Below are 72,089 nucleotides of genomic sequence, written 5' to 3' on the forward strand. Positions count from 1 at the left end.
AAATAACAGTTCATACATAAATCTACAATTCCAGCACTTGAGCACAAGTATGCTTTCTGCAGTGAAGAGAACCAAATTTGTATATATAAATTTCAGGACGTGTCATCAAACAGGCCTCATCTTATCACAACAATTGGCTGCCAAGGGCAAACAGACGCAGGGAGAGATTGGCAGAGACAAGTTGCCACATGAGTAACTGGGTGACAAAGCCAGAGTGAGCCGTGGTTGAGTCACAACCATACTCTCCAACAGCTTTGTTTACCTGCCCTCACCGCTGCCACAATTAATGCAGCAGAGAAGTGGACCAACCAGGCACCCTTGGAGCCTTGGTTATCTGCATTGATCTGCTGCGTGTGTGTTTTTTTTGTTGTTGTAATTGTTGTTACAAAAGAGAGCAGCTATGCTAAAATGTTGCCACTCAAAACAATGCAGGGGACAGCAGCACTCACAGAACCCTGAGTACCTTACATTTCAGGAGGCTAAAGCTGTTTCAGACCCGGAAAGGTTGAATTCTGGCTTTTTTTTTATCCCCTCCATATCTACCAGCAACAGACTTACAGATTTTTGAACTTATGTATTTAGTCATTAATTAATTAATTTGATGCAAACATTCTTTGAGACTGAGCATAAGCTACTGATAGTTTGAACAACATTACAGGAGTGAGGTTTATGTGTGATTCACATGTCTCTCTTTATGAATAGAATTAAAAACCTGATGAACACAATATCTCATAAGGAAAATGGCTGTACCTCACACATGAGTTTAGCTTTCTTAGAAAAATAAACACTTGTTTTGTATTTGCATTAGCGCGGCATCAGCTTGGTCTAACACAAAAAAAGACACTGATAACCTCTCACCTGTGAACGAGTGTCTGCAGTGCACATCATTAATCAGTGGCTTCCAGTCACACTTGCTGTTAAGTTCAATATATTTCTTTTATACATCTTTGACTTTACTTCCTGCAATCTCACAGAAGAGGGGACATCTTTTTCCAAAGTAAAATAAGATCTTACAAATTCTATTTTCTGTGGTTTCGTCTCTTTTACAAAAGATCAAACAATACGCTTTCGTGTCAGCAGTTTGGGCTACATCCCTTTGTCTTTTTTTTTTGGTGTTTCATGGTCTTAGATTATTGGCTTGAAAGCTCTCTGTTTCTTTCAGGCAACACAGATAATTTAACATTTTTCTTCCAGTAATTAAACAGGCCCATGTGTTACACAGTAAAACCAGTAGTTTCCAGTGAAAAAACAACAACTATTTTCCAACATGGCAGTCATAGGCTTCCCTCAACAGCTAGTGCAGTTCCCAGTGTCTGATTATAACCTTTGCTGTATCTTAATCAAGTAAATGAAGTGCATATTATACAGTGAACCAGAACGTCTGCTCTCTAATCCTATTACAAATTTCAATTCTCCACCATTTTCCCCAGCTATCAGATTATGGTCAGCATCCCAATAAAAGCCCACATTCTGTTTTCGGCGCCCTATTAGCATCATTTCGTCCATCAAGCGACATTAATTGTGTGTGAATGCAAACTCCCGCAGAAGAATACGGTCTTGAAGAGGCCTGTCGCATACTTTCTCCACTTGGGAGGACCTTTAACCTACTTAGCTGAGGAACCGCACTGTTTCAAGTAGTGCAGCTGAAAGATATGCACCTGCCCGCTTTTTACTCTCACACTGCTCGGTGATTTAAGGGGAGAGAAAGTATTTGATCTAAATGGTACTACACTGACTTGCAGGTGAGGAATTTTCCCAACAAATGTCCTCAACAATTCAGCCACTGGGCCGGCCACAATACAGATGTGTAGTGGCTTAAATCCTACATTTCTGATTCTGATTCTGATTTGGAGTGCGGAAGATAATTCATTTGTGGTGTTGCAAGATTCAGTGTCGGTAAACAAAGTTCAAAATTGGAATTGGGTTATTGTATTGCATGCGTAATAATGCTCCGGGTGGGGAAATAACTTGGAAGAAAAGGCCTTACAGAGCCGCAGACATTTTGCGATCAACCTATTCTATCGCTAGTCATTTTCTTATTTGATTTTAATAATAAACAAGGAATTATGAGAAAAGTATCATTACTTTTTCTGTTGCCCGACGGTAAATGATGTATATTATAAAACTTAGAAGACTTCACATAGCTTTAAATTATTTTCTGATTGAGTATATTTATGTTTCTCCTCAATTTTGGAGGTAAAATTGCGGTTATAAATGAAGCAATCCTGTGCGTAATCACACTCTTTCGAAGCACAACATACTTTCTAAGTCTAGCTCTTTCTTAGGATCAATAACAAGACGCAATATTTAAGTGGCTGATGTACCGATAACAAGAAATCACTAGACATCTAGTAAGTGCACTGAGGGGCACAAGACAAAGACAGAATATATGTTCACATATGTTCAATGGTTTCACAGGTCGTGCGTAAATTACGCACGCGAGATATAAACTGGATTTTGGTTTTATGATAGCATTGCACTGGCATCTATCGTCTAATAATAATTCACTATTCAATCACCAAGAAATATCTGAATATAAATATGGAAACCTCTTACCGTTTTTGTTATTTCTTTAAATCGCATTAGAGAACAAGTTAAAAGTTAAGTTAGAGATTTAACGCCTGCAAGACTAAATAAATCCCCATGTTTTCTGCACTTTGCACTCGGCCGGTGTGTGGTTGAGGTTGCAGGTCACGACCCTGGCCCTTAAGCCATCTCTCCACATCTCTCAGGGTATTGAACCAACAACGACGAGATGGAGAAAAGCACTTCAGCAACCAGGCGCTTTGGTCCATCTGCTGTGCTGAGCTGAGCTGAGGGGGTGATGATATCGGAAAAAAAGATTGTCTCTATAATATAAACTACATAAATGGGTTATTATTTGGTTCTGGTTAACAACACTTAAATGGCCAGAAGAACGCTTACACATCGTATACTTTGAAATTGGTTAAAATATCCCCAGTCAGCACTGTTTATTTTGATAGGGCGATTTTGCACCAATACGTATTATCATTAATGCACACAATACCAGATGATATAGTCACTGGTGACAAGCAATTCTTGGCACACACGGGACACTTGGTTGTCATTATTTTATTACATTATTTTATTAGTTTGCATGTAAGCAATTAAGTCATTATAAAAGATTGTGAAATATTTTGAGTGAAATTACAGAAAATGTTTGACAGTTAAGTTGTCTGTTTCTAGTCAAATCATTTCAAAAGCGTGTATTTGCAGGTGAAAGCAAGACAGTTAAAACGCAAAGTAACACACAGCCCCGTGCGTAATTCTGGGAATTAAATATATGTTTCCTCATCATGCAGCAACCAGGGACTCTACTTATTCTCCTTGGGGCGGCAAGGGTCAGTGTAGGCTAATTCATATGAATATATTGTATTTGTCAGCATGTATCACACTCAGTTGTATCATGCACAAGCAGCAACAAGCTCTATCCAATAACCATTAAACAACATTGTGAAAAAAAAGCTTGTCCTTTAATTAACATTGAATTATTGAATTATTTTCTCTTTAAATGTGTCCGATTTATTTACAAACCTTTGCTGGGCCTTCTTCTCGGCTCCTTGGCGCGTCCGTGTTTCCCGCTCTCGGTGCCTTGGTCACGTCATATTCACTGGATATAAAAAGTTAACTTATACAACTATATAAATGTGGACTATAAGCCCTCAAAATGGTTGCATGCAGCCAACCAGCTCCGGATTTTTATGGGATCGTAATGTGGAGGGTCTGTGGACCAGGGTCCTGCTCTCTGACTCAGTAATCCACAAGGTTGAGAGGTTTGCCTCATTTACATAATGTTAGAGGTCTGGGCCGAGGCCTACCTTTCTTTACGCCATGAAAAGACACCATGCTGCAGCAGCTAGAAGAGTGGAAACGGCGCAGAGAAGTCTGGACAAGTACAGGAATATTGGCAGGTATGAAATATTTCTTTGATTTAAGAAAGAAGTTGTTTTAATTATTATTGATACTCTGATAGAAATATGACCTTTTTTTTACTGAGAGCATTTGGTTTACACCTGTTTGCACCTCTTTGGTCAAACACATTTTCAGTTTTAGGCTGTTTTTTCCCCCCACGTCGGTATTTTTCTGTCAACTCCAGCTGACTTTGGAATACGCATGCACTGTTTGCTTTACCTCAACAACAATAAAGTCCAACCACTTCACATTAAATCCTCTGCGGAATCCAGGCGTCTGTCGACAGAAAAAAAAGAGAAGACATTCGAATACCGAAATATGATTTATTACAATCCGGCTGTCAATTTAACCGGAGATTGGTGTTCTCGATACGTCGCTTTAATTAATGGCTGACCATGTCACGTCTTCAATTGCTCAATTAGGGTAGGCAGCTACTTGCTTCCGTGCCATGCTAAATTGCATTAGTGGCTTCATGGAGACGAGTGCTTCCTTCCTCCAAGAAAGGAAGATGGGAACACATTTCACGTGTAGTAAAATAAGCCGAACACAGAACACCTGCTCCTGCTGTTGTCTGCTGTTGATAGTAATGAAAAATATATTATCAGTATTATGATTTTAGACGTTTATGAGCAGCATGAACTAGCTATCCCTCTCAATTATTGGATGGTTATGAGCCATGCGTTCTAGATCCATAAAGGACACATGTTAGGCTGTAATGGGAAGCTACATTAACTGGTGTTCATTATTGCAGTTTGTAGCTCTTTTCTCTTTTGACCCCCCCCTGTTGTGTGCCTCTTCCTCTGATTCTTCCCCTGGCGCCAGTCAGTTTGCTCAGAGATTACAATGTCAGGTCAAGACATGCAAAGTGTTATTAGTGCATAGTGACCAGACTTGAGGGTTTGATGCTGACAATATTGTCTCCCAATTGCATTAAGTAGGATGAATGATATTGTTTTTTTTTAAGAAATTAATACAATTGTGACTTCTCCTAATTCATTTCCACGAACACGTAGAATTAGTGTCAGAAAAAAGCGGTATCAGTTTTGGCAAATATAATCCATAAATCCTGTATATTATATCCTTTGCCTGATTATGAATGTTAGGTATATGATCACAGGTTGGATCCCTATTGCAGCTCCCTTTCAGCATTTTGTCATTTTGAGCTAATTTGGACTTGTCCCTTTCTTTCTGTTGGAGCAAAATGATGCTTAAGAAGCATAAATGAGCCGGTACAACTTCATTGTGCCTCTTTGATGATACTCTGTGGCCCTTATGTCTGTTCAAAGTGCTCTCAAAGTTTCTAGAAAGAGTGGAATTCCCTACTGACGCAAAATAGTCATATGTGGTCAGATCAGCTGATGTGCAGAACATAATGGTTTATTCTCACCTGTTTATAGCTGTCAGAAAGGAGAGAATCATAAATATGTGGCGTAGTTTCATTCACGTATACAACCTAATATAAGGCAAAGTGTATTTGCATGAATTATTTCCCTAAAATGTCAATGACTATTGTTTGATGGTTTAGGAGGTTTGCTCCGCCCCCTGTGTTTGTCGTAAACCTGGCTCCTGGCTCCAATAAACCCGGGCTAAGAGCGCCCTGGGCTCGCCTCCTTCTCCAAGGCGATCAATAGGATCTCAGGCGCTCTACAAGCACTCTCTTACGTAGACATCCACTAAGGAGAGAGCCGATACAACAACACGGTTGATCAGGTCAAACACAAAAAATCCACCTGCTTTCTGAATCATGTCGTTGAGCCCAAAGCACACTACGCCTTTTTCAGTGACAGATATTTTGAGTCCAATCGAGGAGACCTACAAGAAGTTTAGTGCCATGGACGGCGCAGGGAACCTAACCTCTCCACTGGGAGCCTACCGACAGCCTCAGGTGCAAACCGGCATGCAGCAGCACTCCATGGGCCATAACGCCACCGTGGCCACCACTTACCACATGCCGCACACCGTCTCCCAGTTCTCCCACAGCGCGATGGGGGGATACTGCAATGGAAGCATTGGCAACATGGGAGACCTCCCGTCGTACCAGGAAAGCATGCGGAATAGTGCAGCAGCAACAGGGTGGTACAGCACCAACCCTGATCCAAGATACTCCACAAGTAAGTTCTTTACTCCATTTACACATATTTTTCTCTTTTTATTTCTTCGTTAATAAAAAAATAAAATAAATACAATTTGGAATTATGGAGGAAAGCGCACAGTTAATATGTATCGCTTCCTAATATTATTTAATTTATGTTTGGAGGCTAACGATAACAAGTTAATGCAAATGATGCACAATATTTTATGGTCTTTAATTTAAAATGGCTATTACTGGCGGTTAAACTGAAAAGGAGATCATTATTTCATATCTGGTTCGACTTCTTTACTTTTGGCATAGATTTATTATTATCATTATTATTATTATTATTTTTTTATTATTATTATTATCAAGTGTGTTTTCAAGCTAATGATTTCCAGCTTACATAAATATCAGCCAATAATCAATAAAGACTACTTCAGGCGAAACAGTGTTCTCCTCTTCTGTTTATTGAACGCACATATATGTATGTATATTTTTAAGTTTCTAGATACATGGGACCTTCCACAGGTATGAACATGACCGGCATGGGGGGTCTCTCGGGAATGGCAGACGCCACCAAATCCATGCCAGTTCTCCACTCTGCGCCCAGGAGGAAACGGCGCGTCCTGTTTTCGCAGGCTCAGGTCTACGAGCTGGAGAGGAGGTTTAAGCAGCAGAAATACCTGTCGGCGCCTGAGAGGGAGCACCTGGCCAGCATGATCCACCTGACGCCGACCCAGGTGAAGATCTGGTTTCAGAACCACCGGTACAAGATGAAGCGCCAGGCCAAGGACAAGGCAACGCAGCAGCTGCAGCAGCAGCAACAGGACGGTAACCTGTGCCAACAGCAGGCGCAGTCCCCGAGGCGCGTAGCCGTGCCAGTTCTGGTGAAGGACGGTAAACCGTGCCAGAACGGCTCCAACACGCCAACGCCGAACCAGCAACAGGTACAACAGAACCAGCAACAAAGCCAGCAACAGAACGGGGCCGGAGTTGTGCTCGCGTCCCCGACCGGCAGCCTCGGCCAGCATCAAAGCCAGCAGCAGGTGAACGCTTTGGAGATGGACGAGATGTCGCCCAGCCCCCCCTCACTGCACAGCCAGCTCAACATGGCCCAGATAGACACATCTGCTGTAGATTACACCAGTAACATGGTCAGCTCAAACCTCCTCTACGGCAGAACGTGGTAGGACTTAAAACAGTACTGTCACTTTCCACTTTTTCTATATGAACCTGCGGATGAGCCCATGCAAGAACAAATATATGTATATATATATACATATATATATATATATATATATATATGTATATATATATACACACACACATACACACACGCACATATGAATAACATATGAAGGCGGAAAACGTGGGCCCTTTGGTTTGGAGAGGACAAGGCGCACAGAGGCGCACCAGCTGATCAGGGCACATTTTCTTGACATCTCTGAGAGGGGAGTCTATTTTTGAACATTACAGAAATGGCTGCCCTTGAAAGCAATTATGTCGTTTCTGGACCTTTTGTAATCCATGTTTTGGACCTTCCTCATGATGTTTTAAACGTAGTCTATGTTGTTGAAACAAAAAGGAATGCTGCTTCACTTGAGTTCGGACCGGGGGTGGGATCAGGTTTGAAGTACACTAAGCCACCACTCCTTATTTACGGGGATAACCTGATATTTTTATCATATTAATATTGTAAACTAATGTATTCCTTTAGAATTATTAAATAAAGTAGGGAATTGTATATCTGGCTAACACACAAGAATGCGTTTAACTGTATAATAATCGTTATTGCGTCCACTTCTATGTTTTCTTTATTCTTTTGTAAGTTAAAAAGGAACAAATGCGTGATGGCTGCTGTATATGTTTCAAAACCAAGTGAACGTTAACAATAAATAACTTGAAGTGTGAGAGCTATTCCTGAAGAAGTAATTTTTTAAAAAGGGATCTGTTTTGGAGTGCAATTTCATTATGTTGTGATTGAGACCAAATTGAGCAGGAAAGCAAGGTCGATGAGGAGCCAGCATTGTTCAGGTGACATTTTGGAGGGCTGTCTTTCATGGAGGATGTCTGCAGGAGTCTAAGACTGGGAAAATCTCCCTTTTAAAAATCCCTAACGCTTTCCAGCAGGTTTAATGGTGACATCAATTTATGTATTGATACAATAAAAATAATTATTTTCTTATCAAACATATTAATCTTACTATGTTTAATAGGCCCAGACTTTTGTTTTTGCCGCAATGTAATTGTTCAATTGTATTGTGAATGCGAGCATTCATAAAATACACAATGACTACCAATTATTGTAAGAAGGAATATTATCTAAAGGAATGGAGTACATGCCTCGTATTATTATAATGCTGCATTCAAGTTAATTCGATTATTATTATTATTGTTATTGTTGTTGTTGTTATTCTTATTCTTATGCACAAGCCTGTCATTAAATTATCAAAATAAAATAAAGATTTCCCTCCCATCAGTTTAATAAGTCAAATACAAAATAAGAAAAATATGATTCTTAATTTAAGTTTTTAAATTTTAAATAATTTAATAAGACAATACATCAACATTTTCTGCTTCTTCACTGAAACTGAGAGCTGGATGGGAGTCCGTTACGTTTTATCGTTTTGTCTTTTCTTCTTTTTTTTGGAGTATATTGATAATAAGGATTAACGCACTTTTGGGGATACCTCGAGAATATTCTACTGTTATCTAAATACATAGCAATATGTCAATATGTCAAAATGTATCACTTAGATCTCCTTTATTTTAAATCTAAATATTGTTATAATTTCATTGTTTGACAAAATATATCACAAACATTTACAAAATATCAAGACTTTTCAGAGAATGCAAGTGTATGTATTTAGAGTTATTTTGATTTTAAATAATGACAAATATCCACATTGTTTTCTGATGCATTCACTTTAAGAAAATGTTCGAAATACTCAGCAGCTTTGCCACGGTGTCTTTTTCATTCACACACTCTCATTCACTGTATGCACACACACACACACACACACACACACACACACACTCTCTCTCGCAAACACACAAAAAAACACACACACTTACATTAGCGTCATTCTGATCAATCTCTTTTGGAGATGATGAAGGATTTGTGCAAACAAACTCCAAAGTGTTTAAGGTCATCACTTAGCATCAGTGTCTGCTCCCCTTTGCTTCTGTCCTCCAAAACCTTCTCTTTTTTTTTTACACCAGCAGTGGCTGATAATAGCATCTAACATTTCATTTCCTGTGGTCATTTAAACACGTTTGGAAATTACTTCTCAATCCCCTTGCTGATGACACCCTGTGGTGGTGATGATGATGATGATGATGATGATGATGATGGCTATCAGTGTGTCTCAATAGGGACCTTGGAGAGCCCCCATTTCCAACCCCTTCACATACCTGGCAGCTGTATGTATATGTGCTATCATCCCTACACTCGAAGGAAGCATCAGAGCCAATATGCACCTGACATTCGGATTGAGAAGGGAGTTTGATAGGAGCATTAGAAAGAGAAATGCATTCCACAATATACACTTTGATGCTGCAAGGTGTTCCTGATAGATTCTGTCCTTAAATTGAGGGCATGAATGAGCTGTCAACAAAGATGTTCGATGGTGTGCCCCATGAAATGAAAGTGGAGGTGAAGCCATTCTTTTCTCTTTTCAATAGCCATAGTTATGGCGCACTAATAGGCTATGCTTGGTAATCACTGTCTTTTGTGCCTGTTGCTTCTCTTGCTTTATTGGGGTGTACCTCTCTTTGTAAGGATATATGAGACAGACTGGGCACTGTAATTGGTGCTGGCATCATCATCATCTCTCTCTGGAAAGTTTTTGGAGGCTGCAGCCGCCACTGTGTGGTGTTGCTTCTATGCTGCAGAACATCCACACCCACACGCGTGTGCACGTGCACACGTACAAATAGACGCCCAGGTCAACATATTCTCACACACAATGCCTCAAATGAGTGCATGCGCACACTCACATTCACGTACACGAATAAAGCAAATCGAACACGCATTATATAAAAATTGTCTCTCACACAAAAAGCAGATATTTCCATCAGAGCTGGAATGATGGCCATTTGTAGGATTATCTATCTCACTGATGTAAAGATTTGTTTCGACTATTCTTCTCAGGTAATTGTGAACAAAATGTGAACTTAGAAGAAAGCCTTGCTTCAGTCTCTGCATCCCCCCCCTCCCCAACTCCCTTCCTCCCCATTATTCTACTTAATATGTCAGAAGGTCTGATCGCAGAGAAACCTTTTCAAGTCCTATTGATGTGTTCCTCAATTGACCATGGCGACCTAGCAACCTAGAGAGCGCTAATTGGCAAGGGCTTAACATTATTGGCTGCATAGTTTACGCAGAAATAGGGCAAACATATAACCCTCATCATATACACAGTTCACTGTTTTTTTTTGTTTTTTTTGCCGGTACAACAGGATGGGGGAATTGCTTTGTGTTGTTGGTCTTCACTAGAGAAGTAATTAAAAGAAAAAGCTAAAAGCAGAGTCTGGGTTGTGGAGTGGAGTGGAATATAGTGGATGAGTAAGATTTTTCCTGAAGACACAAAAGGCAGAAAAATGTTGCTCCACTACACAGAGAGGATTCCATGGTATTTATGGTGTATTTTATGATAACATATGATATACATAGCCCTCCCGGATGGATATTAAGTCAGCAGTGCAAAGTTTACTCCAACGCATTCCACCACCTCCTCTCTCCTTCCTTCCCCAGAAATAGTCCCCAAACTTGCCCCATGAGAAATGATTAGGAGAGGCGAGGTCTGCTTTTCATTTCACTGTGCGAATGAATGCATTGAATTGGCAAGTTCTGAGAGACGCACAGCGAGATTTTAATTAGTGTATTGCCCTCGCATTCTGCCAAGGAGAGACAATCTTTCTCTTTTCTATGACAAACCTGTGCATGCTAGATTTGCTGGGTTTCCAAAGAATGAGTCACTGCAAGTCTGCAAGTCTTTGCCCCAGGAAGCAGAAAGTTCTCCAATTCCAGTCATTTCCAAATGGAAAAAATAGACTGCAAATAATCATCTTCCTACAGAGTGGAAAAAAACATTTCAAGAAGGTCATAGGACTCCGAAAGCAATTCTCTCTCTAATAGATTTCCATGAAATTAAATACATGAAACCACATTTCTTTCACCGTTGCCTTTGGTTTGACGATACTGTAACATTAACTCAAATGCATATGCACACACACACACACACACACACATGCGCGCACACACACACAAGTATGTGCTATACCAGGACTTGCACTGGCTAATTCCATTGCTTACTATGAATATAATTTTAGCAATACGAGGCATTTCAGTGTCAAAGAAACCTTTTGAGGACTATTCACAAATGTCTGGGGGAGTGAGGGGGTTGGAGGACCAGGTTAGGAGTGTGTGTGTGTGTGGGAGGGGGGGGGGGGGGGGGGCAGCATCCCTTATTAGAGAACCATGTCACATTCTCTCCTGCGCCGGTCGGACTCGCTGCACTGCCAGTAATCCCCCCTCCAAGTCCCCCTATGCATGTTATTCAATTCGCTCATAAGTAGTTAGAGAAACTGTTTTCAGTTGCCACTAATAACTACTGACCTCCAGCGACACAGGCCAACAATGGGTTTGTCAGGCCTGAAACGCACAACCAAAGAAGCTGATTAGGAACTCAAGAGGTTTGAAGCAAGAATCAATGGCTGCTCTGTCCTGCCACGGTGCTTCCAGCATGGCACTGGTGATTGTGGGACCTCCATTAGTTATGCCTCATTAAGTCCCACAAACTCCTTTAAGAAAATGAGTTTAGCCAATTCTAAAATCTATTACGGCCGCGGAGCCCCTACTGAGGTGCCACTGTGTTTGGACTCCAAGACAGGAGGCTAGAGAAAGACCTGCTTAGAGACGTGTGGGAGCCTGTCACACATTGCACTCCATCCCCATGTATACTCTTTCTTTTCTTTAACATTTTAACCCTTTCCGTCTTCTATTATTGACAAAACATGCTGGAAATGCATCAGCAGACACAATGACACACAATGCATCAGAGCCTCACAAAATATGTTCGTTTAAGTTGGTTGCTTTGTCATTGTACACCTGAACTGTAATGATCCACGGCCGCTGTGAGGGAAGCATTGCAAGCTCAAACTTTACAGTGACATCATGGTGACACACTATACTATTTGTTGTATTTCTATTGCTGTCATGTCAGGAATTCCCCCAAAATGTATGCTTTTCATTCAAAATATCTGGCACATTTCTGTCACCCTAAAAATATTTAGTAAAATGTGTCATTATAAATCAGACACTCCAAATCAATGAAGTAAAATGGGAAAACTAGTTAACTCACGTGCTGAAATGGCTGACTCTAAACATCAGTAACCAATATTTTCCATGACATGAAGGAAAAAGCTTCTCTGTAAGACATTTGTAAGCCATTCAAAATACTACTGCACTCCTCTGTTTGTCTGTTCTATCGGCAAGGCCACGCATGATATAACTATACTCCATCCTTGGAATGGGTTTCAATCGGCCGACAAATAAATAAAGAAATCAAGCGAGCATAAAAGACAGTTAATTGTCACGTCCAAATATGTAAAGAGTTGAAGTGAAAATTAGTTAGAAATTGGTTTTCCTGTATTCAGAAATATGAAAAAGACACATTTACAGAACAAAAGAGTTCATCTCTGTCCTTCACAGCAGTCCTCTTTACTTTTGAACCAGCAAGCAGTTTTCTCCCAGCTCACCGTTGCCACAGTAATGGCCAGCTGCCAGTCGGCGGATTACTGGTTAATAGGGCCAGGGCTGAAGAGCAGTTCAATGAAGGTAGGCAATGGATAAGATCAGTGTGTGTTGGCTAGGGCATAGTTATCTATATGTGTGTGTGTGTGTGTGTGTGTGTGTGTGAGTGTGTGTGTGTGTGTGTGTGTGTGTGTGTGTGTGTGTGTGTGTGTGTGTGTGTGTGTGCCTGCAAGTGTGTGTTACTTTGTTTTATTCATTTATTTTTCTTCTTTTCTTTTTAGAGATGCCATCGCACCATACCCTTAGTGTATTTACATGCACACAGTCATGCATTTTAATTTGTGATAAATGGGTGTGCATGCTGCAAATACATAAATCACAAAGACAAAAGGGAGCCGGAAACCGTACAAGAAGAAAAACAATCTGGAAAATTCAAGGACGCTTTAAACATGCTTGAAAAGAAAAAAAAGAAAAATGCTCTCAGAACTAGTTAATGGGGGGGGGGGGGGGCGATGATCCAACAGCAAACAGCCAAGCACACACAAATAAACACAAATTGAGATGAATGGCAAAAGATAACAGAGACAGCTACCACTCAATAGCTACATCTGTCAAATTAAGCCCAGAAGGACATAATCGTTTCTTCAAATATAACATTCTGTAATCTGCCCCCTCCAAAACACGCAGGCGTCTCAATATAACCGTCCCAGAGGGCCACGGGGGCCAAAGAGGACCACCCACTTTCTTTTCAATTATCATCTTGCAGCAACCTGTCTCCTCTCCAGCATTCAGTATAGGAGACACTGACTGCTCTCCAGAGGGAAATACAATTAGACTGCTGTTTGTCCCTCGAATAAACTTCCAGACTGTAGCTGACAATCCCAACTCTGTAGAGCATGTGACCCCGAGGACAAACAGGATTACGCCCCAAATCCCATGTTCCTTTACTCTTTCTCCCTTCTGCCTCTTGAGTTGCTGTGGTCAGGTGGTCTCCGGGTGGAGGCAGGGAAAGGAAATGTGGGTACACAACTGAATACCCCTCTAAGTCTGCAAATACACAAATTACTTCAGGTAGTGACGTCAATCTAATTCCACTATTAACGTCAGTTTGTACATTTTCTAGGACAACAAAAAATGCATTAATGCGTTTATTACTCTGAACTTTTGTTCATTTCGGGCGGGTTAAGGTTACATTAAATCATTTTGGCTATGTTTAGGATAAGGTTTCCATTTAGATCTAAAGCAGTGTTCCCAACCCAGGGTCGAGATCACTCAAAGGTGTCGCAAGACAAATGTGAGGGGTCAATAAATATGTATAAGTATAAGGCATTTTACTTTTTCTGACTTCTCAAGCTCTGTCTTTTTTCTTGTGAAATAGTGAGTAGGTTCCCTTCAGGCCATGAAAATTAAAAAGTCATAAAAATCCCTCTAGTTGACATATAATACATTAGTGACAATGAGTCACAAATCAATAGTGTTTCATTTTAAGGGAATACAAGCCCAAAATGTTGTGAGACACTGATCTGAAAGTCCTCAAAGTCCACAGTTTTGGATTGATCAAATATTTTTCATGAAAGTGTGGTATTTCATTTTTACTAAAAGTCTGGTTTATTTCAAGAAACATGTTCTTTTACATTTTAGTTTATGAATGATGACATTTGGGTTTTTGTGATTTTTCCCAACTATCTGCATCTACATGTTGAAAAAGGGGGATTCTCCCTCTGTTCGTCCAGCAGGCTAACATTAGTCTATTATTTACTTGTAACTTGTATCTTCTGTGTATTATCTGTCTGTTAAAACCTCATCAGTGCAAATAACAATCACGCTTAGAATTTGTCTCGGGGACACCAATTACAGCACAATCCACATGGGACAAAGGCTGTGTTTCAGAGGGGAGTCACACTGGCCAGTTGATCTGGAGTGTTTATTTGCCCCGCTGTAGCCAGCTGGTCATACGAAGGCACAGAAAGGGTACATTGACTCCACCCAGCAGGGGGTAGTGGCACAGCAAAAGGGAAATGGGACTCTTTTTCAACTCCCCTTCTCCACAATGCAGCACGCCCAATCAAAGAGCCCCGGAGCCTTTTGTGGAGGTGGTGAGTGGACAAGGGAGGGGGCGAGTTTGGGCTGCCAACCCCTCCTCCTGCCGCTGTCCTGTCTGTGCGGCCAGCCACACTTCACAGCTAATTAGCGGTCAGATCCACTGGCCCCTAATCAGCAGGACATGTTAAAACTGCCCTAATCAGCCCTAATCCTGGCTTTGTGTCACACATGCAGCCTTCCCCTGCCTACTTACTCCGTCTGCTGTATTGATTAAGACATCATTTGGGGATTTGATGGTCAATACACTGCAAACTGCGATGGGCCATAGGTGTGCTCTGGATTACATGGTATGATGTCGTCTAATGAAACTTTAAGGTAAAGCTTCTATAGGTGGCATGAGTGGCTTTCTTACACATCCGGTTATTCAAAAATATTGAAGAAATGTTAGTGATACTGTGAGGCACACGTATTACTGTATTAGCTCTCTTTTATCATTAGTCATATCAACCTAAAAAATAAAACAAGTGTGAATAACTAATACTTGATTTTGGGGAATTGGGGAATCTCTGCTGTTTTCACATGTCTTTGGCGTGGAGCTATGACTATGCTTCTATACATTCTAAGCGAATACCATCTTTCCATAACAAATATGAATATGAATCATAAACACATGATGTTGGTTTGCATGTTTTCTTTTTATTGTGAACAAATGAACACATTTGTTTTTAGTATGAAGTCGGATTTGTATGATAATTGTATAAAGACATTCCTTTTCACTTAATGTGGATTCAAGCTCTGACAAACAGAATAGACCATAACCTGTCTTCAAACTAAATAAGCAATGTGTTTTGAAAATCGTGTACCGGTGCTTATTTTGAATCTTTCTTTAAAGTGTACTACCACTTACCTAATAAAACTATAGGTTAAATCATCTGTTTTGCTATTACATTACCCAGAATGCTTTGTCATTGAAATGTTTAACTGCTTATTTGATGTATTTACTGAATTACTGCACAGGCCATTTTGTTGCATAGGAGGCGTAGTAATTTTTCACTTATTTCAGTCTTTTAGTCATTAACTGGGCCATAGTGTTAATTAGGATGTAATGCACAGACACTCAACGATGGGTGTGAATAATAATCAGCTTTTCCTTATGCAGATTATTATGCGATCATTCGTGAGTAAGGAGCCGGTTGACAGAGCCGACAGTATGGAAATACAACAGCGAGTAACTGAAATGAACCAAAACATCTGTCAGAAAAGTGTATTCTTCAATTTGTAGACAATATGCTGTTTGTACAGTCTTTTCTCCTCATCTAGATGTCATCACCACTGACAACATATAAATGGTGGCTGTCCTATTTGCTTGATTCAGTCGATTCAGAGACTACTTAGAAACTTTAGGAGAAAGAATGAGGTCATCAACACAGGCAGTATGGATGAATTTTAATCTAAGTGCTGAACTGTGGAGAATGGATTAGGTAATTACCATACTTTTCAGCGATATAAGGCCATAAATTAAAATCTCAAACAACTTCTCAAGTGACAACTCATCTAATCAGGGGGACAATCACAGAGCTGCCTTGCTGTTTACTGATTGCTCTAATCAAAAATGTCTTCTTCAAACACAGCTAATTGGTCAGTTTACTCACGGAACGGGGAGGCAAATGTAGAGGGGCTACTGTCGTGATTTGAAGGACCCAAATATCTCCCATTTGCATTGAGTGCCACCAGAATACACTTGACTCCCACAAGTTATCAGCAAACCAGACAATTATTCATCAGGCACAAATTGGCACATCAAAGTCAAATCAGAGAATTACCAGCAAGAAGACCCCAAAGCAAGGGCTGAGCAGGGAAAGGTGGCCTTTGATTGACCGCGTTGCCCTTCGCTCGTTTCTTCCGGCCTGATATACCGTCAAGCTCGGCACCTTCCAGAAAAGCTTCAAGGTTCTTCACAAGTAAGACCACGCGACATTTCAAGTGTAAAAAAAAGAACAAGAGAAGGACGGTCAAAGTTATGACATCAAGGTGTTTCTTTCTTTTCTCCTGCCGGCTATAACAATGATTAAACTGTATGTTGGTGTCAAATATGAAACTGTGACATGGCATGGTTCAAGCTCCAGCGATGCAGTGGAATATACTGTAAGTACACCTAATTTATAATTTTGACGTCTCCCTTATGTATTGTCTAGTGGACTTTCTAACAAACAGGTCTTGACCTGTCGTTCAGGTCACATTAAGATTAAAGTTTAAGATAGTTATGCTGGTAGTTATTTACCATTTCATAGCTCCTTTTAAGTTGCAGACTTAATAAATGTAACCACAAGACAAACCCAGTCTGCAGTTGAGATGTGACAAAACAAGTCTAAACATTTACAATCTAATCTTTATAAAGATTCATTACTAAATGTTAAAGGATTTTTTTTTAAAGTGCATGCTTTAAAAGCTCCTGGTCCTGTGTCACACTTGAGCATTGAGCGTGCATTCTTCCTCTCTGGGCTGGGGAGAGTTTCCACCTACCGCTACCCTTAATTGCTACTGGGTAGCAATTAAGGGGCGTGGGAGAGCATCGCTCATACCATCAGCATGGCGAGCTCACACTTTCTCATCTTTAGGCTGTCAGTGGCCCAGAGATCAGCAGGATAAGACATGAACTCCTTATAACTCATTCAATGTCTAGCCAGTGCTTTATCTAAAACCACAGTCAAATTCTCAGATTTCTTTCACTATAATATTAGTTGATTTTCCTTTTTTTAATTAGCACTGATTTAGCATTGCATTTCTGTAACATTGCCGCCCTCATGACGGATAGTTTGAAGAAAATATAAAAATGGTTGCACCAGAGATATCTTCTTATTTATTCCACAAATTCTTCTTCCTTGTCAGAACCTGGAACCTACATTACCCACAATGCAACTCAACTGCTGACCCTTTGGCTGGATATTCAGGTGTGCTCTGCCAGTAGCGGCTAATGTTGCCTTGGGCTGCTAGCCTGAAGCAGAGATGAGGATCTGGCTCCAGAGGCCTGTAGGTACACTGGTAGGCTTTCTAACGCCACACCCCAAAATTATTTTTATTTCAAACTAAGTCCTCAAGTGACATCACTTGATACAATTAAATATAACCAATAATAGCTCAAATACTACACATTTACATAGCATGACAGGGGATGTGTATGTTATTATTGCACCAAGTAGCATTACACTGAAGTAGCATGTGAGCGTGGCAGCATATGAGGAAAAAGAGAGTGACAAGTGCAATCTGAGTACTTTAACGAGGTCAGGGGGACTCGGTCAGCCTATAGGAGCAAGGACAACCAGTATGAGGCTAACAGCATATTAGTGGCAACAAAAATAGACAGTTATGTATGAATATGGTGTATAATGCAGTGGAGGTGAGTTGCCTGGGAAACAGGTACAATAGAAGGAGTGGGCGTTTGGGGGCAGTGTTAAGGAAGGTGACAGCTCTGGGAAAAGAGCTGCCCCTAAATCCTAACACTGCAGCAGGATTCTAGTTCAACATCTGTTACTAACGTTGACCAGCTATTTTAAGGAAATTGAGGGCCAAATGTAGTTTCAGATGTCTCCATCTAGTATGATTAAGCTGGTCGAAAGTTATTGCTGAATTTGACTATTATGTTGCATCTGAGACCCGAGCTATTTTACCAACTGTCCTTTCATACTGATGTCCACCGAACAATTGGCTTCCCTCATTTACTTTAGAGTTTAATATTATCAAACTTAATTAATATTATATGAAATAAATTAAATTATAAATTTGACACCACAAAGTGCATAGCTCAGTTGGAATGAAACACTTGTCCCCCAGTTTCCCTTAAGAAATTGTTTGTCAACATTTGCAGCATTTCTCACTGAAACCATACAGCTGACAAGGTTAAGAAGGCGGCTTTTATGGAAAGCAGAGGGCAAATCTAATAACCTGTTTTGAGCAAAACGAATGAGGGCAATGGAACATTGAGTTATCCTTTAGAATTCAGAATTAATTCGGAGATGCTGCTTGCGCAACGTTCTTATCCGAGTGCTCTGCTTAATAAATATATTCTTTGATTTTGAAGCAGTAGCATTATGCTGTTGCATGGTTAAATCAATGAATTTCAATTTATGAAAAGAATTACCCCTCCGCAATTTTGAACAGGCCCCTCAATCACTTCATCCTGAAACTGCAACGCTTTACCTATAGCCACATATATGTTGTGTGTTCTTAGCTGACTTGCCATCCTAATCCATCTGGTAAGCCTAAATTCACACATCACCTGTTTGTTTTTTAGAGTTGAGGTTGATTGCCAACCAGCAGCTTTTCAGAGAGGAGTGGACTTCTCGAGAGCTGTGTGCACTCACTGTAGCTAACATAAAGCTACTGTAGCTCCTGCGGGTCAATACATCTAAACTGCTGGCTGGCTGCTTAATAAGCCTGGATGTCTTGTTTTCTATTTCTACAGAGGTTAAATACAGATGTGAAACAAGGGTTTGGAGGTGTTTGAAGCCACTTTTGAACAAAAGTAATGTAATAAGTAATATTACTTCATTAGTATAGTTGACTTATTGTACATTTTAATATTTTCTATTTTAAATGATGTCATGCTATCGTACTGTGTTTTTAATGTTGTAATCACCAAGCCAAACTCCTTGTATGTGTAACGCACTTGATTCTGATTCTGAATAACCTAGTAACTGATAACTTTTTAAAGTAAGTGGCCCAACACTGGTAATTAGTGTAAGAGTGCATGACGTTATTGAAGGAAACCTCATATTTTTCAGAATCTGTCCACCATGTCCTCATGGATTCTTTTCACTGAGGGACCTGAGGCTGAATTTGCTAAATCCAGCAGATCCACAAGCTGCCTCGCCTACTACTGACTTCCCTCCATGCTAAGTCCGTGGTGATGATGAAGACTTTGCAGCACCACATTTTTTTAAAGGCTAAAAAAAAATCCATGTCGTCCTTCTTCACATGATGTATGAAGACTGAGGAGTGAATTCCTTGATGGATTGAAGGATGAATATTATATGTCACATTACTGGAGGTCATTTGTATAGATATCTACCAAGCTGCTGCATATGATTACACCTGCCTGGTGGAAATGTGCCGCTACATTGCAGATGGAAAGCTTCAAGGCATTTCATGAAAAAGTATCCAAAACGAAGAGAAAGTGTTGCAGTATGGGGAATTATTCAAACCTTAATGGCATACTTTTCTACGGAGAGAAACTTGCTATCCCATTATATTTAGACTATTTTGCATATTTTCCATTATATTAAAATATGTTGAATTAAGGCAGTCATAGGAGCTGTAAATATATATAAATATATATATAAATAAAATACATACAAACATTAAAGACTTCTGTGGTTTCTGTAGTGTTCACTCAAATAACTCTGAATAGTTTGTTGATCACTGGATCTTCTTTTATTGTCACTGAATGATTAACTAAATAGAGGAAAAGCAGCAGAGGCTAATGAATAGGCCTTCTGTTTGACCTTCCTTCGCCGAGTATGGGGCTTTTGAAAGAGAGAACTAACTGAATGGCATACATTGCTGTGTTCGTGTCAGTGTTTACATACAAAGAGCTACACTTGTTTCCCTGTGTGGCAGACCAAACTAAATTTCCTCCAGTCTGCATGTAGAGGGGTGGCACAAAAGATGTTTCAAAATCAATCCCCTAACCGGATGAAAGCTGAATAGATCTTGGAACCTGATAGTCCGGTTTGTGTGTGAGTGTGTGTTTGAGTGAACAACGGAGCGGCAACAGAAGATTGTGTTTATACATGTGGCTGAAATCTTGAGTATGCAGATACTGATCGATCGATTGATTGACTTATACGCTAGCTCATTTATTGTTGTTCATGTTTTTTTGCACAGAAGTAAACAAATGCTCCGTTGTATTGTTGCCAAGACCAGGCTTTGACTTAAATCTGTCTTGTATGGACTGACCTGTTCAGCTGATACTCACCTCAACCTTATGCAAGGCATTCTTTGTATATTGTCCTATACTATAATACAGTATATAATCTATACATATTTGTTGTACTGTTTTGATTGTACATATTGTCTTGTATGCTGTCCAAACTCTACCCTTACTCTACATGTAGAGCTATGCTGATTGCCAATAAGTGCACACCTGTTACATAGACAATATAATGATTTAGTAAATCTGTTAGATAATGCTGTAGACCTATCTCATAGCAAAAGTCTGTTGCATTTATGCTCTGGCGGTACAATATTGTCACTAACCGAAGGAAATAGGCTAGCGTCAGTCTTTGAACAGCATGTGCATGTATTGTGTAACAAACATTGACAGCACTCTTGTTTTGATGCCGAGGGAACCAAATTCATAGGGCTAATTGTCAAAATACCTCTTTCACCTCAAGCGCTGCAAGACTTGAGGGCACTTGTTTGCCTCTTCTGCTCTGATGATTCAATAATCCAAACAAGTTTGCAGCCTCAGGAGTGATGGCTCGTACGTCCTTTTATCACTGTGAGACATGAAGGGGATGAGTAAAGCTCTCAAAGATACTACTGTGATCTAATAGCGCCTTTTTTAACCTTTGTGTCGCGCTCACAGCTCGTAGTGTTTGTGATGCTTTAGGTTAAAGCGTCCCACATGAAAAGCCAGGTTGTACGTGTGATGTTATGCTTCAGCCTCACACCTATTTTATAGAGTGTGTGCCTCGCAACAAAAGGCCATTCCTTGGTTACGTTGTAAGTGACACTGTGTCCTCTCAAGCAACTACCCACAAAGCTTAGCAGAGCCACAGTTCACATGTTTGGGTCACGGGCTAATAACGGCTGTGAAACCTCAGCAGTAAATAAACGGTGGCAGGCAGTCAGGGGTCTGTTGATTGAAGTTGAGCATTAGCATTTCTACTCCATGGTAATGGCTGACCCTGTATTCCCCCAGTGAGGACTAGTGAGCGTGGCGGCTCCCAGATAACAGTCTGTATTAATGACAGGGGGTCCAACCAATCCCCCTGCTGTGTCTTTGGGCTAATCTGCTTTGATCACCTTTACTAACATCTCTGTTATCAACAGATTTCCGACATCAACAAGGAATTACATTAATGCCACTTCCTGTGACCCAGCTGCACCGAGCACGGACGTGTGTGTGTGTGTGTGTGTGTGTGTGTGTGTGCGTACCTTTTGTGAACACGTGTATTCCCTGGGGAGAATGGGGAGAATGGAAGAGGTTGTGAGGGTGAAGATTTGTACATGCAATAACAATCACTAGCCTGACATAATGCATTGTCTTCATTTTAGAGGCTCGTATGCGCAGCAGAGGCAAGTCACTCACCCAGAGATCACCAGGTTCCCGCAAGAGCTGGAATATAAGACGCCGCAACAACTCCCTCAGATCATTTAGTATTATTTGTGCATTCGGGGGAAAAGATGCAGAGCAGGAAATCTGTGGATGTGTGGCAGGCGGGCACAGACACGTCTCTAGTGGCTGTGGGAGAGCGTACCATGAATAAATTTAGCGCTGTCCCCAGGAGATTGCCTTCAATCACGAAGCATAAGGTGTCAATGCAGCGCCCTGTGTGCATGGAGCACCAAATTACCTTCCACCAGATTGCTGAGCTGGGTCTAATAGGAATTGGGAAACGGACTGTGGAGTGCGGACTGCTAATTAATCTGGCCAAAGTCAGAGCCCATGTTCTGGGCCCACTGACAACTGGTCAAGTTGAGGCCAGGGATACATGTACTGTTAAATGAGTTTGTGTTTTAACAAGATGGTGTGGACAAAAAAGTAAAGCTTGGGAGAACATACTAATGAAAGAAATTATGTAAACGGTTTAGAATAAACTTTAGGAAAAGATAATTGTATGTGTTTCTTTGGTTTTGATTGTGATATCTGTACTAATACTGAATGCTGAATGGTAACAACAACAACATGGTGCATTATCTGTCCTCAAACAAATATTTAACAATGTATTTGACATAATCAAATATTTATAACCTTTGTTATGCTGTACGAAATCTCTGGAGCTACAGTAATGTGAGTCCATAATCATTAAAGCATTTTGTGTCATGTAACTGCATCAAATGGTCCCAGCGACTCCTATGGTGTATGAACCATAACATTAAAGGCCATATCCTTTATCCATATCCATATCCAGTGTATCCAGCACAAGCTGAAATATTAACATCTCAATTTACATACAAATTTCCATGCATCTAAAAGCAAAAAACTCTTTACCAAGCCATTTTCCTATTTTGAATAATAGGTGGTTTTCTGAGATCCAGTTGATTGACAAAACAAAGACATGACTAGTGCATTAAAGCAATTGTTTATTGCCACTGAATCATGGCGTATGTATAATTTTGCTGTAAATGGTTATTAACTGACACAGAAACCATGGATTTGTATAATAGCTGGTAATCATTCCACCTCAGGATGTGTTTTCACCGTCATACACAGGGTTAAAGAATTAGAGTGTAGTCAATTACATTTAGCAGGTCACAGAAATTGATTTACTGCCTAAGGAATGATTTTTTTTTTTTTTTCCTGCTGGGCTTTGGCTCTGTGGTGGCATTCTGCTCACATAATCAAGGATGAGCGTTGCCTGTCTACCCAATCTACTACTTGGTCCCACAGGAAAAGATGACTTGCAACAGGAAAACCTGCATGAATACTAATTTACCTACTTGGCTTTAACAGCTTTTGCAAGCCAATCTCATAGGAATTTGTAGAATATGATGCCTTTCCATCTTTCCATGTTAATTACCCAAACTGAAAATAGGGACAGCAAGAGATGGGGACAGAGGAAGAGAGTGTAAGGCATAGAGAGAGAGAGAGAGAGAGAGAGAGAGAGAGAGAGAGAGAGAATCATGGGAATAGCTATAAGCAGGGACTCTCTGCTCTCCATCCTAAATGCGGTTAATTATAATGTGATTTGAAGCATCTCGAGCAGGAATCTGGCAATCTAGATTTGGAGCTCTCTGACCACAGCTCCAGTTTGGGTCTCTTCATTATGGCCCAGAATAGCCAGTCCTTCTCGTCCCCTCAGCCTAAGGATCACAAAAAAACAAACCACAAGCAGAGGTAAAACTGGGGCACATGGGTTCTGTTCACTCCAGCCATGTTTAGAGAAGATTACCATGACTCCTGGACTCTTACTCCTTTAGTTACTTTCATTCAGGCAGGAGAGAACCATGCCTTTAACCTAAGTTGATGCACCAATACCTGGAGATGTTTCCAAATCCAATGCTCCAATTAGTAACTCATGTGTTCATAAAGTCATAAAGTATGATTCTTTAAAAAACGGGACCCACAGTTAAGATTACTTTCATGTGAACCATGCACATGCAAACAAAATGATGTAGTCACAGCCCAACATGGCATTTGCGTTCTCAGAAGGTAATTTACCAGCAAAATTTGACAAACCAACTGGCCAGTTCTGGTGGGATTATGAATCTTATGATATGATATATTTGTTCTCAATTGGTAATTATGCATCTGAGGGGACCAACATGTGCGGGGATCCCCAAGGCTCAATCCTCGGACCTCCTCTGCTCGACTCGACTCACTTTTGGTACCAGGTCCTTTTCTCTATGCCGTGTTACCACTGCAGACGGTCCCCCCTCATGTTTAGGATGAAACTGCTGTGACATCATCTTCAACGGGACATTCCCTGAATCATTTCAACAGCAACCAAACAGAGGATTTGCACTTCCTGAATTGTGCAGAATTGTGTACGTAGTGTGTCCATCCTAGTTTTGCAAGCTGCCAGTTTTTTCAAAACTAGTTTGAGAGAATAAAAAATTGTGACGCTATTGACGGCAGCTTGGCTGTTTAAAAACAGAATGTTTGTGCGAGTCAGGATGTCCCGTGTCGCACTAGTGACGCTTCTCTCTGACTAATCAGTGGTCTGCTGTGTTTAAACTCCACCTTCTAGCCCGCTTGGCCAAGGTGGTACCAAGAATGTTGTGTGGCTCTATTGCTAGCATCCACAACTTTTGCAAACTGGAAAATAACTGTTTTAATGTGTAACAAACTGAATTGGACTGCTTGGTGGAAACACGGCTTTAGATTCTCTTTGCGAGGGAATTAAACTAACAAATGATTGGAAGTACTTCATCTCTCTCCAGCTGACAACTCAATCTCACTCCTACCAAAGACCAAGAAACGTAAAGACATTTCACCAGTTCTCAGATATTTTCCAGTGTGTCAGAGAATGGAGTTAAATATCCTGCTTCTTGTCTTTAAATCTCTCAATGTGCTTAGGACCAAAATTAATCTCTGACTGTCTTTTACAATGTGAGCTCTTTCTGCCTCTCAGGTCAACAGGTAGAGGACTGCTAACTGTTCTCAGAGTACAAACGGAACATGGACAGGCAGCATGTAGTTGCTGTGCACCACAGAGCTAGAACACACTTCCAGATGGAGAATGCCTTAAAGAGACAGGCGCTAAAACGTCGTGTTTCAGACAGATGGTGAATACAGGTAAATTCTAACAGACAGTATGAGAAAAAGAATGTGTTTTAGCATGTAAAAATGTTCTAGTAGAAACCCAAATACAAGTATCAACCTAAAACATGACCATGATACGTCCCCTTTAATGATAACATACACATGTTACAGGAATATGCAATTGAACAGTGTAAACCTGAATATACCAAATATAACGAGTGACAAACAAAGACACCGGCACTGACAGAAATACCACAGACATATAAAACATTGAAAGAATACTGTGATATTTTGAATTCTGGTGGATTCATTTTTGTCAACAATACATATTTTTGTCAAATTACAATTTAAAAGAGGACAATGAGATGCATTTTTGCACAGTCAAAGGTTCAGGATAAACACTCAACCTATTGTGAACAGCCTTATTACAGATGAACTGTAAGATTCATCTTGGTTCCACACAGAAATGGAGACTTGTTCTATATATATATATATATATATGGCAAAACATATAGTCTTGTAATCAAAGCCCTATACATGTAACAGCAATCCATAAAGAAGCAGTATCCAGGGCGCAACTCAGTGCTTTTTTATAGGTCCACTGAAATCCTCCGTAAAGCATCACCATAATAAGGGTTTTAGGCGTCCATGCTGAACAGATTTTCACTTGGCCCTTTGTGTCGGAGAATCTCACCTGGTCTTTGGAGTGGGGGCAGAGGGGAGGAAACCTTCCTGCCCCGACTATGGAGAGACAGCCTTCCTCTGTAACCCACTCTCATTCACAGACATCATTCATGTGCAAATCATCCTTGGACCTATTGTTCACCCACTGCGCTTTCAGATACTTGCTGAATCAAGTGACACATGCAATGGCAGGGCTGAAGACATGTTCCATATAGTGAAAAGGTATAATAAGACTTAATAATAATAATAATAATAAGCACTCACAACTAGAACAATAGCCAAATTATTTTTTTTGTGTAATACTAATAAGGTTTTCTCTTTGTTTATTTTACATTGTACGCTTTCTCCAGCATGTTTGCTGACAGGATTAGAAATGACTGTTACCGTGCTTGGAGACAAAAGTGACACATTGAATGGTTACAAGTCTCACAACCGTGTTAGCAGCTGGTTGGCTTCCATTTTGGATAAGGTGTATGATGCTTGGCTACATTTTTATTTTGCAGTAAATAATGAGTAACTCAAAGAACAGAAGATGAATTCACTTAAGTCACGGCCAATCATTTTGATTAAAAGCTTGAAAAGGTAAAGAAGTGTAGTATCTTTGCAGCATTAAAATAACTTAAGGGTCTCTATGGTGATTGAGTGTGGCAATTATAACAAGACAGATGCTGTTAATTATGACATACTACATCAGTGAATGACGACTAAAAGCCATAGAAAACACCTTACTGGGCCAAAGCTCTTTGTTAATGAAACATAAAACAAAACATTGTTGGTAACATTTTAACAAATAACAATGTTTTACACATAATGAATCAGATGTAAAAGTAATTACAACAGAACAGGATTTAGGGGAATATAACCATATTCAATATTTCATCATTTGTAAAAGAAAAAAAACTTCCAATTACTGATCCTGTATTGAAGTTTGCATCTCAAAGTCCTTTTGCTTTGATGTTGTTTTTCATGACAAACATTTTGACATGTCACAGTAGGAAAAGCAGGTGTACATAATCAAACTTAAGAGTCAGGGAGGGATCATGAAAATCGATACAGTACGTCCTCTGTGGACAATGTATTAAATGCCATGCCTATATCCATCAAATTGTTATTTACCAAAGTGTTGCATCAACAGAGCAAGTGACTAAGATTGCCATCCCTGCACCCATGACACTAACATGACCAAAAGGCAAATGTAATATGTTGTACTCATGTATATTGCTTTTATTTACAAAAAGAAAAACTGCAAACACTGTTATTTAGAGTTTGATACTTCCTGCAGATTAAAATAATTTAATGGTGTTACAATTTCACATTGAAAGGGTATCCCGTATATTTTTGTCGATAAGGAAACCAAATGGGGCGTAGCTGCGGATAAATTGTTGCAGTTCAAGGCACTACAGCACGACACATGAAACAAAAGCCTTGGAGACTCAATTAAGCTTTGCAAACTGACTTATTTTCGTTCCGACAAGGACAAATTCATTCATCCTTGGCAAAGTAAACATTTTACCAACAACTCTGTTGATCAGTGGAAAAGATTGTTTAACTCTATATAATGGTGGCTGATCTCTTTGAAAAAGCCCAAGCTTGTGTAATCAAAAGCACAGCCTTTTGTCTCTCTAACACACATACCAAAGAAGGTGCTGAGGAGGCCACATCAGAATGAATGAATATTTAATTGAGGCCTATTGAGGCAGAAGATCAAAATGGCCTTGCTCTTAATGATTATTCAGTGATTAAAAAAATAAAAGTAGGCTCGGGGAGAATGGAAGGTGCACATTCGAGAGCCTCGGCTTGTCCAGCAGGCAGGAATATATTACACAAACATATGAGAGCAAAACCCTAGCACAGCAGATGAATGTGTTTAACTTTCCCACTTGCTTTCATGCATGTGTACCCCAACTTCAGACAATATTAAAATCTTACTCGAACAGAAATCCATGCATAATTCCCATTTTAAAAGCACAAAGAGGATTGGCAGACTTTTCAAAAAAGAAACCAATACTAGTTTGTCATGATTACTCATGCATGGAACGCATGGAATCGACTAACATGGAGGGATACATGCACTATTTCTGATGTTAGTTGCACAAGTGTCTTGGGTTAACAATTCAGACGCATGCAGGAGACGAGAATGCAACACACCAATGAAAGAACAGTGACCCCTTCTTATTGGAAGTTGTCTGGACAAAAAGCAGGTCAATCAGGCTTGTAAGGGAGCAAGACCCTCCTCTCAACTTTCCAGACACTCATGGCAGCAATTGGTGAGGGAAAAAAAAAAAAAAGGCTGAATTGATGTGGACTGAACACGAACGGCTTTAAGCTCAGCACTTGATAGCGTGCCAGACTAAAAGGAACAGGCTTGCATTCTCATAAAACAAGATTTATTGCGAGCTCACATTCAAAAGTATATTTATGTTTTTTTTGTGTATCATGTAACCTTGTCCAGTCCTAAATCTTTGTTCCCACGATTCTATCACTGTACTTTTTATGTACAACACCATATTTCTGAATAACATACCATACATCAATGACACCTCATGTCTACTCACTGTGCTGTACATGCTGCACAGCTAATTTAATGCGATTTGACGAAAAATACTGTCAGCGATCTAAATTATCACTATAAACATCAAATTTGGCAGCTACAAGCTACAACTAGTTTGGTCTATAAAATGTCAGCAAATAGTGAAAAAGAGCCCATGATGTGATATTCAAATGTCTTGTTTGTTTTATCCCAACAGCGGTCTAAACCCAAAAGACAATTCCACATTTAAGAATCTCTCAATTTATGATCAAGCTTGTAGCCGATAAGCTTGATGTGTGGTTTACCTGTGATGTGTGATTCACCTGTTATATCATCACTGAAATGTTGCCTGTCGTCAAACAGCCGACACGTTATTTTTTACAGGCACTGTAGTTGTACATCTAACAAAGAGCTGCATAGTGTCAGACCTTGACCTTTGTTAAATACGGTAGCTGTGGAGCTCTATGGGCACATAAAGAAAGGCTCATAGCATTTAGAGGAAACACGAGATGTAGTCACATGTTGCCGATAGTCATGGTTGTTGTGCACATCATTGTTGTGCTTTCTCATTTGGGTAAAAATGCAGAGCATCGTGGTAAACACTACATTAAAAAGCTAAAGATATCGCTTCAGAAATGAGCTCACTGATCCCAAAGGTCACTCTTAATGGTTGCTGGTTAAATTTTGAGGCCATTGATGAAGAAAAGCCCACATGTACATAGTGACAGAGATTTAAAAAAAAAAAATCTTTAGGAAACTTGAAGTGTTCAGGAGCAAAATGAAATAAGAAGAATTAGCTCCACATTGACATCACAAGTGGTATTGTAGGACTATCAAGAAAAATACATTTGTTTTCCATCCTCCCTCACTCTTGATACAATCTGTATCTCGTCACAATAAACAAGGATAACCTTCACAGAACCACTGCCGTAAGAACCGAGCCGAGCCGAGCTCTAACCTAGACATGATAGATCAAGTAATGCAGACACTCTCGTTGAGCCACTGCACGGACCCCTTAACTGCAAGATAAAAACTTCCACGTCCTCCCATCTGACTACACGCGCTCCGAGGAGAATGAGCTGGATTTCATCCTCATCGTCTCTCTGGCACGGAATCAGAAAAGTGCCTTTTTAAAAATGTTATTGTGTTAGTACACATTAGTATAATATAACTCCCGCTTCCACCGTGAGCTATCTGTCGCACACAAGTATCTGTTGACATGCTCCTTAACATGGATATTATGTTAGGGAGCCTTTTAGCAAACTCCAAATTATTCTGCCACAGTCCCTTTTCTGTGGTGGGTCAGGGCTGTCTGAAGCCATTATTGGTAATGAATGTGGAGTCCTACTTTAAAAAGGTTCAGGCATGTAAAGTCACCTAAAGCTGACTAATGGAATCCTGCTGACACTGAATGCCAGGGGCTTTTACCACATCCCAGAATGGCAGATTTGGAAATTTACACTACAGACATAATGAACTAGGAATGTAAACTTGGGAATGTGGCCTCCCACACAGTAGCTCCGAGTTATTAATAGATACAGAGCGCTCAACGTGCTGCAAAATGATAAATTGCAGAAGGCTATTCTGTGGTTTCAGCAACAATCTGGCTGCTTGTGACTCATTTACACAATAATACAGAAGAATTTAGACGTGCGTCTTTGTGGGCATCAAAGAAGGAGCTGTGAAAATATGTGTGGAGCGTTTGATGGGCGGTTCTAAATATTGGGAGTTTGTTAGCGCTGCAACACTTTGTGCCCTGGGAGATGGGCCTCTTCAGCAGGTTCACAGGTCGCACAGCAGCGTGCAGAGTGGCCATTGTGCTTTGTCATTTCACAGGTGACTCATATCAGTACACTCGAGCATGCTGGAGGTAGAGCACTCGGAGATGCTTGCGGCATTCAAAATGCATGATTTTCAGCCTAGTGCAAACAAATCGCTTTAAAAGATCAGTTTAATCTATTTCGAGCTGTTATTATGAGCCGGGAGAGTTGTTCAGATAAAGAGACTGAAGCAGGGTTAACATCAGAGTGTTGGACAACTCTTCACGCACTTTACCCAGCGTGAGAGCTGTCAACTTTATTATTTGTTTTTTACGATACTGCGTGCATATGATTTACAATGCAGACCACTAAAATACTGGTCAGGGGGGTGAATTACTGCGAGCCACACTGCCGGAGACTGTGCAGCGGAATAATGTAGATCATTTCAGAAAACATCTGCGGGGAAATATCAGTCACAGAAGCCATCGATGTCGTCGTTGTTTGTGTTGAAAGGTTGAGGACGCAATGCTGCTTCAATCTCCGAGTCGCTGTCATCCGAGTGCCCCCAGAAAGCTATAGGTGGAGAGAAAGAAATACGAGATACGTTATTAGAGCAGAATGTTTACCCTTCCCGGCTTTAAATGAGATGTAACCTCTTACGTCGTCTACATACTTTCTTTCTCCACTTAATTCTGCGCTTTCTCTATAAGCATTCCAGGATGAAGGCACTGAAGCTAAATCATACCTTGAGTTTGACTGCATTATGAAAATCTTAACATTCCACCTTTTAATACAGCCTGATAATATGCATTGAATCTATGTTCTGTTCTGTCAATACAGATGAGAGTGTAGCACTCATACATTAAGATTCAACTGCTCAAGCCGTATTCAGAGGACTGCCACTTTTTATCTATTTGGCAGCTCAGGTCTAAAGAAATTGCTGTTCAATCTATAGAGCAGTGAAGTGAGAGAAACTGTGATGCAATCCGACACCAGTGGTCAACTGCAATGTGCCTCAACTGGAACCAGACACTATGTAGACATGTGTTGATAAAACAAATATATATATAATAATTATCCAACAATGTAAATGTCGAAGCAAAGAACATTGTCTGTCTGCTCTCGTTAGAATCAACAATAATCTCTCAGGGGTTCTGTCGAGCAGCATTTTAAGGTTTGATCAGTAACACAGCAGAGCCAAAGGAGGACTGTGTCAGTCATCTATTAGAGGATTTAGGTCCTGCTTGCTGGCAACATAAATCTAAGCTTTCAGCAACCTGGATTTGTCTTCAAGGTCAATTATTATTTACACATCCTCAAAAAAGGGCAGAACTGCATTTACAGAGAAATTTAATCAAACTGTTAGTGTTCTCCCGTGGCTCAACATTCACCAAAAATGCATGCCAGTGACCGTATGAACATGAAATTGACATTTTTTTTTTTATGACACATGCAATTGAAATGACTTTGTCTATACTCACCTGTGGACTGTAGAGTAGTGTGAGCTTTTGAGTTCCTGGAAACACAAGGACAGTTATTAGCCTTGTAGTTATTACCTCTTTTTTTAAAGAGATTCTATTTTACACCCAAAAAACAACCAAAAAAAAGGAAAACAAAGCAGGCAGACGGTGCAGCAGAGGGAACTTCCTTGACTCCTGTTCTAATTGTGCAAAAGGACTTCCACAAGGCCCTCTTTATTCAAAAATAGTCCCAAAGACAGGGTTGCCAGGTTCCCATAGCTCTGATGATATCGCTATGTAAATGTGTGACCTCCAAAAAGGCTTTGATCTACCTCAATGCATATGCAATAAGCCCCCCCCCCCCCCCCGTTCCACTTTTAAAGGCCTCCTCTTTAATTTACATCATCACAGAGCCTATTCAAGAGCCCACAATATAGCCTCATCATCTCCCAGGTTAGCTTACATATCCATACGGCTTATTTGTTTGGACCTTCTATATTGGAGCTGTGTTGACGCTTTTCTAGGAAATGGGAAGAGGACAAAAAAAAAAAGATGCAGAGTTTTCAGCAGATGAGCTCTGGCAAAAAAAAAAAAAAACTGTTGAGCGCCTCCATCTGCATCAATTCAAACCCATGACCTCTTTGATTGTCATACTCTCAATCACGCTCATCTCCTCCTCTCTACCTCCGCTAAGTCTTGGCACATGTGACTGTACATTGAGTATAAGGAGCAAATTACTCTGGCTGCGTTCCAATTGCTGTCTTCCAAACTATATATTCCTGCTTTGCACCACTCCAGGCAGCATGCGAGAGAACCAAAAATAAATAAATAAATAAAAGATGCAACTCCCATTCCTAACTGTGAACAGATTGCTTGGTGCTAAAAGCAAAACATACCATAATCATTAGAATATACCCTTTATATTCATATGCTGAAGGGGCTTCCTACAGGACATTTGGATGATTCTTGCATCTGTTCAGACAACATGCTGAACCTCAGGTGCTTAAAATGCTAGCAAATCAAAGCAGAGGCTGAGTCAATGAAACGGTGCCAACAAACGGAGAGCAAAGACACAATGACCGATAATCGGCCTATCTGCTTGCATATGACAGTGTTTTGTTAAAATAGAGGATTTTGTTTGGCAAAATATGTCCAAAACGATGGTGGGTATTGTTATCCCTAGACTGCGCTATGTGTAAGAACAGCAAATGTGAGCTCTTCTTACTTGGCAGAATCGTTTCCTATACTGCCCGTACTACACTGACAGATGGCCACCAGAAAGAAAATATAATCATAGTTGTTCTGGCGACTATAAAGATTCCAAATATTTTGTAAAAACTATAGCTCAAAAGTCCTGGTATGTTGAAAGATTATGGAACAGGCTGAGGGTGTATCGTAAAGTGAGGAATATATATATGTATCAATATTTTAAAAAAAAGTCATCCACCTGCTATCCACATTCAGCTTTTTAAAGTGAATAGGAGATAAAGTACAGACGCTGAAGCACAACTAAACCACTGCATCCATTTACAATAGATCTCCACCAGACCCCGCAGCAGCAAAAACACAGCAATAATATACACGATTACTTCCTCTCCTTTGCCACAATAATAGCTGTTACGGAGAGTAAATTGGGCTTTTCTTTTCTTGAACTCCCCCCCGGGGATGGGAATAGTCTATCAGCTGTTCCACTTCAGTGAGGGACAGGGCTGATTTCAAGACAGGGCTATTACCATAGAGAGCCCGATCTGGATCTGACCCCACCAATCTAATATTCCGTTTCCATAAACATTTATGCCAGTTCATCTTCTGCTGAGTTTCCCTTAATTGAGGCAAATGATCTGAATATGTAAGACTGGGCTGGCCAGTGTTTTACGAGCTCTCGACAGGTAGACTGGTAAAATGAAGCACATTACAGCTATTGTAATGTCTTTTTTTCCCCCCAAAGCCTCGCTCACTCTCTTTCTCCTTCCTTTACAATTCATATTGTTGTTTATAGCGGGAGTCCACAACAACCTTTAAAATTGTACGATGGGTTTCACACACAACTGGAGCTTGATGTCTGTGTATTTCCTTAATCAAACCTCCGTCTTGTTTTGTCAGTTTGCACCACACTGGTTTTCTAGGAGCTGAGTTAAAGCTCCTGAATTTACATATTTAGACATTTTCAAGGTCAGGTTGTAAAAAGACGAGTTATGCAGGTTAGTAATACAGTTGGAAAACAGAGGGAAAATACTAATTACACCAAAACTAGGACAATCATGTTACCACATATCTCTGGTACATTGTACGCAAAAACAGATGCACAGCTGGTCAAGAACTGTAAAAACGTGCCGGGATTGCGACTGAAATGCAAGACAATCTGATTAAAGTCCTTTTGAGACGATTCTCGGTGTAGCACGCTCCATTTTTGTTCTTTGCCACAATTTGCTTGGTTTGCTCCTGAGAGCAGCGTCCCGATTCCGTTTCACCAAATCATTTGCGATATCTCTATAAGGTATATCTACTGTGGAGCAAATACACACTAACTACGCTAACTAATTTCTCACAAATACAAGTGTGGTCCGTTGAGATTGCTGTTTTCAACTGTGTCAAGGCAGACCTGTTCAGCCTAAACGACGTGCTGTACATAACATTTTCATGTACTACAGTTAAAGTAGCAGACAATTCGACTTATAAAAAGGCTGCAATCACACATCTGATCTAGGTTTACTCTATAAAAGAATGTGTCCAGTGCTGTAGCTAGACATTGACCATAAATATCACATGGACAAAGACATCTTCATACAGAACATAAGTCATTTTCAAGCTAGACTACAGGCTGTTGCTTGGACTCACTGACTTGTAATCCTACAGTCACATTAGGGAATGTGAGGACTGACAGAGGAAATAATGCTTACCAAGCATTTAATACAACCTTGCACACGCAGATAGCGAGAAAACTGCTTTTATTTACCCTGGCTTTTTTATTTTTTATAAGCTCCTGCCACCCACACACAAATGCTAATAGCACAATAGCACTTTTGCGCAGCGGTGCTTGTCTAAAGGTAAAGGGAGACCCATCACCTCATCATTCCCATCAACTCCTACTCCCATCCCAGCTATGACCCCTGCAGAAACATTGTTTAGGCTCCGTTTAGATGTACTCTAACAGGCCTGAATGGTAGCAGGATGTAGCGCTCACTGAGGGCAAACAGTGAGAGGCAACTGTGAGTGCACTGTGAGAGGGCCCTCTCTAACATGTGAGTGCTCTCTGCTGGCAATGAGTGAGTACTGCAACTTAGAGGAAGAGGTATCGGGGCCAATGACTTCAACAGAGCGCCGCTCTCCTCCTGACTGGTGGCAGTCTAGTGGAGACGGCCAGTGCAAGGGGTGGCTGAAGGACAGATCATCTCATGTTACATTTTGTTCATGCACCATAACCCCTGTGGACTAACATAGACCGGCTTGTCCGACACATACACACATCTGCATCTAAAAAATGCGACCATGTTAGTATAAAGAGCAAACCAACAAAATGCCCGTAGAAATGACATCCTAGTAAATTACCGCAGATTTCAAAATTCATGATTATGTCCGTCTATTGTCCTTGTCTAACAGCCTGCAGACAGATGAAGAGTAAATACATTTAAAAAGCTTACTTGAGTCAATAATGTTAAGATAAAGCACGGAAAGTGTTTGAAAGCCAACTTGTTTGTTTTAATAGAGCAATCTTTACTGGTTTGAGGTAGCTTTTGTGGGACAGTGACATCCTCTGGTTGGAGCCTCTCAATGCTCCCTCTCTCTATAACCCCTGTCATATTCTTTGGTCCAAACTGAAGGAGATCAACTAATTGAGATCAACTAATTGTCAAATGTAAAAAAAAAAAAGAAAAAAGAAAAACGTAGTTAGTACTATTCTACAAAAACAAACATTCTCAGATGCTGCCACGTGATATTGCCTGTTAAATTGTTTACATGTGTTTCCCTTCATTCACCACTGGATTTCAGAACAGGAATACGTCTTTCACTACCTCTTTGTCCGTCACTGTCTCTCTGTCTCCCTCTATCTCCCGCTCTCTCTCCCTCTCTCTATGTCCCCTCCCCTCCAGTCCTTTCTCTCAGCTCATGTCCCTCTCACCCCTCCTTCCCTCCTCCCCTCCTCCCAGTGAGCTGTCAGAGATCCACACATCAGGGGGAGAGAGAGAGAGCGAGAGAGAGCTTCTGATTTTGACATTTTGAGTGATTTGAGGTTGAATGCTTGAGCACATCCTGTTGTCCAAGGCAAAGCTGTAAACCACTAATTGTTGAGTCAAGGTTTTTTGTCAAGCAGGCACTAGGCACAACAATCATCACACCGGCTGATAGCTGGAGGATTTTGTTTTGTATGTGTGTGCCTGTGCACATGTGTTCAAACAGGTGGGTGGGGGGGGTTTAAAAGAAAAGAAGACAAAAAGAAAAATAAGAAAGGAGTGGCATCTGAAATGCCTACAGTAGAAAGGAGCACAATGATTCTTTGCACCAGAGGAAGCAGTGGCATGCACTCGCACACAAAGGGGAACAAGTGGTCTTTACATGGAGTGCAGCTGCTTATTAAGACTCACTCCTTCGTGCATTATTCCTTTCATCCCCACTCAACCACAAAGTGATTTTACTTTGCCACTCACAAAGACAGCAAAAGATTTGTAATGGACAAATCAGTCGCTTCCCCACGAGTTATAATACAATAAACAGCACATTCTATGAAAGTATCTGACTGAAAAACACTGTGTGGGAGAGAGCAAGGAGGAGAGGAGAGGGGGGGGGGGATGTGGAAATAAAGAATATGAAAGACCTCAATTCTCTCCAACGCCATAATAGTGAAATGAGCACATATAAATGTGTTAAGAGTATCTCTTTGCATCTTGTATAGACTGCATGTATTTAATCTGTAAAGCTTATTAAGGCCCTAGTCATTGCTATGCAAAGCAGCACCCAGTGCTTTTCTCTCGCTTTTCAGCCGAGTGCAGTGTTTGGCCAATAGGACTGGCCCCCCGCCTCTCATTCTGCATTCATAACATGCAACATTTGCACAATGTATCTCTCAAAGGCCCTGAATAGAAGGCCTTAATACTCATGTAAACAACTGCAAACCAATTACTTAATGAATCGGGCCCACACATAATGAGGAGCCTCACAAAGGGCTATAAATGCATTTTTTGCACCAAAGCCTCTGCTTTAAACTACAATCCCTCCGCTGTAGTCCAGGCTTAACTGGCAAATCATAATTATTGTCTAAGACAACAGAGAGGAAGCCATTTCTGTATTTTGAGTCCAGCTCCATCCTCCTTTTGATGTCACTCATCAGCTAGCTGACAAAATAAAGCAAATAATTAACAAGTGTGGGGGGGGGGGGGGGGAGGGGCAAAGGAAAACACAGGAAGACAGAGAGGAAGCGGGGCAAGTAGATGGAGAAGGGGCAAATAGAGAGAGAGAGAGAGAGAGAGAGAGAGAGACACAGAGAGTGTTATGCTTCTGCTTAAGTGCAGGGCTTCCAGACCACTCGTGGAAGCAATAAAGTGCAAGAAGTGACTGCGGTAAGTGGAATGCTTAAATCTGAGTGTCCAGGAAAAGCAAAGAGAAGACGGGGGGGGGGGGGTTCATAGTTGCATGACCAAAGAAAAGATTATGGTCACGGTGACTGGTCGACACCTCCTTCCTAACCCTAGTGAGATTACAGCGTCAGGCATGCATTACTACCCGTTCGTCCAATTTTGCTTATGTCCACAGCTTGTGTCTCATCATGGATCACGTCGTTCTCTGTTTCTGTCATTTTTTTTTGTTTTGTCCTGCAAATTTTGTTTAATCACATATAGTGCGGGCATTCCACGCGCATTAATGACAACAGGACAGGCACCACCTGAGAGGGTCTGGTGCTGAAATTGGCTCATGTTTATTAATTAAAGAGGGTGGTCACTGGGGCTGGCAGTGGCAGACATCAGCAGCTATGAAGGGCCACAATAGAGCCAGCCCATTAGGCCCTTCCCTGGGCTAATAGGCAGACTGGGAGCGCCTGCTTGCCAGGCCAGGGAGATACAGACTTCAGCCCTTGTGTCAGCGTGGTGCCCAGTAATCACATGAAATCAGGGAAGATTATTCCTCATAACGTTTACCCAGCCATTACTGCAGCCCAAATGGGTTCGCAGTGAAGAGGTGCTCTGAGGACCCGACACGCAATTGCAGATTTGATGAAGTCGCGTTGATATTCAAATGTAGCCGCGGCGGTGTTAGCTTCCACCGAGCTATTTATCATTAGATCTTCTTTTCCAGCCCACTTACGGCTCTGATTTGAGAAGCCTAAATGCTTCTTCGAGGGTGAAAAATGAAAAGGACATTTGTCCTTGTCAACACTTGAGTCTCCTCCTTCCAAAACAGTTGTCCCTGATTCTCTTCTTGACATGATCTGTTTGCCTTCTGACGACAAGCCTGACACCAGCGAGATTATGACTCCCAATTTATTTTTTGTGGTGGCCGTTTTTGATTTCTAAAACCCGGCTGAAGCCAGCAAACGGTGAGTGAGAGGGGCTTTAGGGGCCTTTTGTCTTTGTAAGCGAGTTAATGGGTGGCGCCCCCTTGATCTTATGGAAATGAACAGGGAATTATGAGAGCGGCCATGCAAATGTACATCAACCACTTTGGTGTCTGGTGGCCCATTTCCTGTGGCCCGTTGAATAATAACAATGTTCTTACCGAGGGTAAGGGTCTTGATGTGAGAAGCGTTTGGCCCTCCCCAGGTCCTCTTCATGGCCATGATTTATTCCTTAAAAGAGCAAACAGGGCCAGATAAAACCATTTGATTTGGACATCTCATCACAAGCTAATCTGAAATGCATATTAACATAGAAATTTATGGTAAGGCTGATGAGGGGCAAAGACTATGTATCTCAATCTTGGTGTCTTGACATGCACACTGATATCTATGTTAAGTGGTGAAGTCCGTCATTGCTAAAATAATTAGATTACGAGCCAAAACAAAAGGCTGAGAAAACCTGGACTGATTGCTTTTAGCTTAAATCTATGAGCACAAAAAATATGGTCCTGCTGTGATGTCATTATGTGAGAACATATGGCCAGTGTTGACCGATGGTTAGGCTCCCGTTGCTCGCTAGTTGCCTGGTAGAGTGGCCCGCATCCCTTACCTGAGAGGCCATCGTCCTCCTCCTCCTCCTCCTCCTCCTCTTCAGAACTCTGCAGCCTTTCCTGCATGGCTGATTGTTTAAGTAACTGATAAGCTTTTGTCTCTGTTCAGGGACACACACACACACACACACACACAGAGAAAAAAAGTCACTGTCAAATATTTGCTTAAAACCCAGGTTTCCAACTTTCAGAGGTTTCTGTGTTTGATGAGACAACACGCTTCAGTAGCCGAGTCTTTTGCTCTCACTGCTGGACGGAGTGAGGGGGAAAACACAGTGCTCAATCAGCTAAGCTGTTGATTCTAGCCTCCAGTATGTAGCAACAGTTTCCATGAGACAGCGATCGGCATCTCACATTATCGCAGCATCCCCTACCAGGACGGCAATGATTGATTTTCTGTTTTAAAAACACTCATAATTACTTTCCGGCAACACCAAAGTAGGTATCATATTCGAGAGGAGCAAAGAGACTGTGCTGGCAAAAAACAAAAACAAAGCAGAAGTACATAATAAATAGGCTGTTGTCTCAATGATGTTACTGAAACACACATATCAAATCAAAGGAGAGGGAAACATTGTGCTCTTGAATGACCAAATCCTAACATGCTTTACCTGGTTTGTCAAAAAAAAAAGTGCCAATTTTAGTCATGTTCTAAGAAAACATATGATATATACAGTGCTATTCCACCCACAGCACGTTATACAGGCATTGCCTTTACATGAAGTCATGAAAAAAAAGAACGTACAGACATGCATGCATTGGCAATTACTATCAGTACCAAGGTCACGGTATTTGATTGTGACATTGATGTCGCTCGCCCCAGCAAACCCATTCCCTCGTAAAATCTTTTGTCATGTTTTCTTTTTTAATGGCGATGGCTCTTTTGATTAAGTGTAGCCATTTGAAACTGGACTCATTTTGCTGGCTGTGCACCTTAGGGATGCAGGCACATGAAACACCCAGTAGGCCATCGGATAGCCATGGGTAATATAGGGTTGCTTTACATTTCAGAGGTGCGGCTTAGGGATGGGCACACCAGCTGCTTCCAGGATGCCTTCACATCTAGTATTTTTCAAGTCCAGCCTTTTCCAGAGCATTGTTTAGAAGATAATGAGAACCGATGACAGATCTCTTGCGCTTCCCATCCCGGCGTCCTGACAATTAAAGCGGCCGCATTATGCCGGGCCGGCGAATTATCAACTTTGCCGGAATGCCTCAGGCCAGGTTGAAAACATAGCTAGTGTTTTCTCGGAGATAATTAGAGAGAACTAGCACAGCTCTTCAGGTGGTACTTTGACCCTGGATCCACCTTGATCATCCTGCCTCAGCCAGTGTGTAAAAGAGCTCATTATTCACTGCAGTGGGAAGAAAACAAACCACAACATAAGGACAGTGTGAATGCTGGGGCACCGGCGATGCCTTTTTACCTCTAATAGGAACACTTTCCACAGGGCTTTCGTCCTGGCTGTCCTCTTCAGCACTTTGTAGTTCTGTAAGAAAGGGAAGCGCATAGTGAGAAGCAGTGGCAGGGAGGACGGGAGTCTCGGGACAGCAATGGGAATGGGGGGGGGTCTTTCTTTAGCTCTGAATAGAAGCCTGTAGGAAAACTGGGCCGTGAGGGATTAATAAAAAAGGCTCTATGGTGAAATTGATTTCTTTCATAAAAGCAAAGTTTTAGTTCTCTGCAGAGGTGTGGTGTGCAAAAAAAAAAAAAATAGCAGCAGTCTACATTTGTTACTGTTAATGGTCTTGTTTCATATTACTGTGCAAAGACAATGTGGGATGTTTTGGACATTTGTGGGATTCTACTGGCAACTGTAACAAAAACACTCGCTGAGAGGAGAGTTAGTTTTTCACTGCTAGACAATGAAACCATTCCTCCATAACAAATAACCAGAACCCAGCTTTTTAATATTGTAGTCCAATTAGAATGCTCCATGGCTATTTCAATACTAATAATCTTTAGTAACCTTGGATCTGTTGCTTCTGTATCGGCCTGGCAGGCTTCACATCACCGTCAGCCAGGAGAGGAGGAGGACCACACGAAGAAGACAAGTCACTCTCGTCCTCTGCTGAGGGGCACTCCTCACTGGACCGGGACACAAGTGTCCTCAGCAGCACTTTGGCCTGTGAGCGGCACAAATTAAAACCACACTCTTAATTGTTCCCATTTTGTGAAGGAAGTGTCAAATTGAACTCTCGCCGATTAGGCAAGTCATTTACTTTGGCCACGGCTGCTCGCACAGAGGTGCAGCCGCGGTGCCTGTTCAAACGCCAAGAGAAAATAACTTCAAATTCTCTCACTCGTTTAACTAAAAAAGAAAGAAAAAAAAAAGATTATTTCGCACACATTCGCTCCCGCTCTCACTCTCAATCACACTTTTTTTTTTTCCCTCCCTCTCTTCTCATCCATGAGATTAGAGAAGCGCCTAAAGAATGCAATCACCCTGGCGTTAATGTGCAACACGTTCCAGATATCTCCCCTCTTGGCTGCGAGAATTGAGACAAACTGCTCTCTTCCTCCCTCTCCAGCTCATTTTTTTTTTTTATCTCTGGGGAGATGAGGATACACAATTAAGAGGAGCTGTTCCGGGAGATGAGGAGCAGGGAGATGCCACACACCGATTTCCTTTCTCTCCCTTTTTCCCTCCCCCATATCAAATCCTGCCATCATCATCTCTCTTTCGTGATCAAAGACTGCCTCTCAGCCTCAGATGGCCATTTGCAACTTTTAATGAGCACTAATAGGGAGGGGATGATCAGGAGGATTTCGACAGTGGCAAACTTTAAGTACATTGTAAGTTGTTATCAGTAGGTCGCAGTGAAGATTCACAATGTACATGCTTTCATTTTCCTCGAGGGGAAGAGAGGCAAACACATGCCAATCTGAGCTTGCCACTTGGTATTTGATGTTGCAGCACAATAAAAACTGTCTTGATCCTTGTCCCCGATATCGGTCTTTGTTCTTTTTTTAGATTTAGTCAAATGTACCGTGGGTTGAGGGCTTTCGTGGACCCAGTGCATTTTAAATATCAATGAATGCAACTGTTAGCACTTGAATATTCAAAGGACCTCTTTGAGTGTGTGCATGCGAGCTGCATGCTCCCATTTGTCGGAGTGGCCAGGCTGTGTGGCATTGCCTGAATGGAAATTTCTGTTTGCTCTTGTGTGAGGGGAGTAAGCTGTTGTGTGAGGGGACAGAGAGGAGCAAGAGAGAGAGAGAGAAATAATGGGAGAAAAGGAGAAATAGAGGGAGGGATAGAGAAATAGACGGAGTAGATGGAGGGAGAGAGATAAAGGGGAGAGAAAGATTTTCACTCAGGCTTTTCCTGATGCACTTGGACAAAATGATGTAGATGGCAGTGTCTTTTGTTGGTTCATATTTTAGAGTAGCTCTACAGTCTCCCTCTTAGCCTCTCTCATTGCGTCGGGGACACTGGAGCAAGACCTCCGAGCCACAAGAACCCCGACCAAGATGAGTCCGCAGAAAATTATAACATGAAAACCTGCATGTGTATACGGTCATTCCTGCAGATAGAATGGTACACCTTCTGAAGAAAAGTCGGATTCTTGACAAATCTCTTGACATAATCTTTGGGTTTTAAGTGTGAATATGCAATTGCTTTCTTTGTTTAATTGATCTGCACAAGGTCAATGAGAGGGAAATCTAAAATAATCTTGTCCGTTGTGGAGAGGGTCCCGATGGCTGCCTCATCCCATCGGGACCCAGCTGACGGCTATACTTTTGGCTAATGCCAAATTAAAAGCAAGTGTTTCTCACATGAATACGCCACGTGAGATGAAAGAAGCCAAGCAGAGGCTGTAATTTGCGATTAGCGCTTGGGTCAGGGTTTCCCTTCTGTCTAGGTCAACGTGTGGAGCAATCTGATGAGTCGGCAGGCAGGGCTTGGTTTCAAACACCAGACACAAAGAGGGCACTCAGTACCAACTACAGCGCTCTTTAAAAAAACAAAAAAAGCATGCAAAGAAACAAAAACACAAGCCTTTTTAGAGAAAAGAAGAAAAAAAGAAGGCATGTCACTACAATCATGTGTGTGTGTGTGTGTGTGTGACCTCCTATTTGTGTGTGTGTCGCGGCAGTGTGCGTGCCTCCAACGCTACCTGGTGGCTGTAGGTGGCATGGCGCTCCAGCAGCAGCGGCGTGAACAGCTGGACCAAGCGCTCAGTGCTGAGGACACGGCGCTCCTTCAGCAGAAGGGCGTGCTTGAACCAGCGATCCCACAGCCGAGCGGCATCGGGAGGGAGGCTGGCGCTGTGGTGAGGGTGGGGGTGGTGGCAGAGAAAGAGAGGCTGTCTCACTGAATACACAGTGGGATATCTGTAAATAACTTACAATTGCACCTCCTTACAGTGAGAGATGCTTTGATTATCAGGAAAATAGAAATGGCTTACAAATTTGACCATGAATAAAATGCATTTCCCCCCCCCCCATGAAGCTTTCTCCAAAAAGGCTGCTCGCCTAGTCCGTATTAACACTTCAGAAGATATAGAACACTAATGAATTCACGTTAAACACTGAATAGACACACAGCAATACAGCACCTGGTTGAAAACTAGACAAAAGGTCAAAGAGCCAACAGGCATCTCCACAGAAGAGAGAGGGAGACCGCTAGATGTGTTTCTTTGGATGGAGTGCATAGCAAGGAAGGTCTCGGTGAAATCAATAGAGTAGTGAAGCAGAGCATGGATTTGGCTCAGAGTATTAACTACCCATTATCCAAAGGACTGGAAGTCAAAGATAGGGCATTTTAATTTACTCATGACATTCACCCATGTGGTGTTACCGCAGGAGGTGACACCCTAGATGACCTTTACATTTGTGGACAGGGGAGACTGTATCGAATGGTAGCGTGAAAAATCTCACTGACTGTTGTGAGTGCGTGCCCTCGCCTGATCCAAGGAAAAAAAACAATATACTGCATATATATGTATATAGAGTATATATATATATATATATATATATATATATATATACACATACACATTGTATATATTGTCTGAAAAGTGGAATTTATTTCCATTGTAAGTCTGGTCTTTGTCTCTATGAAAAGAAAAGTCTATTGAACCCTATTGACTCCGTTACAGCACTATTTATTAGAGTTCAAAATGTCAGTGTCTACCCAAAACAAACTGTATCACAACTATATTTGATCATAGAACTGCTTTTATCCTGGCATCTCAGAGGTTGCAATTAGTCACAAACGTAACATAATGCAATGCTATGTAACGCAAAGTGAAAGCCAACACTAGTGATTTACATTGACATTGTGATTTACAATCCCACAATCACGAGCTTCATTAAGCTGGGGAAAAAAAAAACTAAAAACACTGACATCGGTCGTTGGTTTTGGGTTCAGACGAACCAGGAGGCCTTACCTTATTTCATTAGGCTCAGTGCTGGACTGCTGAGCACCCACTAGATCCTGTGGTAGCAGGCAGCCCTTTGCCGTGCTCCATGACAACCTCTGAAGCTCATGAAGGATGACTGCTCCACATGCTTCAAGGTCCTCGTCATTCAAGCCCGCTCCACGGTTACAAAGGCTGTCCAATATATAGAGAGCAGTCAGCTATTGCCATGGAGCCCCGGGCTCAGGCGGGTCAGGAGCACATGGAGTACATCCAGCAGCTGCTAACACTTCACACACGCAGTATACAAGCATGATCATACACACCGATGCACATGCACACTTGCTCACATAATATCACAGCAAGACTAAACATTAGACTGAGGGTCGTGACACGAGATGGCCACTCTCTTCACGAGTGGAGATTTTGTTGACATCATTTACAGCACTCGTGTTTGCATAGAAGGGGATAAGTGTAAACTGGGTTTAAAAAGTAAAGAGGAGCTTTCATTTCCCAGACATTTATCCGTACTTTACGACAAGAACTCCAATTATGTTAAATTAATCATGCTATGAAATATAAAAAGGCTTATGAAAAATAAGCCCAGTCTAATGAAACACATTCTCCATCCTCCATCTCCCTGACTTCCAATAACAATTCAACAGGGCGGTTACTATAACAATCCCATGTGTTTGAAAACCTCTCAGAAATAAAGACGTGTGCATGTTGGTGATGACACTTCATCTAAAGTGAGAGCCCTTGGCAGACGGATAATATGTTTTCCCCGTCTGCACAAACCGCTCCATGGCCGTTAAATAAATACACACAGCATTCCGTTTAGAGGGGGGGAGATAAGATTGTAGAAGTCGGAGGAAAGACAGGAAGGGTGTACCTGATAATTCTATTGAGTTGTCTTCCATCAATCGAAGAATCCGCGTACACACTGGTCCGTTCGCCATGGAGTCGTCCTTCGATGTTGTCGAGCAGATTAAAGAATCCTTCCTGGCGGAGACTAAATACAGATTACCCATTAACGTGGTGAGAAGAAATACAAATGGAGGCCAAGTGATCGATTATCCTGCTATTTGTAGGTTAAAGGGAGAAAAAGAAAAGACGATTCACTTTGATCTGAAAGTCAGTGATGTGTTTTTCCAGGCAATTTCCTTGAGGGACAGTACTCAAGGACTGCTGGAGGAATCCGATCATTAGTACCTCATCATGGTACCTCCACATAACAGGACTTTTCAAAGCACGCCGATGATGCCACATGTAGCGACAGGTTGTGTGAGCTTGTAGAACTAGCTGCCGGCTGTTAAAGTAGAACTTTAAATAAGCTTTTATCAGTTAACTTCATCATAAATATGTAATATGATTATACAAAATAATGAAAATATTAAAATTACTACCACCACCATCTCACATTAAAAGGGGAAAAAAAAGGTTCCAAAAAAAAGGGGCCTCAAAATGATTTCTTTTGGTGAGAGATTTACACTTTAATCTGGTCCTGTGTGAGGCTGCAAAATGAGAAATGGATGCCTAATGCATGTGGATATTGGGAATTCATCTCTTTCTTGCGCATTAAGCTCTGGGTGGCCTTCATTCAATTCTCCCATGAAACCCCAAGCCGAGAGATCCTGAGCCCCCCTACATAAAAGGGGCCAAAAAGAATTTATGACAATCTGTAATGGGCTCCTGGGTTAGGGGTCAGCAAACAATTGCTCCCTCTTTTTTGCAGGTTGTTTCCTGGTAACATCCTGATTAAGCTGGCAGCTTGAATAATATCCATGACATTCTGTATAGTGCAATCCGTCTGTGCTAAGTCCTCTTCAGTGAGGCTGAAGTAGCATAGGCAAAAGCTCCATCTTTCTCTCTCTCTCTCCCTTATCATCAGCATGGGCCTTGAAATATTCATCTTTCTTTTTTCCACTTTATTTGTCAACGCTCTTCAAAAAGAGACCTTTAGAGAGGGAGAAAGTGAATTAGTTTGTGTTTTTTCTGCAAAACCTCTCTCTCTCTCATTGTATTGTCGCCAGCTTTCATGTCAAGGTCCCCAACCTCACTTTAGATGCTGCCGTTGTCCGCGTGTCGACATCATCAGGGGCGCATTGTTAGCTAGGAGGAAGAGGTCAGCCTCGCTGCAGCGATATTGGTCTGCAGTGTACAGTACGCGCTCCGGTGTGATTTATCACACGGAATGGTCTCATTGTTGAGTGATTGGTGTCAGAAAGATCTCCCCTTGCTGGCACAGACGGCAAATATATCACAAAGGAATGGAAAAATGTACCACAAGTAAGAACACTTTGAGTGCAGGGGTACATTTGGGATATGTCCCACCGCACTGTGAGCACGCAGTTTACAAAAGTACTGTGTGGCAATGTGCAATAACTTCACAGAGACGAGATAAACCCAGAGCAACCTACTGAGAAATCTTTGTAAAACAAAGAAATTAAAAGTAATGCCCTAATGACATTGCAGAACGTTTAAATCATTTTAAAGCCTATATAGCTTACGTTCCATCTCTCGACTTGAACTGGATTTTTTTTGTGTGCCGTTCTTGCCACCAATGAGGCAGAACCATCCTGCAGTTCAGGGACGACATATTTGAGAGCAGGACACAGTGGGGCCATTATGATGAGTCTGGAAGAAAAGACCTGGAGGATATTTCAGTCATGTACCCTCACTCACCCCAGCCATGCTGGAGGAGAAATATAATGGGATAATCTAATGAATTGCCAAGGCTTGTTTTTCCTGACTGTGAGCTGAATGGAGGGAGCGAAATAAACTCTAACCTTAAGAGAGAGCGAGGGAGAAAGAGAGGGAGAGGATAGAGCCTGGATGCTCTCTGAGCTTTACATCAAAGCCTCTGGTTTTCTCCTCATACACAGAAGCCCTTCGTGTTAACAATGAAAGCTGCAGCCCCCACCATCGTCTCCCCGGTGGAGGCTAACTGCAGCTCCTCTTGAGGTCACACTATGAACAGTATAGCAGACCACACAGAAACACATGTCACCAACATGCTAAACTTGCAGGGGAGAAAATAAAATCCCACTTTTGACCATGTCTTTACAACACACTCGAAAAATGCTCAGAAATATTGTGTTTGTTTTGAATAGCATTATTGTGAGCATATGTGCAAGTGGGTACTTCATCGAACAAATAAAATGTTGAATGGGAAACAAGCATAATGTACATAATCCAAGGACAGGACCAACAGGAAAAAAAGGGACTGTCCCTGAGAATATGGTAAAGGAAAAATATGCATAACAAACAGAGTTTTTCAAGGAAATACTGTGTATTGTAGGGCAATTGAAGAAGCTCTGGGCGCAAACATTCACACAGGATTTTCTGTGGCTCTAACCCCATCCAAAATTATCCTTCAACTCAGAGGCCATCATCACGCTAAGGATTTGTGGCTGTAAGTGCTGTCCACATGCCCACCCTCCAGAACACTCTATGGTGCCACAAATTTCCTCCTCCACTGGGGACTTCCTGAGGTCTCTCAAGCAGAAAATTGCTCTGTTACAGCATTATCTTGGATTATGGCAATATTGTTGGTGACAGGTCCTGAGCTCTCCCTATAAGATGCATCACTGCCACCACCGCAGCCGCCGCTGAGCCTCATAGAGCATGGCGGCATGGACCGTGACTCCCACAATCCCCTCTTGTCAGCCTCTGATGTGATGGTGGCAAGGACTGTGCGGTGTCTTCACCTGCTCCTATCACTAACAGCCCTCTGTGGTTCAGCGTGGCTGCGCAGAACATTCTCCTTTCCCAGCTTGCTTAGCCTTAAATCTTAGGGGGGTGAGAAAGAAACACTGACTGTGTTTGTGCGCCTTTTAGGAAGTGTGCTGCCATAAAGCAATTTGTTAGTGTTTTTCTTCCACATCCACTTCCAGACAATGTACAGACGTCACACATACCGTACCTTTCCAATGTCCCTACTGGAGCTGAGGATTCACAGTTTAACTGTGGTGTGTTCTTGGACCCGTCGGAGTGGAGGGATGATTCAGGGCTGCGCCTATTGTGATCATCGCTCCCTCCAGAAGTGACTTTCCTCTCAGGTGCCACACCCTCAGACGGATCCTCTTCCAGCTCAGATTGTGTCAGCGAAATGGACAGGTCACTAACACTGCTCTCCGGCAACTGCACATCGGAGCTCGGTGTGCTGACGCTCCCGCGTCTACCTGAATGTTAACACATTCAATATTTAAGTCAAGGCGGTAAAAAGATACTACGAGGTAATAAGCGAGCAGATAGCATTGCAAACCTGGTATATCCTGAGCTTCTTTTCCCAAAGTGGTTTGAGGCATGAAATGGCTGCGACCTCGCTCTCCGTCTTCCATTACGGCTGGCTGATGAGCCACCTCTCGGGAGTCAGTGTGTTCTGCAGGGGAATCGTCAGCCTTCATGAGTCTACTGCTGCTGGGAGACGGACTCTTCTCAGGCCGCGTCAAGGTCACCAGAGGTGAAGGTTCTTGTTCATCATCACTTCCGAAAGGCGCTTTGCCAGCTGCGCCTGTTAAGGCACAAATGGACGGAACAGATGGGAGCGCCGCCATCGTTCTTTCACGTTTGTCACTCAAATTACAGCCGTCGGGGGAATCGTTTGAGCCTGAAATGTCATCTGATAAATGTGCTCGGTTGCTGGCGGCATCCTCTCCGCCAACTCTGAAGTCCTTCAAAAGGCCACTTGGTAGACGTTCGCGGGAGTGCACGCTGCGATTGGGTGAACGATGCAATGCTTGGTGTGAGTGTACACTTGTGGTGCCAGCTTCAGTGTCAGACCCTCCGGAGGTCTGGCGGCCCATAGAAATTACCGCTGGTGGTTGTTTAAAATCCCTAGCTGGGTGAGAGAGGGAGCTGTCCTGGTGCTGTATAGACACAGCTTCATCCTGCAAATATGGGAAAAAATAAAAATAAAAAAATAAATCGATGAAATATATACATTTTTTTGGCAACACAATTCCCATTACATTGTAAAAATAATATTTGTAAATAAATACAATTTTCAAAGACATCAAATTTCTTGCTTAGGTTGAATAAGCCTATTTTGAAAGAAATTCGAGTATGTTAACATCCACTTTACGGATTTGAATAAGTATCTTATTTGGGCCAAGGTCAGAATTCTTTTCACAACATCTTTTAGAAGAATGTCTCAGGATCAATGTTTTAACTTTTCATCTTATTAGAAATCCTTTAGACAAGTTTTGATTCATGTCGGCAATGTCACCAAGGGGGGGGGGGGAGGGGGGGGGGGGGAGTGAAGCAAAAAAAAGCCTCCCTCCAAACGTAATAACAAAAAGCATGGCTTCTGTTTCTTTTCTGATAAGAGTCTTAAATACCAAACAGTTAGCTGCTTAATAACATTCCCTGTAAACCATGCAGCCTTGCCCAGCAGATCCACAAAGTAGGTTAAAAAAAAAAAAGAAAAAAAAAAAAAAAAAAAAAAAGAGGAAAAGTTAATTTCTTGGCTGAGTGATTCCATCGGTAGCTGCAGGGCAAAGTAGAAAGTGTTTCACTAAAGTAGCAATTGATTCTTCTATCAATCTGCGGCACGCGTGTGCTCTTCCAAGGAATGTATTAAATATGAAAATCATATCCCGTTATCATCTGTCTCCAGCTTTCAGCCCGGTAAGCTTCCCTTAATGAATGCTGCAGCCTGAGGGACATGCACACTGCCAGCCAATGGCTTGTATGCATAATGGAGTGACGGTACCATTTTGCTCATTACAATATCGACAGGCTGACGGGGGTTTTTGCACACAGTTACAAGTGACTGCTCTAGACGGCATGCTCCAAGTTATTATGAGATGTCTTAGACATTTCATCTAAAAGAGCTTTAACTGCTTTAAGTGAAGGGAGAAAGCAGCTCTGGACTTGAACTACATCGCTTGTACAGATGCACCAGCTAGGATTAGCCACCTGTGCTACTGCAGATACAGTTTAAATGTAGACTCCTCCACAGATTTACCAGGCATAATGTCTACTTGCCTTTGTTATTCTGAACCTGAAAACATAGCTTGATAGAACTGAGATTTGCGTAAACATTTAAAATAAGAAAAGAAGGATCCAACTATTTAAAAAAAGCAAGTGCTACATAAGAAAGTATGTGTAAAAACACACAGGCGCACAAACACAGTACACGTGTAAAGTACATGATGATGTACAAATATGCTACTTCTAAACCTGAATGCTATTCTTATTACCATACTAATAGTTTATGTCGCAGATATTTGCATTACCGTTGCTGCATCAAGCCCTTTCCCTATATTCTTCTTTGCTTCCATAAATCTGGCAATCTTTTTGAAAACGTCAGCCTGTAAGAGATGTAAAGACAGAATGATACGGAGATAAGAGTAAGATAACAGCAGAAAAGTGACAGGAGGATGATAGACATAACATTTAACTGACGGTGTGACAGGCAAACCCCACTCTTCGTGCAAACACTAGGAATCGTCTGTTAAAACGCTGCGATAGTGTTGTAGAATATTATCTGCATGTGGTGTGAAAGCAGAGGTGACAGCGTCGAGCATCAGTCAATCACAGCGGGGTTTTCCCCAAGTGAGTGTCCTCTGTGTGGCTGCTGACACCCTTTAACATTTATCTGACCGGCCACAGACTAACTTACTGCCTTAATCCCAACTCCAATTAAAAAAAGCTAATGGCCATTTGAAGGGCACTTGGATTAGCTCAAACATGCCAGACCTTTTCATCGGAACAATGGCAGTTTACAGAAGCAGACCATTTAAAAAAAGGCCGCTTTCATGAATTCTCATTTGCCCACTCTTGTTTTTAAATGTTAACCAATACAAAGAAAGATTACACTGAAATTGTCATAAATGTATGCACCTATACCTTCACTTTACTCCCTGTCCATTTGAGGAATTTATGGTTTTCATCGCACCGAAAACATTACGACAACAAAATTCAGGGTGACTTTAGACAATGGAAACAACGAGCAACAGGACCACCAAAATAACAACAGACATGTAGGACTCATAAAGCATCAAGAGGAAATAAACCAACTGCTTGAGGGGAGAGAATGACTAAACCTCTGGAGCACTTCAGAGTCTCTATATTGGGCAATTAACTCAGCGAGTCATAATTAGCCAATTTTGTTAATTTGATATTAAGCTGTCAAGCACTGTCGTTGAGTTTTAAGTGATAATCTGACTCGCTCATTGTTTTCCCCCTCGTTCATTTGCTTGTCGTGATAAATTGCACAGTTTGAGTGTTTACTGTTGTCACATCACGCAATTGCAAGCAACTATTACTACTCTGTGTTAAATTACAGCACGGCATTAAGGCAAATGTGCATCCTATATCCTAACACATGCTATAATAATTGATATACATTCCTTACACAATTCTATTTTATTGTAGGTCTGTGAGTTTATTGTTCTTATTCTAAAGGCATGGTGTATTGTGTACAAATGTTTTTTTTAAACACACAGTATTCCAAAAACGAATAAACAATTAAATGCAATAAAATATTTTAGAGAAAAGTAACATTTTGGAAACCTGTATAAACCTTGTAGGCAGGGTGTTTGAGAAAAACTATTCCACTGAACAAATAAAATGTGTGTGTGTGTGTGTGTTATACCTTTTGTTGTTGCAGGGGACAATGGTCAGGACTATATTCCTTCATGCTAATTTCTATGCACTCCACATCTCTCAGAAGCTCAAGGTTTCTCATTTTTGCTCGTGCTCCCCTGTCACAGATTTCCTTGAGATAACTGCGCAGCTTGGAACGCTTTATCTGTGAGCTGAAGGCAGTGGAGAACTATTATTCAAAAGAAATATTATCTAGGAACATTGTCAAAAAATAAGAGCTAGACTTTTCAGAGGAAAAAGGTTAAGCACAATACGTTTTAAATTTAAATCTTATTCTCAATTCTCCTATCAGCTGTTTCGACCCAGCACATTATTATTTATGAGAATCAATTTACGATGAAAACAGGCTGTTCAGCTTACATCCAAAAGGTGCAATGTGCTTGTAACACTCTCGCTCTCTCTCTCTCACACACACGCACACACACACACACACACACACACACACACACACACACACACACACACACACACACACACACGCACACACACACACACAACTGTGGTGATATTGTTTATAACAATTCAGATGAACACAAATGCCAGTGCCTACTCCAAATAAAAATACAAAAGTGACTATGCATCTATACAGAATATACTGTATGTATACCCATTAAACATACGTATAAATTGTAAATTTGCAAAACAAATACCTATAGGGATCTCTACTTAAATGTCTCATAAATCAAAGTTACAGCTTAATATGAAAGTCAAATCATAAGAACAAGGTATGGTAAGTCAGGGTATAAGAACGATATATGTATTGATATACAGTAAATCTGTATAACTTACATTCTATTATCGGATCTGGAGTAAGCAAACAGTTCCCTCTCCAGCTCCAGCCTCCGTTTCTCCCTGCACACACAAGTCAGGGGAACTGTCACCCGTGGTTTGCTTGGCTAATTAATGGACAATTAGCAGCAATATTAACGGTACTTACCTATGTAACGTTACTTGTTAACAATTTGTAATGCATATGCTAATGTTGACATGCAAATACGCTATGTTACATAATATCAGCTAACAGTGCATGCGTATGTTATTGTTGATACACTGTACGAATTAGCTAATGCTAACTCCATACAAACAAGCGCGAGCATTAGTTTCGGGGTAACTTGGCTAATATGTGGATGCTAACGTTTCACGGTTCATGTCAGGTTAGCTTTTCATTCATCTGCATGCAAGAACAGCCGCAGCAGTACTGCTGTTAGCTGGAGAAAGCGCCCAAAGTAAATAGACTGCCGTGACTTCGCTGGTTAGCTAAGTAGCTAGCCTGCTCCCTCCTTGTGGGAAGCGGCAGGAGGAGGGTACCGGGCGGTAGAGATCAGAACTCGAGTCCGCGGTCTCTACCAAGCCACGTCCCGTCAACGAAAAAGAGGGAAAGCTCACCTGTTATGCATGATTTGTTGGATCGATGTTATCTTCTCATAATACTTGTCATCGCTGCGAGCCATGTTTGCCATTTTCGTCCGCTTTGGCGCTACTCCAGAGCCGAGACGAGGGAGAGGAGGTGGAGGAAGTCGGCCGGTGTTTACATTGGTTACCATGAGCACCACTTCCCAGAAGTCCCTGCTGATTAAAAACAGAGAACACGTGGTGCGAGTACGGGCGGGAGCCCCCTCGTTACTTCCGTTTTAAACGTTATTTGTACATGGCAGAGGTATGCCGTTTACGACAAAAAAAAGTGGTTCAGAAAAAAAAAGGTCAAGACAAATGTTTCGGGTAAGAAAACTGTAATTTTTCCAACAGCTCTTACAAATATTTACTGAAACAGCCCTTTTAGAAAGTGTAAAACTAAATATAAGTTTCAACCTCCTTTATACATATGCTTTAATGTGTTTTTGTTACCAAGGTTAATTCGAATTAAGTGTAAATGATGCCACCAGGATTAAATGGGTCCGTATACTTCAGAAAACCCCACCGTTTGCTTCCAAAAAATGTCTGCAACATTCGAGCTAAATACCAGCCATTAAAAGGCCGTCTTCATCTTCATTTGACAAGCTTCCCCCTCTCTATCAGATACAGATTGATGTCTCATTTACCCAGATGGATGCCATATCATCCCCTGATCTTGTCTTGCATTATCAAAGTTCACCACTGACAGTTCTCATAATGTCATGTTTTGACTGCAGCAGTGTGTCACTTTGTCAAAGGGACAACACAACACTTCCTTGCTGGGATTCTGAAATTGACAGCCCCCTCCAAATGCACACCCTAATCAAGCAATTTCCCCAATTCCAGTCCCATCAAATTGCTCTTTAGCTGTTGAACTGGGGAGTTTTGTTGTCCTTTTCTAATGCTAATAGGTCCCATTCAGCATCTCTCTATGAGGCTATTTGTTGTGAAATAAATCCCCTTGTTTGCCTCCTGCATGTATAATTGATATTGTCGCCAGGCTTTTTGTTTGTGCTGTGGTGAGCTGAAAGGCGGTCCTTTTTGGAGGTGATGAAGAAAATGGGGCTTGCAACATTGCCGTTCCAGCTGAGCTCAGCTGAGGGTTGATGCCAGTGATCAACCTTTGTTGAATGTCATACCGTGCATTCGTGATCATATTCAGCAGATTACAGTTCACAACATAGATGACATTCACAACCACCGTTTTACTCACGATGCTCTCCCTTACTTTTGTGTATCCGGCAGAACACTCATCAAGATGCACTGGCACCATGGGTGAGATTGCATCAAAAATAAAGACACTCCAATTAAGGTACATTCGAAAATGGTGAGTATGATGTCAGTCACTTTGCATAGATAAATGCACAGAAAAAAGCTCATAAATGATCCTCTCTCCTCTTCCACAATGTGTTCTTATCCGTTTCCTGAACAGCATTCATTTGAACTTTACAGTGAGTTATCTACAGTAGAGCTCCTTCTTAGTTCGAAAAACACAGACAGCCCAAAAAGGCGCAAAACAATAACAGTTTTGATGATAGAGTAGGTATAGCCTTTACAAGTGTTTATCAGTAAAAAAAGAAGAAGGTGCCGCGCATACATTTTTCCAAATCTTCATGCATGAATGGCTGCACTGAAAATATTATTTTTCCCATTTGTAGTTTTCTACAGTGTTTCTGCCTGCTGCTCCTCTGAAGACATACAATGTGTATGGCCATTGATACGCCCTAACAGAGGTCACAATTTGCATGAGAATTAACAGCTAGTAAATTAAATTGATATTCAGTGCACATCTCCGTTGAATCCTTCAGACCTTTGTTCCCCTGCCTGGCAGAGCCCATGTTCAGCCCCTAGCTAGTCAGAAACATCTGTGCAGTTAATAATTTGATAAACAGCTTACACAAATGCTAAATTATCTTCTCCGCCCCCCCCCCCCCCCTCCCTTTTTTCTTCCTCCCCTTGTGTGAGACTTGGAACAGTTGGCTCACCTCTCTGTGGTGTTGGGTTTATCTGTCTTTTGTGGCTGTTCTTCCACAGCTCTGGTTTTCGTGGCTCTCCCTTCGCTCCTTTCACTATCACTTAGATACCGGAGCAGTGTTTGCTGTTAATGCAAATCCTCAATTCTCATCTATGACGAAAGAAGGTGTAGGAGTTAAAAAATCTGTCAAAACGTTAGTTATTCATTGATAGTTTTTGTCTGGATAGCATTTACAAAAAAATGTTTAAGAAGATCGGTGACATTTATCAACACGTTGGCTGCACATTTCAACATTTACAATCCCATTGTGTTTCCATCGAGTTGAAACCTATTGTTTAACCAGAACTCGGGTGACTCCCTGTGAAATTGCAAATTAAGGTCTGACATTTTTTTATTTTTCTTTCCCAGAGAGCATTCTACATCAGAGTGCAAAAGCTTTCAAGTTCCATGTGTTAATTCAATGGTCACTTGTTTCTATAATTGGCTGATACCCCCAGTGAGAGAGAGTTGACCGGGCTTTTATAATCGTTTCAAAAAGTAGGCACTTGTAGTTGGCACAGGTATCGGTATTTTCACAAAGTTGTATTAAAAAGATGAAATGTGTCCAGATGATGATATTAGTAGCATCTGTTCAGAACCAGGTCTGATTTCAATTTTGCAAAATATCACAGTGTGCATACACGCATGTGCCGGCATACGGTTTTATTTGTATGTCTATGTTTTTCTGAGTGCATTTTTGTCCAAGAGAGGACAGCAATTAGTTAAGTGCTATCAAGTGGATGAAAAGCTGCAACAAATCCCCTTTATAATTTCATGAAAAAGAAAGCTTAGGAAATAGAACGGGGTGGAGGGGAACTAGTTTCCAATGCTTGCCTTTTCATTTGCAGGAAATCGAACACCAAGCGGCTGTGCTAAACTGTGTAAAGACGCGTTGTTTCTTTAAACTATTTTTTGTAGATGTTGTCTCTTCCTCCGGTAAGGATGAGTGAGGAAGATCAGATTCAGCATGAAGCTGCACTTGTTGTTTATTTGAATAAACATCAAGGCCGTCTCGAGTGCCGTCTGAGAGCACAGTGCGTCAGTGTGGTTCTGAACAAAGACTGCCAGGTCTACTGACAGTGGCTTGTTGTTAGCACACGCACGCCTTGTGATGTCGTAGTTTGCAGAGTGGATTCGTTCTCTATTTTCTTACATTTCTTTATTCTTTCCTTTTGGACATCTGCCCGCTAGTCTCATCCAGACGTTTTTCCAATCATTTTCACATGCATTGCGGTCCGCGGGCACATCCTGTCAGTGGGCGAGAGAGACAGGAAGGAGAGGATCATCTCTCAGTTTGACAAGTCTGTGAGCCTGGAGTTTGACTGACAGCTGATAGCAGGGGCAGTGTGGTACACAGCGGCGAATAAGGGCAGCGGCGTGTGTGGTTGTTGTCAGATGATGAGATTCATGTGGGCCGCTCGGGTCAGGCGTCTGACAGCCGGGGCTTAGTGTTTGCTCCAGTAGTGGGCCTGGTTGTTGACAACGATCCCTGGTCTTGTTCAGACTGTGCCCTACCACCTCCGTGTTTACCAACTCAGGCTCAGTGGCCCGGCTGTCAGGCAGCAGGTGACTTGCACTGACGTCAACCTATTGCTGAAGAAGAAGGTGGATCGTGTTGATTTTTTATCTCACTCTGAATCAGTATCCTGTGTGTTCAGCTAATTGTAAACCCAGGCTTTGAATACGTTAAAGCGATGCTACACCTATCTAATGTAGAAGTTGTGGATCTGTTTTTAGTGCACCTTGCAGCATAATTCCAAAAACATTGCATATACAGTAAAACTGCAATAATGGTGAATGTAATCAGCAGTTTTGATGCAGCATCCTACAAACAGTAGGCTGTAACTTCCTTTCTGAGCAACAGAATAGACATGCAGTTAAGAATAGACTGCTCATTATATGAGCACCTCATTCTAAACCCCCCCCCCAAAGAGCCAATCCGGTCCTGGATGGCCCATTTGACCCCCTTCTCCAGCAGAGGCCCACAGGGCACATGTCACATCCACATTAAGGCATTAGGGAATGCTTTATTTGTTTGCGCTCAGGGTATCCTCTCCTGTCTCTTCCGTGGGTCACACTCTGTTGTCACTGCCACTGCATATCATTGCCCTTATGTGGGCTTAGTGTTCCAGGTCAAATTATCCGTCGATTTGAACTGAAATTGGGAATGGCAGAGGCAAGGATCAGCCCGGGCCCAGGCCCTGTCCTCTGTATTAAGCCATCAGTGTTGTAAGGCGAGCTCATATAATGAACCCTGTCACCACGACCACCGCACCAATATCCCCCACAACACAGCGTGCATATTGATTGCAGATTGTGAGTGCGAGAACACGTGTGCACGCGTGTGCATGTATGTAATGTATGTATGTGTGCGTGCTCGCGCAAGCTCACCTTTTATTTTTTTTCTGGCAAGGAGCAAGGGAATCGTGTTACTCTCCGACTGATTAGAAAGCTCATGCATAGGAAATCACGACAGAGACACTGCTCCCCATCTGCCCGCAGTGCAGGTGAAAACAATTTACACATCGGCAGGCTAATGGATACATTCATAGGGAGCACAGACAGAGGGGAAAGAGGGATCAAGGGGGAGAGGGAGAGGAAAACGGAGAGAGAAAAGGAGAGGGCTTGTAATGGGCCCAGGCCGATGCAGGCCAGTGGCCCTGCTCACGCGGCCAAGCCAGATAGCAGCGTATCAGATAACACATAATCACCGGGGTCAGGGACTAATGAATGCGGTCGTGGCCCACCAGAGCAGGCTTTTGCCCGCGCTAAAGACACTTGTAAACAATTCGGCTGGGTGAAACATGGCAATAATATGTTGATTCAGCAGGTAATGAGGTTCTCCCTGAATCAATACCCCCGGCTAACCCTGCTCCCAGGTGGGCCAGTGAAGAGCAGAGAGCCAGGTTGGTGAGCGCACACCTCTGCCGATGACCTTTCCACGGCGGTAAGGACACGAGGCAGTCTGAAGAGGACTATTCTCATATTGCACAAGGCGCTGAGTGTCAGAACTTTCATTCGCAGCAAGCAAATGAACAGGCAGGCGCTGCATGCTAATGAGTGGCAGGCTATTTTCCACCTTTTTTATCTGCACATTATGCTCTTGACTTTGGAGAAGGTGGGAATTAGGTTGGACCTCAGTGTCAGGCTGCCTGATGGCTCTGCTCAGGAAAAAACTGGTAATTGAAGCCGATGGCTGCCGCGGAGGAGGTCTGAATTTGGAAATAAACAGTTTCAAGCACTGCACGTCATTTCTAGAGAGATGACAGGGGGAATGGAAATGAGCTGTCTGGATCTAATGTGCTTTCGCAGCAGGGAAAAAAAGGGGGCCATCTTTCAGACAACAATTCCACTCATTAGGACTTCAGTGGCGCCGTAATGACGAGAGACCAAGTTGCTAAATTCAGAGAGGACAATTAGGAAATGTTGGCACCCAGACAAACCAAGTAAACAAGGACACATGGTTCTGAATTCTACATATACTGTGGCTCGACATATGCATCTATTACAGATGCATCTATTATACAAGGAAAAGCAATAAATAGACTCTTGCTGCAATCACAATTTAGTTATTATTGCTTGTTTATTAGAAATAGACCAGTTAATCCCCCTCTCACTGCTAAAGTAGGTTGTTCATGTTTGATTCCATGCTTATACCACAGATCAAAAGCCTGTGTTTCAGTTTGTATTCAGGTTTGAATTTAATAAAGCATCTGGATTTATACATTGTGTTTGGTTCTGTTTTGAGAGCTGGTAATTATCCTTATTGTGTATTGTTCTAAAAACAGATACTAAACTCTGAGGAAGTTGTTGTAGGAACAGCAGTGACAGTAAACAGTGTTCAGTGAAACAGCAAACAGACTGCAGGAGACATTGGTAGCTTGAAAGCTCATTTTCTCCAGGACACTCGTCTGCAATTTTGGCAGATGTGGCCTCTTCACCTTCCTCTCACTTGGCCCCCGATCCACTGTACACCCCCCTTTTTTAATGTGGCATGTAAAAAAATAAAAAAAATATGCAAAAAAGAATGCAACCTTCCATGGACGCAGCGTGCAACCTTGATGTAGCGGGCGAGACCACAGGGGTTTCTTAGACTCCGATAGCCTTCATGCTCATGAATAAAACAGGGGGTTTAGGGGGCTTCCTGTGCAGCTAATTCACAGTGCTGAGCTTCCAATCTGTTTTTATGGTACTTGGGCGGAACAATTTCTCTTCCCTGCTTCAGGGCCACCGACAGCACAGAGAGCGGATTCTCGGCAGCTCGTACAGGGATAGTAATTTGCCATAATCAGTCATTGTGCACTGGCGAGTTCATTACAAGCTGAGGCACGTGATGCTTTGTGGTGCTTCTTCAATTTTATGCTAATAAACAAAGCAGCACAAATTCTAAAATTGCCCCTCGTTTCCTACATGAATATCTCTGTCGGCATGTAACTGACAACGTGACTGCTATGTAGCTGTCTGCGTGGTTTATGAATTAGCTTAGCTCTGCTATTCTTTCTTTCACGAGTTGTGTGTTTAAGCATTTGTCATGGAGCAGAGTGATCTTTTATGGCAAATGACTGATTATCGTCAACACTGTGTCCTTTGAGACAGAACCTCTCGCTGAAATGCAGAGCAACACATTACCATCACTCACCGCAATTAGTAATGGGAAACGCTGTTCTCTTCCTCGTGAGTCCTGTTTGCAGACTCATTACCAGGCCCTGCTGGTTCCTCCAGCACTGAGAGGAAGTTAAACAAAGCGCCACTCACGCGCAGCCCCTCCGCGGCGACAACAGGCTCCAGACCCATCGCCAAACGCTGAGAAGTGAAGGGCCTGCGAAAACAAACCACTACGACACCCTTCACTCTTTCTTCTACTCGACCGCACCCCGTCACCACCCGAGCCAATCACCAGCACCTCGAGCTACGTTAAGAACTGAGAAAACAAACCACCGGGCAGTAAAGCCCCAAACCTCTCCATCTTAATTCTACCGTGCGCCTCATCTTGTCTCAGATTACCTGTTAGTGTAACCTCCCCACCTTCCTTTTTTGATGTAAAAACATTTCATCCCTGATTATCTGTCATAACAAAAACATTTTTAATATCGAACTTGTACAGATAAAATGCACGCGGATGCACAGAAGATGGTGCATACATAGAGGCAGATGTACACATTGATATACAGATATACAGTGTACACACATGCACAAGGCAGAGGGGACCTAATTAAAGGCAGACAGTGACTGTGTGGACCGGCGTACAGTGGAGCTGGGCCCCAAGCTGCCACAGCAACAGTTCATCTCGGCCAATTAGATGTTGCATCAAAGCCGGGGCAGCCATAAAGCGGTGGGTTCACAGGCGACATTGTTGTGTGCGTGGTCAGCAATCAGCGACGTCCCCTGCTGGGATCTGCTGCCGCTCGAAGCCGTAGAGAGAGTCACCTGACAACAGCCAGTACAGCAGAGGCTTGCCTGCCTGCTGTGTGATCTTCTCCTGATGGGTATGTGACTGAACCGCAGGCCTCTGGGATGGAAGTAATGCGAAGTTAAGAAATATATATATATGACCCCCCCCCCAGCGAGGTTTCCTCTTTATTGCCCCTCTTTCATGTGTGTTTAACCCTCACAGTGCCTAAGTGCGATGCAACCAAAATAAAGAATTGAAAGTAACTACTTTTGCACAAGTAATTAATAATACAAAAACTGTTGAACCCTCATTGCTTTACCCGAGGTCATGAGTAAGACATCCAATGATTGCCTTCCTCCCATGAAGCTTTTTTTGCCTCATTCAGCAGTCCTAATTTGCATGGTTAATTTTCCCGCTGACTTTAGCGATAAAATTAGCTAAAAGAAAATAGGAAAGGTCTCGGTTTTGTTTTGCTCCACCGCTGCAGTTTTGTGCAGGTTCTAGGCTCCCATGAATGAAGACGAACATTTCATATCCTATCAGTAATGACACGAGGGTATCATTTTTGCCGTAAAATTGAAATGCATTAGCAAATATACCACGTATTCTCCGGTACTTATGTCTCAGTAGTCAGCCCCCGTCTGATGTAGATACAGGTGATCCTGTAAGAGCCGCAAGAGAATCACAGCAGAAGGGTTGTAGTTGAGAGTAAGTCCAATGTTTAACCTGTTGATGGGCACAGGTACAATGAGCCCCAGCTGGTCCTCTCTGAGACTGAGCGGCAGTCGACGGTCCGTTTCTCTCCTCAACCCTAAAGCCGCGAGTGAGGCGGGAGTCCGTCCAGGATGGGTTTCCCAGGAGTTGGAGGGGGTCAGGGCTGGAGTGCTGCCACTCTGCCTCTCAGCAGCCGGGGACACAGCTCCCTCATTATACCTGAGGAGTCGATACATTGCCCATGGTGCACTGGGGCCTCTGGGACAGACCCACCCCGTGCACCATACAGGGTTAGGGTGGACTTATTTACAGTTACGGTCGGGGAAGGAGCACATATTGGTTATTGTCAGTACATATGGAGATAGAAATGTGCATGCCGTTGAGGAATGATTCCAAGGAGCAGGAAATGTTTCATTTGAAATCGGTGAAAGTTATTAAGAGCACTCGAGAACACGCTCCCTCTCTTACATTCCTGTGAATGCGTGTATTGTAGGTCACAAAGTGTAATAGCCCTAGCCCTCACAGCACGTAAAGGCATCCATTAACCAATCACATCAATAGGCTTCTGTTAATTTATGTATATTTATTTATATATTTCTTCCTTTCTTTCAGTGAAACATAATTACAGATTATGTAATGTTTAGGCCCGGCATGTTGATTACTGTCCACTGTTTGAAAGGCTGCAGTTCTTAGTGAATTAGAGAACGATTAGTGCATGGCAAATCTACTTCATTCTAAATATGTTAATTAACAGTTTATGCAGTGGGTGCAGTAGTTAAAAGCACTAGTAACCTCACACAAGCTTCAAATGTAACCACACACTAAATGGCTCGCCGTGGGTTTCTTTGAAAGGCTATATTTAATTAAATGCCATACAGTAGCCATTTCGGGGCTAATGGAACTTATATTATATGTAAGAGATCCGGTGAGGAGTCACTTAACCATCCATTACGACTGCGGTTTCAGTTCTGCAGCACCGTTCGTTTTCTAGCCACATGTAAAGGATGAGGATTAAATCAGCATTCTAATACAATTTAGCCGAGATATGTGAATTGAGAGGAGTTTTGCAAACCAGTGAGGTAGATTTCATTGATATATATACCACTGTTGTTGTTGTTGTTATATTTCATTGAAACATGCTGTACTTTCTAAAATACATTGTGATTAAGTGATTGGCAGTGATCCATGATCGTGATTCAACGTAGATTTTTTTAGAATGTAAAAATGTGTTGTCGGTTGATCTCACAGCGTATATCGAACCTCTTGCAGGAAAGTATGCTGGTAATTTACATGGGTACAGTTCACTGCTAAGTGAAGTATTTTAACTTTTGAACAGCGTTGAGCATAACAACACACACCTCCTTGTTTCATTGTGGCAAGCGGCTCCACTAATGCCGCTCGGTGTCTCATATCTTGGTTAAGGGTGCCCCCATCTGGCCAACAGCTCACCAATGTGTGCACAGACTGTGTGAGGCAGGTTTGGTTGCTCCTTTGGTTCCCACCCCACCGCTCGGTCTTTACAGCGATTCCTATTATGAGGGCTAATGTTAGGTGGTAAGCGTGATACGTATGTAGACTACATGTGCTCATTCTGTATTGACGTACGGTGATTTTAATAACTGCAGACATGTGATCATGTGGAATTTAAGAGAACAGAAAACACCCAGGAGTTGTAGAAGACTGTTTGTGCACCAGAATATTCTGGTGCACAAAAAAAACATCTTTCTCTTCATTTCTCTCTCGCTCTGTCTCTCACACACACACACACACCCACACACACACACACACACACACACCCTCAGGGCTCATGCAGCAACAGTTGTTGTTTTTTTTGGGGGGGGTGTTATTGGGTGAAATAAGGGTGGCGGTGTGCGGTGGTGTAATTTGCAGCCCTCCCATATAGGAGCCCTTTTTCTTGTCTGTGGTCACTGGCCGCTGGCTGTTAATCGTCAGTGTGGAAGTCTGTGAGGTTGAAGGAAAAATTGTAATGATGGACACTGAGCGGCGGGAATCAGCTGCTCAATAAGCCCCCCTAATTGCTTAGCAACAGTGTTCCAGGGTCTCTCATTTGAGATCAAGAGTTTAGTGGACTGAAGACTCCGCTTTGGAGAAATAGAGCTTGTGCCATTCGATAAGGCGGCGGCGAAATGGGCTCTATCTTCTACTTCCTTTGTGCCCCCCCCTCCTCTTCTCTCTCTCCTTCTCCATCTCTCTCTGTCTCTCTCCTACTGACCCCCCCCCCCCCCCCCCCCCCCTTTCCTACCAGGATGATTATGTTACTTTCAACTGCATGATGTATTCAGTTCACTAGATTATTTTCTGTCATCTAAATTAATTGAATTCTGTCCATCACATATAGCTGTTTTCACATTTGCATAAAGGTTAGAGTGGTGAAGAGTGTCAAACTTCAATTTAGACAATGTCACTCAAATAAATATACTGGCCTCTTTCTCCGTCTCTCCCGGCTCTCCCGAGGTGGGTATTTACAGATTCTGTCTGAATTTAAATGGATCTGTATTCCTGGGATGTGCTGGCTCTCATATACATGTAAATATGAATATGAAAATGACCGGATGGCTCTCTGATACTGGTTGGCTGCGTGTGAATCCCTTCAGTCATCTGCACATTTGCACGTGTGTGTGTGTGTGTGTGTGTGTGTGTGTGTGTGTGTGTGTGTGTGTGTGTGTGTGTGTGTGTGTGTGTGTGTGTGTGTGTGTGTGTGTGTGTGTGTGTGTGTGTGTGTGTGTGTGTGTGTGTGAATCCGTCCACATGGTCACCCCTCATGGCAGGTCTGTGACACAGACAGTATGTGGGCATCACTATCCTCTACAGAGGCTCTCAGGAAGCACTTCCTCCTACTCCCCTACTCATTGTCAAGTGCCTCTAACGTCCAGCCTACAACTGTCATGTGAAAATGTAGGACCACGGTGGGAGGAGTCAGAAGAGGACCTACCCGAGTATACTGTGTGAATGTATCTACACTTGTAGTTAGATATACACACATTTATTGTAACACACACACACACACACACACACACACACACACACACACACACCACTCCATTGAGATTTTAAAGCAGTTTCTCCATGGCAGGCAATCTGTTAAATGGCTACGGCTGACAGAGGGAAACGGAGCATAATAACATGTCACATGAGGAACCATAGCAAAGAAGGGGGGGGGGGCAGACTTCTCTGACAGACAAGAAGACCCGGGCCAATTCACATTTAATAAGTGTCCCGGAATATCCAATTATGTTTGCTTTTGAAAATTGATTCATGTGTCTTTAGCGGCAATTTTCATATTAGCCTCTTTCAAATAAACATCTATTAGGTTTATGTATCCCATTGGCGTGCGGCGACAGCATGCAGCCAGAGCTAAAATAAGTCTGTCAGTTAGTCAATAAATGGGAGCGCAAAGACGACGGACAGATTAGAGTGCTTATCTCTTTTCATCAACTCTGAATGCCGGCTGAATTGAAGGTCAATATCTGAGGATTCTCCAATCCGAGCAGGTGTCTGGAGAGTATGGATTGGCTAGTGCTTGCAGCGCCTCTGTCCGTCTTTGTAGGCAGGCCAGGGCCAATTTCAAATGTGTCACTGCCGCATTCGAGCCAACCGTTACCTGGACAAAACCACTATACATTATACTGCATTCCTCTTTAACACTGCTTCCCCCCCACCGCTCTTGTCTTCGCTCCTCTTTTCTTCCCTCGCCGTCCCCGAGTCCTCTCCGTCGGTCTAGATATGTCACACTGTGGGCTTTGTCTCGCCGAGTGACACATGGTGCGAGTTATCTGTTGGAGACTTGGGAAATGTCTCCTGAGAGACAAGCAAAGGTGGGTTGTTATTATTAATGATAACACGAAAGACAATTGTGTGCCCGGTATTGACTGTAAGGTTTTGCAATCTTTTCTCAGGAACAGATGCAGCGAGGGGGGGGGGGGGGGCGGTGATAGACAAAACTTCTTTTTTGGATTGTAAATTAGAAAACACAAATATATGGCGAAAGTACAGAAGGTGAAAGCCTGCCTCTTTTCAACAGGCCATCCGTTTACAGACATTTTCAAGGTTGTTCATTATTGATTACATCTCTATTTCCCCTCCCGGAGATTCAGTCCCAAAAAAAACAACCTGCGGATAAAGAACTATTTAAAACTTACTCAGGCAGTGTGCAACTCTATCTTGCCTCTTTTCTCTCCCCTGGTCTGCAGTGAATGCAGAGGTTTGTCTTGTTGGAAATGGACAGTGAAAGCCCGATAGGCCGTGAACGGGGCAGATGGCGCTCTGCTCTCGCCTCCGGCTCCCAATGTTTGCGTTTGAGCTTAGCACTCTGTTCAAACTCCAAAATCACACAAAAAGCAGGAGATAAAACAACATCAGCACTCGCGTGGTGCCACACATGAGCGTATGCAGAATGTGTGCACGTGTGTGTGTGTGTGTGTGTGTGCAGTTGAGGTTGGTTACGAGGCTGTGGAGGTAGCGCTTGTATATTGAAGGGTCTTGTCCAGTGTGTCAGAGGGCCCTTTCGGCTACTCTCTTCTCAGACAAAGCTTTGGTGAAGGGGCTCACTCCAACAGGACATGGCTGCTAGGGGGGGGGGGGGAGAGCAGCAGCAGCACTCCAGACCTACTCGCCTGCAGGAGGAGGCTATCTCGGCCACCTAGTCCACTCCTCAGGCTGGCCGATACCCTCCACCGCCAACACCCACGGGGAAGGCCATATCTGACCTTATCTCGCCGTGTGCGTAGCTGTCTAGCAACTCACACCGGTGAAACCACAGAAAATATAAAACAACCCTTTTAATGGAGAGTGTAGGAAAATCACAAAATTGGCAGCACTTAAATGTGTACACAGCCGAGCCAGTCTTGAAACTGGATATTATGAAGTGAGAAAACAATATTAAACAAACATTGGTCTCACAAAATCAGTGCTGAGATTGAACACGGTGAGAGAGAAGGAATTGCAGATGAGATCGGAATTTCTTTTTGTACTTTGAATTAAACCTCACAAGAAATTCATATACTTTTTTTTCGGAGCACTGAATAAAGAGAAAATACCTGCTGAGTATTACAAGGAAATGAATGGCTGGCTTTATTTGTGTACGCATCTGTAATGTTATTGTGGCCATTTTTTATTCACGCAGGCAAACTTGTGAGCTCACCCTTGGCTTTTATTTACATGCTTTCCTCTGCTCAACGGGAGAGCCTAGCGAGCTGCAGATAGGTCCTTTCAGATACTCACAAAGGCCGCTTCAGCAGCTTTTTGTTGCCGTAACTACCTCTTTCTTCCTCACATTTCAAATATCTTTGGTTCAAACCTGGTGGCCTTGATGAAAAAGGTTCTATGGAATCAATCATCTGCTTCTCTTAGAAGATCTTAACATGGTTTAATATTGGCCTTGCCACATTGTCCTTTTGAGATATAAACCTCATCTAACTTACGCCTGGGATCCAAGTTTCTTTTCTGAGGGGTCTTTTAGTGTAGAGTGGATTTCAGTGTGTGGGGGGGGGGGGGGACACAACCGGAGACGAGCAAGGCTGAGGCATATTGTTCTCACTAATGAATGACGGCATACCTCAAGTTTTTTAATCTTTATGACTTATTCACCGCAGTCAAAGAAACGAGTCATCTTTAATTTGTATTCAACTTTTTACACAAAAAATATGTGTTCATGGCTGTTATATGAAATCATGCATTTCATTATATATTTAGCTTTCACTTCAGCTCACCAATAGAATCATTGACTTCAATGAAAACGCTAAAACATAGAGATTGCTACCAAATGCAGATTTTTGGTAGAGTGAGAAATTGTACTATCAGCGATGTTTGATGAATATTATGTTCTTACTGTATTTATTTGATCCGATAACAAATAACACCTGTATTTCTTTCTTTTTTTTTGTCACGCGCAGCAGTAAGCATTGTTAGTGAAACAGACCGCCATTCATGGTGGACATATGTGCGAAGCACCATCAGTGTCTACAAGCTCTCCCAGCTTCAGTAAAACGGCAACATCTGCCTTCAGTGTTTATAGCCCACAACATATGTCCCTTCTTTGGTGACAAAGCTGGCTAAGGCTCTCATGCTGTTCCTGTCCCCTAGTCCAAACATACATCTTTAGATACCTGTCAGCCTTTATTATTCCGTCCTCTGTCGCTGCAGATAAGGGAAGTTAAAGTTTAATGAAATGCAGCCCGGCTACAGAGGCCTGGCTTTTATAATTTGTCACAGGCTGGGTGCTGGGAGCCCACTGCTATGTAAACACGGAGGCAGTGGTCACGGCCATTACTTCTAAATGACGGAACATGAACGAAGTGGCAGAAATGTCACTCTGCACCAGCGATTTTCCTGTTGTTGCCTTGCGCTGTGCTGCGTTTCCCCCATAAACCAAGATGGAGACATCAAAATTTGAAAAAAACCAAAACACAAAACAACACAAATTCTAATAAAGCCAGTGGCAATGTTTTCACAGCAAATTACCCACAGAAACTGTATCCAAATGCAGTCATTTTCCGTCTGTATTTTCACATAAAATTGATAGCCAGCATGTTTCTCAGGCTGTGCTCTGGGTAGTCTGATATGAGAACAAAATGTGGTAGTTGTAGGTGTTATGATTTCAAAGCCCTGCAGCGGTGCTCTCAGTGACTACTGCCAACACACCGCACTTGGGCCTGGGGAAGAAAAGACCTATTCCCTGTCTCATGCTTTAGGGCCACAGCAGTACTTACACTGTGTCCACCTATATAACCCTAATGGTAAATAGAGATAGGCCCAGGAAGCCTGCAGCGATGGTGGTCAAGGAGCTCTGATGCACTTTATATCACTGGACTGAAGACTCTTAACTGCCTTTAAGTATTAAACGTTTTATGACCATTAGCTTTAGCTTACAGATAAGTTGTATCAAAATAAACAGAGGAGTAGCCCTTGTCCATGATTTAAAAAAACTACCTTCTATTATCTCTGATCTAAAACAGCAGTTATTGGCGGTGCAGTTCATTGGGCCGTAGACCACGATCAGCACAGTGTGACATAAGAGACGAGGACCATCCCTCTTCACTGGTTTGTTCTGCACTAGACAGAACTCTAGGAAACGGCTTATTCTGCCACTTCCATTTTGAGCTCCATTTTAGCCTGGACTGCAGTCTCTAGCTGAGAGCAGGGGTCCACAGCAACACACACACACACACGGAGCACACACATGCACCACTTCAGCAGCAGTTGATGTCTTAATACAGGCAGGATCTAATTTAGCTGATCCGCTGACATTTATCCTTTAGGTAAACTCTAGCCCTCCCCTCTTGGTCCCAGCAGCACCCGTGCCAACAAAACCTAGCAGGCATATTTTAGTGCACCCGCTTCGCGCCTCAAAGTGCCCTCGGGGACACTCGGTGTCTCCTCTCCAGTTGCTAGTGAAATACTCCACGTTTGATGTTATTTCTCGGGCCCTTTGCGATCAGGTACAGGGAGTTAACTAGCACACCCTCGGTGAGAAGAGCGGAGCTTTTATTTATTCCTGGCTGCAGCCATTTTCAGGTGGTGCAGAAATTGATGGCCGGTAGTGCACAATAACATATGCGCTCACTTCTGGCAAGGCACGCCAACAAAGCTGTCGAGCAGACATGCGCAAACATACTCAGAGGTGGGCTTTGTGTGCGCGCGGACTGGTCGGGGCTACAATCAGTAGCTCTGTGACACGGGAGGGAGGCGGTGGCTGGCGGGAGGGACAGACGGACAAGAGTGATAACAGATTGAGCGACTCTGATAAACTCTCCTCTAATGGTTCTGCCTGTCCCTCTCCCCCTCTTTCACTGGCGGCGGATTAGAAACCTGGATAAGGAGAAGCAAACACTGGCAGCTTCTCTGAGTAAGCAACAGAAAGAGGGGAAGCAGAGGAAGATAGAGAGAATGAGGGAGAGAGACGGGAGGAGGAGAGACATGAGGAGAATGAAGGACAGAGGGAGAGAGAGAGAGAGAGAGGCAGAGTGGGACGGCAGCCGGAGAGGATATTCAAGGAGTGGCACTTACCCACAGCCATCCATCGTTTCTCCTTACACCCCCGCCCCGCCCCGATCCCCTTATAGCCTCCTGCTTTATTTCTGCTTTCTCGGCCCTTGACAATGCAGTAACTGCTTACGGAGCGCTGGAACTGCTCTTTCAGCCTGAAGTCGATGATGGGTTCAAGTGGCGGGTTGCAGGAGGTGTCAAACGCGGCCTAATTCTGTGTGGTTAACGGCTAGGCGTGACACGTGCAGGACAGTGTAAACATGGATTAGGTTGATGTCTCAATCACAGCGTGGCAGATTGACAGACAGGCTGCTGACAGTGGCAGCAACACGGGGAAGCTGCATCAAGTCGGCACAGTGGTTGAAATCATCCTCTCTTCACTGTTCTTAGCATTACGCTTTATTTTCTACTCCATCATTAGTCTCCTGAAAAAGCTTGAATACGGCGATTAAATATGCGAGTTAAGTCTGTAACAATTATTGTGGATGGAATTGAAGAGCTTTACAAAATTCAAAGCAACACTTTGCTGAACTTAGATCATGTATTTTTACTGCAGAATGGAACGACTTAGATCATTGTGGTGCTTATCACCCTTGCACAACGCTTCTCTATCAATATACGCTTGACACTCACAAACGTGCTCTTATTTTTTGTTTGTTCGTTTACCATATTTTACTGTTTTATTTTCATATTTCCTATTTTCTAATTATTGTTATGCACCAAGCCAAATTCTTTGTATGTGCAACGTTCTGGGCAATAATCCGTTTCTGATTATGGATAGCCACCTGAGCACGGAGGCAGCTGACACAGCACTGATTTCACATAAACACTGGAATCACAAGATTGCACTTGAATGCACCATTGTAGCAGGCCTTGCAATTACTCTGCTCTTTAAACTGCATCTCCACGCAAACCTTTGAATAAAAGTAATACTAAATACTTAAATGTAAATTTGTTTTTATGAATGGGGCAATTCAGTTTGACTGTGGCCCCCCAAGTACATTCTTCACACAATAAACACAGTGCTAACAGCAGCTTTAATTAACAGACAGTGACTTTTGGATTTACAGCAGTGACCACAATGTGACCCCACCGAGCATCAGTAAAGAACCAGATATTTAGTAAGCGAGATGCTGTGTTTTATTGAACACGGCTGGGTAGAAGCCCGCGCTTGGCTACAATTCAACTGAGACAAAATACAGAGGGGTAATGTAACCATGCAAAATGAAAAGCGAATAATTATATCCAGCTTTAAAGCCTCTATTAGTTCATTTCCGTACGAAAAGATGGAAAATTGCACACTTAGTAATTTGCCCATTTGATTATGGCCGCTGAGTATGTGTGATTAAAATAGTGTAATTATATCTACTGTATTGCATTCATGCTCTGAACAAGACATTAAAAATATCAGACGACTGTGTCCACGGTTTGATTGACTGGACACAATACCATATACTGCAGTAAATTAATAGAACCTTCCATTTGCCAAAGTGATCCATGAAAACGATTTACCCAGAGGAGCTGGAAGTTAAACTGCACAGAGCTTTCACAGTGCAATAGGGGTTAAACTAAAAGACAACTATTGACTTCCACCACAATGTTTCTTTTCAGATTGTGGGAATACGAAGCATTAAAGCACCACTCCAGACAGACAGCGGTAAGAAAGAAAAGAACACTATCTTTAGTGAAACTCTTCCAATCGTATCAAAGATGGAATAACAGAAATGACTTTACACTGGTGGCTATTATGTTGAACAGCAGTCTAGTCGACACGGTCGTCTTTCTCTGCACACAAGACGACGTCACGCTACTGAGGACCAGCGAACCTGACACTAGAACACGAGGCTTCTCTCACCCTCACGTTCTAGTGTCAAGTGCTGCAAACAATATACACTCACGGCAAGCACTGCTCGACTCAGGAGACGACATGCTCCAATGATTGTGCCTTTGCAACAACTATTTGTGAGTGACAAAGGCCCGTGTAACTCACCATTGACTTTACCTCACAATCTGGTATCTCCGTATATCTCATCGGGAGGGCAAACAAACGAGCAGTAAATATATCGCTCACTCGGGTCCCCGCGGGCCGTCAATCAGGGTGGACACGTGTACACTACGCTGTGTTAAGAGAGCTCGGAGCTGAACTAATCCAGTAAATACTACAAAAGCCCCGACCTGAGAAAAATCCTGTCTGAAGATCCAGTCTCAAACCACAGGAGGAAAGCTGGGAACACAGGAAATCTAATGACTCCAAAGCAGGCATGAAGTGTGAAATCCTACTCTTTCCCAGGAACAGCTGAGCCCGCAAGCTAGTAACATTTGCAACGGTAGATAATCATATTTATTGATTCACTAAGTGGAGTCATTTTGCTAGTTAAAAGTCGCATACCAGAAATATTAGCCATTGTTGCTGAAAGCCGCGAGTAAAAGAATGTTACTTTAAATTCCTCACAGCCAAATGAATGCAACTATTGTTGGATTTTCAAGTCTTTCAATAGCTGCCATGCCATCATCACACTCATCATACCAATGCATTACGCTGAACAAAAGAGCTAAAGACCAATTATTGAAAGATCCACACAAACTAGCGAGCTAGCTAAATATTGTCAACTCCAGCCAAATTCCCAATCTTCCTCTATTAATTAAGCCATTTAATCATCCGCCACACTAATTGCATAATTAAATCACTGCCTCCTGGGTGCTACTGATGTGCAGTGGGTAATCTGGTGCAAAAAAATACCACTCATCAACAATGTGGGCTGGT

At 42.3% G+C, this 72,089-nt stretch overlaps 2 protein-coding genes across 3 annotated transcripts; one reads left to right on the top strand and one right to left on the bottom strand.

The window, feature by feature from the left end:
* Window positions 1-5,677: 5,677 nt before the first annotated feature.
* Window positions 5,678-7,197, top strand: nkx2.4a (NK2 homeobox 4a). 2 transcript variants are annotated; one of them, XM_076108439.1, is made up of 3 exons: window positions 5,678-6,044; window positions 6,509-6,954; window positions 7,036-7,197. In XM_076108439.1, exons 1-3 carry the CDS (start codon window positions 5,678-5,680, stop codon window positions 7,195-7,197), a joined length of 975 nt encoding a protein of 324 aa, XP_075964554.1. The 2 variants fall into 2 exon arrangements, with proteins under 2 accessions (XP_075964554.1, XP_075964552.1); XM_076108437.1 differs by having other exon boundaries at window positions 6,509-7,197.
* A 22,371-nt stretch (window positions 7,198-29,568) lies between these two features.
* On the bottom strand, window positions 29,569-53,344 carry kiz (kizuna centrosomal protein). Its single transcript, XM_076108532.1, has 15 exons — window positions 53,196-53,344; window positions 52,599-52,661; window positions 51,799-51,961; window positions 50,438-50,512; window positions 48,463-49,087; window positions 48,121-48,379; window positions 45,088-45,207; window positions 44,226-44,390; window positions 42,951-43,101; window positions 40,799-40,955; window positions 40,256-40,318; window positions 38,828-38,929; window positions 38,379-38,448; window positions 31,692-31,726; window positions 29,569-30,783 (listed from the first exon to the last, which is right to left on the bottom strand). The coding sequence occupies exons 1-15, from the start codon at window positions 53,267-53,269 to the stop codon at window positions 30,680-30,682; spliced, it is 2,226 nt and encodes a 741-aa protein (XP_075964647.1). The 5' UTR covers window positions 53,270-53,344; the 3' UTR covers window positions 29,569-30,679.
* Between the last annotated feature and the right edge of the window lie 18,745 nt (window positions 53,345-72,089).

The sequence above is a fragment of the Anarhichas minor genome, unplaced genomic scaffold (assembly GCF_050575085.1).
Source record: "Anarhichas minor isolate MPS153535 unplaced genomic scaffold, ASM5057508v1 ptg000040l, whole genome shotgun sequence".
NCBI classification, from domain to species: Eukaryota; Metazoa; Chordata; class Actinopteri; order Perciformes; family Anarhichadidae; genus Anarhichas; species Anarhichas minor.

Excerpts from the sequence above, each read along its gene's own strand:
- kiz (XM_076108532.1), bottom strand. The coding sequence starts at position 53,269 with ATGGCAAACATGGCTCGCAGCGATGACAAGTATTATGAGAAGATAACA. Across the intron at positions 45,208-48,120 it reads CCAGTAGGGACATTGGAAAG|TCTCCGCCAGGAAGGATTCT; the intron begins GTACGGTATGTG and ends ATCTGTATTTAG. Across the intron at positions 40,956-42,950 it reads ATGCCACCTACAGCCACCAG|GCCAAAGTGCTGCTGAGGAC; the intron begins GTAGCGTTGGAG and ends TGCCGCTCACAG.
- nkx2.4a (XM_076108437.1), top strand. The coding sequence starts at position 5,678 with ATGTCGTTGAGCCCAAAGCACACTACGCCTTTTTCAGTGACAGATATT. Across the intron at positions 6,045-6,508 it reads TGATCCAAGATACTCCACAA|TTTCTAGATACATGGGACCT; the intron begins GTAAGTTCTTTA and ends TATATTTTTAAG.